Here is a 53,751-nt window from a genome sequence, read left to right as displayed (position 1 = left end):
GACAGAACTGCTGCTGAGTGGTCCAAAGTTATGTTCTCTGATGAAATTAAATTTTGCATTTCCTTTGGAAATCAAGGTCCCAGAGTCTGGAGGAAGAGAGGAGAGGCACAGAATCCACGTTGCTTGAGGTCCAGTGTAAAGTTTCCACAGTCAGTGATGGTTTGGGGTGCCATGTCATCTGCTGGTGTTGGTCCATTGTGTTTTCTGAGGTCCAAGGTCAATGCAGCCGTCTACCAGGAAGTTTTAGAGCACTTCATGCTTCCTGCTGCTGACGAACTTTATGGAGATGCAGATTTCATTTTCCAACAGGACCTGGCACCTGCACACAGTGCCAAAGCTACCAGTACCTGGTTTAAGGACCATGGTATCCCTGTTCTTGATTGGCCAGCAAACTCGCCTGACCTTAACCCCATAGAAAATCTGTGAAGAGGAAGATGCAATACGCCAGACCCAACAATTCAGAAGAGCTGAAGGCCACTATCAGAGCAACATGGGCTCTCATAACACCTGAGCAGTGCCACAGACTGATGACTCCATGCCACGCCGCATTGCTGCAGTAATCCAGGCCAAAGGAGCCCCAACTAAATATTGAGTGCTGTACATGCTCATACTTTTCATGTTCATACCTTTCAGTTGGCCAACATCTCTAAAAATCCTTTTTTTGCATTGGTCTTAATTGATATTCTAATTTTCCGAGATACTGAATTTGGGACTTTCATTAGTTGTCAGTTATAATCATCCAAATTAAAAGAAATAAACATTTGAAATACATCAGTCTGTGTGTAATGAATGAATCTAATATACAAGTTTCACTTTTTGAATGGAATTACTGAAATAAATCAACTTTGTCATGATATTCTAATTTTATGACCGGCACCTGTATAATAGATGGATAGATAGGAAAGGCACTATATGACAGACATAGATGTGAAAGGCACTATATAATAGATTGATAGATAAATGTGAAAGGCACTATATGACAGATACATAGATAGATGTGAAAGGCACTATATAATTGATAGATGTGAAAGCAGTAATAGATAAGTAGACAGATGTGAAAGGCACTATATGATAGATAGATAAGAAAGACTATATGACAGACATAGATGTGAAAGACACTATATAATAGATTGATAGATAGATGTGAAAGGCACTATATAATAGATGTGAAGAGCAGTATATAATGGATAGATAGATATGAAAGGCACTATATGACAGATAAATAGGTGTGAAAGGCACTATATAAAACTGTAACACAAATAAATGGATGACTTTGCTTGTGGAGTATGTGACATGAGTAATGTGAGATTTGATATTGTTTGCTGTTGTCCTGTGTTGGTCACCTACAATGACCGTTGAATGATAAACGTTCTTACCGATCTTTCTATCTGAATGAAACAACAAAATTAGATGTTTTTCTCATCCATACTCCAAAGCGCATGGGGTAGGTAACATTTAAACAAAGTATAATTTTTGGTTGGAGTATTTCTTTAATGGGCCGCGTGTGATGCCACCCTAGTGGTTGGTTAAACTTTTAATTTTATAGCAGGGTTTCTTAAACTATGGGCTGTGACTATTGTATTTAATGAAAACATGGCATGGAAGGAAGTGGGGCACAGTGGGTTGATCAAGCCACTGACATTGCTCTGATGATGTCCATGATTCTCCATGGAGGACTCCACCAACTTGTAACAATCAGCCATGCTCACTCCGACAATAAACTGGGCATTCAACGAAGAATTGGCTCTGAAAAATACTAGAAAGGTACAAGACTGTTTTGAGAGAAAATAAGGAATTGATTACCCAGTGTGGTAACCAATGCCAGAACAAGACCCCCAAGGCTCCATTGTGAATAGCTCTCCTTACCAGGGTTGATCATACTTTAAACAATGCAGCGTGCAGACACCCAAGCCACTTAATGCAGCTTAATAATTCCCAGTATTAGTGGTGTGCAAATATTCGATCATTTCCTCAAGCAGGATTGATACCACTGACTAAAAGCCATGAAACATGGGCAATGTCCACTTTATTCTACACTGCTTTGGATTTTTGACATCAAGAGGAGAACATCAAGCCCATAAAGCTTATTTGTTTAGCAGATGGCTAAGCTGTCCAAATATCTCATTCAGATACTTCCTTAAGGTTGTCAAGGTTTCTGTATTCGGATGCTAAATCCAAAACACGGTTATTAACGGCATGAATGAAGTTATTAATTTCTTTGAAGAAGGCTAAAATAAAATCTCTCCCGACAGAGATGTTCAGCGGGCATTGTTTATCATTTCTATCCCAAATCTCTTAACTTTGCCCTACGTGTTTATCCCCTACAGGTGTGGCTGTGTTTCTCGTCTCTTCCATGCATTAAAGATGTTTCGTTGACCAAGCTGTGAACTCCAGTCTGCGATACTTTGCGATATTGGACGCTCTCGAGGATTCTTTTGTTATCGAAGATCAACGCCTCGTCGACTGCGCCACCCGACTGGTTAAAACCCCAGCTCCACGCTTGTTTCTCCCGCAAAGATTGCGTCACGGCACAGCGTCACACGGTTCGTCTCGATTGGCTAAACAGCTTCTTGAGGGCGGGGTGAAGCAAGGCGGAAGTTATCTTACGGAGGAAAAAAAATAATAATAATAACAATCCAAGTTTAAAGTGTTTGCCAGTTCGTGCTGGTGAAGAAAGCCGCTTCTGAGTAACTGCTGAGCTCTGCTGAAGGCCGGCGCGGCCCTGCTTCACCTGGATCTTGCTATACAGCTGGACCGGCCGGCGCGGCCCTCGAACGGGAGCAAACAAACCGCCGCACCGGTCCTCCTCCTCCCTGCCGATCCGTCCAGCGACCCCCCCCCCCCCCTCGACCTCACTACCTTGACTACCTAAGCGTTTGTTCGCTCGCTGCCTCCTCTGTCCCTAACCCCCCTCCCCTTTGGTTTGGTCGCATTTTTCTCACGGACGGGTTGCAGAGCTGTAGTTCCGCTGAAGGCTACGGCCGCCCGGAGCTCGACCTGCGCAGAGGCCCCGAGTGCGGTGCGGCCGAGGAGTAGGAGGAGAAGGAAGAAAGTGGACGGGTGGCCAGCCGTTACCGCCCGGAGGTCCCAAGTCAGTCATCCCAGTGAGCGGAAGAAACCTCGTGGCCCCCCTGCTTCACAATGGGCAAAGAAGTGAACGGCGTGTCGAGGAGCAGGTTTGAGGTGCGTGGATTTGGGGCGACGAAAGGGGAAGGAGAGGTTTAGGCCTCGAGGTGCGGAGAGTGCTGCCGTCCGACTGGCGGACCCGATAGACAGACAGACAGACGCACGCGACCTCTTGGGTGACTGTTGACGGTAGCGCCGCAGGGTCTATTGCCCTCCCCCCTCGGGCTCCTTGGATGTCCATTTTCATGGCGACCCCCCCTTTCCCCTCAGACTTGTCTAATAGTAGTAAAGCCGATCAGGCGCCCGCACGACGTTCTGGGATTGGCTCGCGGTGGGCCTGTTGGGTTGCGTGCTGTCCGGTAGGCAGCACGGGGCGGCCCGGGGTAGAGCAGACTTGGCGACGCAAGATGCTACACTTTGAGAAACTACGCAGCCGAGCACTACGAGTGGCAGGAGACTTGGGTGTCGGGGCCAAGCCACATAACTCAGTAGGGGTTCATGTGTGCAGTGGCAGAAGATGGGGCATCTGAAGGCAACTGGTATTCTAGGCAGACTGGAATGCAGATGGCACGGAAGATTTTAAAAGCTCTGGGTGTTCTTTTGTCTCTCTCTCTCTCTGCAGATGTTCTCTAACAGCGACGAGGCAGTCATCAATAAGAAGCTGCCTAAGGAGCTGCTGCTGCGGTGAGTTGCTCTGCACGTTTGAGTTTATGCAGCAGAAAGTGGCAGTGTCTACTGTTTGGTCTGGCGTCTGGTGCAGCCAGGGTGCTGTAATGGGGGTGTGTATGTGGAGTGGGCACAGCCCGTGCCCTGGTGTGTATGTGGAGTGGGCACAGCCCCGTGCCCTGGTGTGTATGTGGAGTGGGCACAGCCCCGTGCCCTGGTGTGTATGTGGAGGGGCCCGTGCCCTGGTGTGTATGTGGAGGGGGCACAGCCCGTGTCCTGGTGTGTATGTGGAGTGGGCACAGCCCCGTGTCCTGGTGTGTATGTGGAGTGGGCACAGCCCCGTGCCCTGGTATGGGTGCATGTCAAGTAAATTGGATTGGATGGATTGGAACTTTGACGTGACTGGGTGTCCACAGCCATGGAGAAGGAAGAAGAATGGCCGTTAGCCTGTTTGCGCTGGGCTGTCACTCTCAGGATGTTAAGTGTTGTCCTTTTGCAGCAGATGCTGATATATATGTGTGTGTGTGTGTTGGATTAGCAGCTTTAAACTGGCTTTGTGTGTGAGTGTGGCATAAAGTAAAATGTTGAAGATTCCTTCCTTGCATCATTGCTGATTTACGTGTTTTTTAGAGCCCTCCTTTATAGCAAATTCCATCCCAAGGCAATTCACAAATAAAGAGATGCATTTTTAAGATGATCTGGGGGGTGTCATAGTTCTTAGCATTTCTTCTTCACGTCTGTGTCATGTATGCATTCATTCTCTCCTTTGTTTGTTTGTGATGATTTTACTCACACATACTGTATCCCAAGATTTGCAGGTTAGATTAACTGGCAACTCAAAATTGGCCTTGGGGACTGGTAACTTGTCTAGGTTTGGTTTTCTGCCTTGTGCCTGAAGGTATTGGATTCTTGTCCCCCATGGCTCGCAGTTGAACAAAATAAGTGTAAGAGTTTTGGTTTTTACAGATTAAGTGGCGTGCTCCGGGTCAAGTAGTAGTATAACGTCAGGCAAAAATGGAGTAGCCACCCGAACAAGTAGGGAGTAAGGGAGTACAAATGTATTTTGTGTCCCCGAGGAGGTTATGCTGAAGATTTATAACACACTGGTGAGGCCTCATCTGGAGTCCTGTGTGCAGTTTGGGTCTCCAGGCTACAAAAAGGACATCGCAGCACTAGAGAAGGTCCAGAGAAGAGCGACAAGGCTAATTCAGGTCTACAGGGGATGAGTTACTGTATGAGGAAAAATTAAAAGAGCTGAGCCTTTACAGTTTAAACAAAAGAAGATTAAGAGGAGACACAAATGAAGTGTTATGAGGGGAATTAGTCCAGTAGATCGAGACGGTGACTGTAAAATGAGTTTATCAAGAACACATGGACACAGAAACTTGTTAAGGGTAAACTTCGCACAAAGAACCATAGACACTTTGAATAATTGACCAAGTAGCATGGTAGACAGTTGGACTTTAGGGACCTTTAGAACTCGACTTGATGTCGTTTTAGAGGAATCAAGTGGACAGGACTGGTGAGCTGTGGTGGGTTGAATGGCCTCTTCTCGTCCACATTGTTCTAATGTTCTAACTGACTGGATTACATGGGGTAGTAGTATTGTCGCATATACAGATTACGGTGAGTTTCTTGCTTGAATGTCTGACCAACACGCAGTGCGACACATTGTTGCTCTCCAGCACCAGGAAAAGGAAAGTATGAAAAGACAAAACTTTATTTAACTTAAACAAAAACACAAGTCGGCTTACCTGATGTACTTCTTACCTGTGTTTACATACCACTTATTTAAAGTATCGGGTCCCATGAACTGGACTGGATTAGGAGTCATCAGTTTGTTTTCTGCATCATTATATTTTTATTTCATGACTAGTACTCATAAGGTGTGATCTCATGGTAGGAACTTCGTTTTCTGGAACTTTTGAGTTCCTGTATGCTGTTAGCCCAGGGCCACTTATGGTTTCTGGCCACCTTCATGTGTTGCATTCCCACTGCACAGCAGGAACTGTCACCTTTGTGCAAAATATATATGTGACTTACAAAGAAGAGGTGTGAAGTGTGGCGTGTTTGAGAGTTCAACCCCCTCCCCATTGCTTCAAAGCAGTGTATATTAGAAAGTTCGAACACTGTAGATGAGAAGAGGCCATTCAACCTAACAAAGCTCGCCAGTCCTATCCACTTAATGCTTCTAAAATAACATCAAGTCGAGTTTTGAAAGTCCCTAAAGTCTTACTGCTTACCACACTACCTGGTCACTTATTCCAAGTGTCTGTCGTTCTTTGTGTAAAGAAAAACATCCTGATGTTTGTGCCAAATTTACCCTTAACAAGTTTCCAACTGTGTCCCCGTGTTCTTGATGAACTCATTTTAAAGTCACCGTCTCGATCCACTGGTCTGATTCCCTTCATAACTTTAAACACTTCACTCATGTCTCCTCTTAATCTTCTTTCGCTTAAACTGTAAAGGCTCCGCTCTTTTAACCTTCCATCATAACTCCTGTGCTACAGTCGTGGAGTCTGCCTAGTCGCTCTCCTCTGGACCTTTTCCAGTGCTGATATGTCCTTTTTGTAGCCTGGAGACTCCAGATGAGGCCTCACCAGTGTGTTATAAAGCTTCAGCAGACCCTTCCTGGACTTGTACTCCACACGTCAAGGCGCTATATAACCTGACATTCTGTTAGCCTTCTTAATGGCTTCTGAACACTGTGTGGCAGTTGATGGTGTCGAGTCCACTGCGATTCTTAAATCCTTCTCCTAAGGTGTACATTTGATTTTCAGACCTCTCATCCTGTAGTCCTACCTCACATCTTTACTCCTACTTGTAACACTTTACTGACATTAAGCTTCATCTGCCACAAGTCTGCCCAGGCCTGTATGGTGAAGCACACAAGGGAGGCTATGAAGAGTGATGCGGTGTGAATGTGAGGCGCAATTGGGAGTTCAACGGGGGGACAGACCATATTGCTTTGAAGTAATTGCAACTTTACCGGGGGAGATTGTTGTTTCAATGCGGTTTACGGTGCAGCACACCAGAGAGGCAGCTATAAAGAGTGCTGCGGTGAGGAGTATAGTGTGCCTTCTTCACCGATAACTCTCCAAAGTTTAAACTGCTAACAGGTTTGTAAGATGGCGCCAGTGCTTGTGGCCAACCAATCAGAACAATCATTACTGACCCACCCACACTATTTCCTGGCTTAACAAAAAGCAAATACCCAGAATACCAATAAAAATACTGGGAAGTACAAATGGCTCAAGTTCATGTGGTGGAAATGCTGGAAAAGTCCCTCATTCCTGCAGTGGGACAGTGCCTGTTGGTGCAGGTAAGCTGGTAGCAGTTACTTACTTTGCCATGTGCACCCTACTGCCCAGAAAGGAAGAATACTGAAATTTAAATGAAGGTGAGGATTGAATTGGCAGCCTTTGAGTTTAAATTTCAGTATCTTAGCTATTTTACCAACCCACAATATGAGGATAGATGAATGCTATCTGCATGTAGTGACATAGAACCGTGTACTGTGTAAAGAGTGAAAAGTTGACGTATTTGGTGGGGAAAAACAAAAGTGCCTTTGTTTACTGGAGGAGGGCAAAGTGCGTAGCCAAGCTGTGCCCACTGCAGAGATGGCATGCCCTGTGGGGCTGCACTTACCTGGCTCATAGGATTTTTGAGGACTTTTTTCGAGGGGTGACAATGTGGTCATGTGGCTTTAGGTTTACAAAAATTTTGCCCCCACTACATTTCGATCTCCATGATATTTCTCCCCTACCCCAGTAACATCTGATATCCACACCCAGACGTTTTGAGTGTTGGAAGTTTCTAGAGAAAAAAAAGTGAATAATTGTTCAAAACTGACTTTCCTAATTTAAATGTTTTTATAGCAAAATGATAAAGTTAGCAATAGTGCATCATTTAAATGAAATGCTCTGTAAACATGTATGCATTTTTATTTCGATTAAACGAATCCAAATGATTTTACAAAAATTAATATCGCATGCCGTTGCGAAAAAAACATACGTGAAATACAATTCTGTACTAAATGAATATCTTTGTAATTTTAATGTTACTGGGGTCGAAATGTGGGGGGCAACTTATCCGGACGCCATGGCTTTATTCCTCTGATTTAATACAGTGGTGAAGGTGTAGTGACAGTACAACAACAACAACATTTATTTATATAGCACATTTTCATACAAACAGTAGCTCAAAGTGCTTTACATATTAAAGAATAGAAAAATGAAAGACACAATTATAAAACAAAATAAATCAACATTAATTAACATCGAATAAGAGTAAGGTTCAATGGCCAGGGGACAGAAAAAACAAAAAAACTCCAGACGGCTGGAGAAAAATAAAATCTGTAGGATTCCAGACCATGAGACCGCCCAGTCCCCTCTGGGCATTCTACCTAACATAAATGAAACAGTCCTCTTTGGATTTAGGATTCTCACGGAAGGGCGTGATGATGATGATGGTCACGTAGACTTCTGCCTTTTAATCCGTCCATCATTGTTGGAGCATCATGAAGCTTTGAGTAGGTGGTGGTGGCGCAGTAGCATCTTCGTGGTATTTATTGCACGTTTGGTGACCACCTGTTATTTTGCTGAAGAGAGCCCAAAGATGCCTTTAGTGTGAGTTCACCAGTTTGGCTACTTAAGTAATCGTGTGGATAGTGTGATGACATCCCATTGTCCGTCAAGTCCTCACATCAGAGATTCAAAGTGTCTTGATGGGCTGTGTGGTGCTGGTGCTCGTTCAGTTTGAATTTCGTAGAGGTTTGTCTTTATTTTTATTTTGTTAATCATATGACTCTTAATTTTTGCCAGTATGCACACCACAGTAAGGCACTGTGTGTTTTTATTTATTAATAAAGTACAGTGTGTTTCTTGCCTTAAATTCTGCTCTGGAGGCTCAGTGTATTTTTATCATGGGGACCTTGCAGTTCCACTTTATATCAGTAGAGGGAGCACTCCTGGTAATCGCTTACACTACTCGGCAGTGAGTTTCTATGGAGGTCTGGCCTTAAGGACAGGAAGAACTGCTGACCACTGAGAGTTTGTGTGCACTCGCGTCACAGAGAAGTGTGCTTCAATTATCCGAGGTGGAGGTATAAACAGTGTAACGCCTGTTGGGTGACATGTCGGAGATGTGCGGCAATCCACGCAACACGTGTGCATAAACAGGTCAGTTTTAGTACACTTATGTGGTGCTCAGTTTTATTATTTTCCTTCCCTCTTTCATGAATAGCATATTGAACTTGCTATTTACAGTAAACTGTGTGATGTCTGTCTTTGTGTTGTATGGTAGTTGTGGTGGCTGTGGGGGGCATCTGTTTTTAGCACTTTATACATTCGATACCTGAATGTTTGTGGGAAGGATGCAAAGTGACCCTCGAAGTATCTGCACTTCGTTAAAAGAAATGTGTGCCACCACTCCGAGCTTCTCATTTGGCTTTCATTAGCTAAATGTGTGCACGTTCTACATTATTAGTGGTGCTTTGCCCTCTCGAAATGAGTTTACATTTTTTGTTTATTTCTAGAAAATATTCAAAATCTACTTGCCATTTATTATTAATACTTGGGAAGTGCAGATTGGAGTTGAATGACTCTCAGTTGTAGATGTTATGTCTCTGCTTGAGACCAAGAAGTCCTCCACCATGTCCGTGGATGGCACACTCATCTTGACATTGGGTTTTGTATTTGAATTTTGTCAAACCCACAGAATTCGATTCAGGGCTTAAGCACATTCTTGTAGTGCCGGGCATAAAGTGGGAAGCAACCTCGGACAGGATGCCAGTCTGTGTCACTCGCATGGGGTCAATTTAGAAATGCCAGTTAATCTCACTCTCCAGATCTTCAAAATCATCCATGGAGTTTTTCAGTTCTCTACAGAGTCACGCACTTGAGATGATTGTCAAATTTATGGTCACTTGCGCACAGTATATTTAAATTCTTACTTTTATGTCTCTTCAGAATTTTGACCATGATGTGACATCGACAATAAGGTGCTCCACCAAAGGAAAAAACAAACCTACAATTGTAGAAACAGAAATGCTTAGACGTACTAGCCACGGTACCATTGCTTTGTTGATTGTGATGTATGCTTTGGGTCGTTGTCATGATGAAAGGTGACATTCATCTTCATCTTCTGCTTCCTAGCAGATGTTTGAAGGTTTTGTGCCAGAATAGACTGATGCTTGGAGCTCCTCATGATTCCATCCACTGTGACTAAAGCTCCAGTTCCAGCTAAAGAAACACAACCCTGAAGCATGACGCTTCCTCCATCATGCTTCACTGTGCCTATGGTGTTCTTTTGATGATGTGCTTCTGTGTTGTTTTTAGCCAAACGTACTTTTTGGAGTTATGGCCAAATAGTTCACCTTGTCAGACTCTGTTTTATTTTTCTCCATGGCTGTGGGAGACTGGCTGTGCCTTTTTTGCAAAGTTTAGCCGGGCTTGGGTGCTTTTCTTTGTGAGAACAGGCGTTTGTCTTGCTGCTCAACCCCACAACCCAGAGATATGAAGAATACAACTGATTGTTGTCACGTGTAGGGAACAACCGATACTTGCCAGGAAATCCTGCAGCTCTTTGAATGTTCCTGTTAGGCTCTCTTGGTGGCCCCCCTGACCACTTTTCTCGTTGTATTCTCGTCAGTCTTGGAGAAGGGAGGTCCTGATCTTGGTAGAGCCACTGTTGAGCCATAGTTTCTCCACTTGCTGATCACTGTCCTCACTGTGCTGCATGGGATGTTTAATGCTTTGGATACTTTTTTTGTACCCCTGTCCTGATTGATACCTTTCAATGATGAGACCCCGGTCACGTTTTAAAAGCTGTTTTCGGACCATGGATTTTTAGAGTATGTTGCATCCAGTAGGACTTCAGAATAATCCTACAGGAACAGCCAAACTTTATCTGAGCTCAATGAGAACCTCGTGAATTGATGTCGAGTGCATACTAACGTCTATTTGAGATGAGGCTTATCGTGATTGGTTCATTCTGAACGCAGCCACATCCTTAATTATTAAGGGGTCTGCACACTAATGACACCAAGTCTTTGTAGGATTTTTTTTTTTTTCTTTTTTTCATTTGTCAGTTTCTGATTTGTTTTTGCCTTCTTTGTATAGATTTCCATTTTGCAATAAAGGGGGAATAAGTTCTGACAGGATTTACCTTGGTTTCATTTTTTTATTGCACAAATATGTGTGACTTTAGCAGGGCTGTGTAGACCTTTTCTATCCATTGTATAATGTACATATATACACACATACTCTAATCTGTTTAATTTGAAGTCACTGGAGTGTAAATCCTGCCCTGGTGGCATTAAACACTAGGCAGCAAGCCAGTTCATGATAGTGCACATATAAACACACATCCACACCGGACCACTTTTGAGCCACCAGTTAATCAAACCTGCATGTCTCTGAGGACGTGAGGAGGGTAAAAACCAAAATACAAAAACAAAAAACAAAACACAGAGGATGTGCATATTTTTCACGTGGGCAATCAAAGTAACAGAACTGGTTACTGAATTTTCTGTCTTATATTTACACTTTCTCAGAACTGCTTCATGCAATTCATAGGCGGCCCTGTCCTGGTAGTATCTGGATTGCAGGACTCCTTCAGACACCAGTTTAAGTTAATCTGCTAGTTTTTGGGGATGTGGCCGGGGAGAAAAAAAAAAAACCACATGGACTTATGTTTGCCTCCACAGCCTTAAACTGGATTGAACCAGATTCAAAATGTTCTGCAGTTTCTGTTCCAGATTCTAATGAAAAGTCAAGCAAAATGACCCCTTTTATTGGCTAACTAACCAGATTACAATATGCAAGCTTTCAAGGCAACTCAGGCCATGTCTTCAGGCAAAGATGTAATCCAGAAACTGGAGTTCTCTGTGTTTATATACACACTAGGACAAGAAACAACACTGGTAAATGTTTAAGTGAGACATCTTAAATGTAAAAAATGAATAGACTCCTTCAGGCTTACTCCTTCAGGCTTTCCCCTTGGGATTAATAAGGTATCTATCAATCTAATCTAATCTAATCTAATCTAATCTATCATGTAGTGCCTTTCTCTATCTATCCTATCTATCCTATCTATCCTATCTATCCTATCTATCCTATCTATCTATCTATCTATCTATCTATCTATCTATCTATCTATAATCTAATCTAATCTAATCTAATCTATCATGTAGTGCCTTTCTCTATCTATCCTATCTATCCTATCTAGGCTAGGGTTCATTTACCAAGAGAGAAGAACAACTTATGGTCATGATCTTTGGATAAGATAACAAAGTCTTTTGAAGTTTCTAATGAGTTTTTCAACACAATGTGGATCTGTAGTCAGGTTGTCTGTGTCAGTCTGAGAGATGCAAACAATCCTCATACCTGGCCATAAAACTCTTGTCTCTATTCAAGCCATGTTGCAATGTGTTAAATTTTAGCCTGAGTTTAACTTCCCATTCTTTTCTCTCTTGCTGTGTTCTGAAGTTGCCCATAAGCCCTGTGACTTTAAAGTCCCTCTCACAGTGTCCATGGGTGTTGGAGTGGGCCGCTACAGGAACATCTGTGTTGCCACGTTTAATGTGGAACCTGTGGAAATTCGTTCTGTGGCGGAGTGTTTGTCCAGTTTCTCCCACATAGAGTGCAGTGTCAGGACATTTCGTGCAGGGAATTAGGTAGACCACATTAGACGATCTGCAGTAAAATGATCCCTTTATGTGATGTTCTAGTCGGCAGTGTGGTATAACTGTGCAGTCTGTATTATAAATGTGGGCACACGTTTTACATCTTTCTGTGGGCAGGGAGATGGGCCATTTTCTGTTGGTTCACTTAGGGAGCTTTGGACAATTAGTTGCTGAAGGTTTGATGGTTGTCTGTATGCCAGGAGGGGAGGTTCAGGAAATACATTTTTCAGTATTTGGTGGCTGTTTAGCATTGGCTGAATTTCTTTTATAATTTTTAGAAGTGCTTCAAGATGTGGGTTGTAGGTTACAACAAGGGGTATTCAGTTCTTGTTGTCTTTGTTTTTATACTCGAGAAGGTTGTCTCTGGGTATGGCAGTAGCTCATCTTATTTGAGTGTCTGTAGTTTTGGGGGTATACCCTTGTCCAGATTCTAGTAATGTATTTCTCTATTATATACAAAAAAATCCTGAGATGAGACAAGACTTTTTTTCAAGATGTTTTCAAGTCGTGCCCTTCTCTCAACCATTTTCAACCACGCACACGGCCCTCTCACCTGTCATTCGTGTGAATGCTATTAACAGACACACTTCCTGCGCTCTAAGCTCTTATAAATTTTAATGTTTTCCTCACCTTAAGTTCCCAATTAAAGTATACGTGTTATGTCTAAATCTTATTGAAGAATTTCATCACAAAGGGTTATCGACAGAAAAAATGAGTACATGGCAATCCTTGCACAGAGAAACAATGAAGTCAAATGAATTTCAGATTGCTTAGACAGATTGATCTGAAAGGTGCTATATAATAGATAGCACTCTGTTTGTCCCCAGCTGGAAAATTTGCTTTTTACTGAAGCTCATAGAGAAAAGCCAAGCAAAATGACCCCTTTTATTGGATAACTAAAAAGATTACAATATGCAAGCTTTTGGGGCAACTCAGACCCCTTCTTCAGGCAGGATGTAATCACGTGGCTAACACGGTACAACACCCTAGTACTACTACTGAAGCTCATTAAATACCTAAATATATAAATATATAGCTTGGTGGCAGAACAAGTTGCCACCATCTTAACAGGATGTGATAAAGGAAAATCTTTTTTTTTTTTTTTCCTCCCCATGGAGACCCTCATCCCATGAACTTAAGCCTTAAGATTCAAAACTGTCGCCATTTGAAACTGATTTTGCGTATTCAGACATCCCCAGGCAAAGTGTTTTTTTCACGGGCAACTGCTTATTTAGATAAGTATAAAGTAAAATTTACTTTGAAATGCTGTGCATCAGGTCTACTAGTGACCAACTTGAGCAGCTTATTTAATATCTCTATTTTATTCCTTTTTTTTTTTTAATACATACAGTGTTCAGTATTTTCTTGATCTGCGGGGCTCTTTGCACCTTTCTAGTTTCCAGGTAGTGGAGTGATGTGCTAAGCTAGCATCCTGGATACATCAGGAAGTGGTTAGAATGAATATAAAGCCTTCTGGTTCTAAATACAACTTCTGGCTTTTGAATCTTTTGTACCTTTTACATTTTTTTTTAAACTTAATTTTAATACTGTATAAAGCACAAGAAACAAATGTGCATTTTTAGTATCCATACAAGCTCCAGGGATGGCCTAAGTTGGAATCAACCCTAGTGTGAATAGCACAGTGTGTGTGTGTGTGTGTGTGTGTGTGTGTGTGTGTCTGTCTGTGAGTTCATTGTGTTTTGCCTTTGTAGTGCTGTTGGAAAATTGAGCTTTTACAGTTGGCTAAATATGACTCGTGATATTCAATTTGTGTGCTTTTATTTTAGAATTATTAATGGCTGTTAACTTGTGGGCTCGGAGCTCATATGGGAAATGTACTTTGACTGTTTTTGCAGGCAAGTACAATTAATATTCATGAGGAAGTCTCCAAGAGGGTCACGGTTTCAATAGATTTGAGCTGCAGACCCCCTTAGCTCCACTCCATTGAGGAGGTTGCCGGTTTGTGTTATACATCTGTGATGGTGACACTGTGGTTAACACTAGAATTACCAGAGCCTATGAGAAACTCATAAATCCGGCCCACCTTAAATCCGTTCACGCCTCTCCATCAGCGTCTTTTGTCCTATAAATGTGCTGATTAAGACAAGCAGCCTGCTGTTCCATCCCCCACCGTTGCAGATCGTTCACTAAGTTCTCGCAGCTCATGCCTTGTTTGATTATCTGGGAGTGAAGTGCTGGAGTTTTAGAGTGGAAATGGATTATTTAGAGCACATGTACATTGCATCTGGAAAGTATTCACAGCGTATCACTTTTTCCACATTTTGTTATGTTACAGCCTTATTCCAAAATGGATTAAATTCGTTTTGTTCCTCAGAATTCTACACACAACACCCCATAATGACAATGTGAAAAAAGTTTACTTGAGGTTTTTGCAAATGTATTAAAAATAAAAAAAAAAACACTGAGAAATCCCATGTACATAAGTATTCACAGCCTTTGCTCAATACTTTGTCGATGCACCTTTGGCAGCAATTACAGCCTCTGTAATTTGTCTCTGTCTTTTTGAATGTGATGCCACAAGCTTGGCACACCTATCCTTGGCCAGTTTCACCCATTCCTCTTTGCAGCACTTCTCAAGCTCCATCAGGTTGGATGAGAAGCATCGGTGCACAGCCATTTTAAGATCTCTCCAGAGATGTTCAATCGGAAAGTCTGGGCTCTGGTTGGGCCACTCAAGGACATTCACAGAGTTGTCCTGAAGCCACTCCTTTGATATCTTGGCTGTGTGCTTAGGGTTGTTGTCCTGCTGAAAGATGAACCGTCGCCCCAGTCTGAGGTCAAGAGCGCTCTGGAGCAGGTCTTCATCCAGGATGTCTCTGTACATTGCTGCAGTCATCTTTCCTTTTATCCTGACTAGTCTCCCAGTTCCTGCCTCTGAAAAACATCCCCACAGCATGATGCTGCCACCGCCTTGCCTCACTGTAGGGATGGTATTGGCCTGGTGATGAGCGATGCCTGGTTTCCTCCAAACATGACGCCTGGTCATTCACACCAAAGAGTTCGATCTTTGTCTCATCAGACCAGAGAATTTTGTTTCTCATGGTCTGAGAGTCCTTCGGGTGCCTTTTGGAAAACTTTAGGTGGGTTGCCATGTGCCTTTTACTAAGGAGTGGCTTCCGTCTGGCCACTCTACCATACAGGCCTGATTGGTGGGTTGCTGTCGAGATGGTTGTCCTTCTGGAAGGTTCTCCTCTCTCCACAGAAGACTTCTGGAGCTCTGACAGAGTGATAATCGGGTTCTTGGTCACCTCCCTGACTAAGGCCCTTCTCCCCCGATCGCTCAGTTTAGATGGCCGGCCAACTCTAGGAAGAGTCCCGGTGGTTTTGAACTTCTTCCACTTACGGATGATGGAGGCCACTGTGCTCATTGGGACCTTTAAAGCAGCAGAAATTTTCTGTAACCTTCCCCAGATTTGTGCCTCGAGACAATCCTGTCTCTGAGGTCTACAGACAATTCCTTTGACTTCATGCTTGGTTTGTGCTCTGACATGAACTGTCAACTGTGGGACCTTCTATAGACAGGTGTGTGCCTTTCCAAATCATGTCACATCAACTGAATTTACCACAAGTGGACTCCAATGAAGCTGCAGAAACATCTCAAGGATGATCAGGAGAAACAGGATGCACCAGAGCTCAATTTGGAGCTTCATGACAAAGGCTGTGAATACTTATGTACATGTGCTTTCTCAGTTTTTTTTATTTTTAATAAATTTGCAAAAACCTCAAGATTACATCTTGCCTGAAGAAGGGGCCTGAGTTGCCTCGAAAGCTTGCATATTGTAATCTTTTTAGTTAGCCAATAAAAGGGGTCATTTTGCATAATGGCTAACACGGTACAACAACCTAGTACTACAAAAACCTCAAGTAAACTTTTTTTCTCGTTTTCATTATGGGGTGTTGGGTGTAGACTTCTGAGGAAAAAAATGAATTTAATTCATTTTGGAATAAGGCTGTAACATAACAAAATGTGGAAAAAGTGATGCGCTGTTTTTCATGTGTGTTGCATTTCTACAGTAATCTGTGTAAACACATTGTTAAAATGGAAACTTTTTCGTATTTTAGTAATAAATTTTACAAAATGTAGGCATAAACTATAGAATGTGTGAAATAAACACTTTCACAAAATGTTCAAGGATGATACAACAGCTTCTTTGGCGTAGCGGTAAGATTTGCTGACTTGTAATCAAGAGGCCACCGGTTCGATCGCCACTGCCTTCTATTTGCCATTTTCAGTAGTGCGCTGCTCTTATTGTTAATATTATACAGTACACACATACACTTGGTTTGCGTCTGTAAAAGACCGTGTACATTTATAGTACTGTACTTTTTTTTTTTTCTTTTCACTTTTATTCTCTCACTCACAATCACGATACATACTACCGCCCTAGGGATCTGACGCTGTTAGTTTTTATTTGAAACTGGGAGTAACTGTAGATGTGAGTGGTGTTTTGAGGCAATGGAACTGGACATTCTCTGATCTGGAGGGATAAAACCGGACACGCAAACGCTGGTGAATCTGCCTTCTTTGTATCTCACCATCACTTTATTTTTTTTTTTTTATATAGTTTTTGAGTGTTGCTCACGCAGAATTAGTATGCACCTTATGGTGTATGATGTCAAAAAAAAAAAACACAGATGTAGTTATATATGATATTTTGAAGAAATCATTTTATGACATGAATAGTACCAATCAGAAAACATTATTGCACTAATGCATTATTATTTGAAAACGAACAGCGTCAGATCGGGTGTGAATTTACGCTGGCGCTGTTACTTGGAGTCGGATCAGCAGAGGCTTGGCAGTGTTAGAGCGTGATTGTCATTGAGAAAATAAAACTGAATAAAGCTAACTTTTACAAGTACCATAAATTTAAACCCAATGTTCCATATATTTTTCTTTTTTTTTTTTCCCTCCATGTTGCAAGAACCGTCTTTCCTACATTTACGACGTGTGTACCTGTTGCAGTGCGCACACTTTTCTCTATGCTGTGGTTTCGATTACAGAACAGGTTCTCCCAAGCATCCCACCTGGTTTAACAAAATAAAGACTGCAGCTGGTGATATGAAGCTTTCAGTGTTCATGTTCAGGTTATGTGATTTCATATTTAGCATTTTACACCTGGCTTCATCTTCAAACACTCATAAGCAGTGATTGCAATGGTTTGAGTTGTGCTTTGCTGAAATGTCCTGTTGTTCTACTGATATTTGGCAATGGCCGATGACTGTTAATGAAACAAACGGTGTCCATTTCAGATACGTACTGTCAGGGTAGTGATTAACCCTTGGCTTCTTTTAGCTTGTGCAGCTCTTTTCAAAGGTGTCCATTGGGATACAAAAGCCCGACAGGAGTAGCTGTCCAGGCTATTTACATTCTCGTTTACGAAGTATAGGGAAAGTATTGGAATCGTCCAAAAATAAGATTTCAAGATTTTGATGAATCTCGACATTGTAGAACTCCTTGAGTCTGAAAATACCATTTTTGGAATTATATCTGTGTGTGTTTGTGTGTAAACACGCTAACTTGAGTACGCTCTTACTTAAGTCAACTAAATTTTGTGTACAAGTATCAGGTACAAAATGTACATTTCTGTCAACTTTTGAGCTATTTACACTGACCGGATCAGAATCCGATTTATTCAACTTTACTTTTATAACAATTGTTCAATATATTATTGATTTGATTTGTGGTTGATGGTTCTTTAATGTACATCTGTCTATTATAAAAGAAAACCTTGAGACAAGACGAGACTATTGCCAGGAGATCTTTTTAAGTCCCGCCCTCCTCTCCACCATTTCCAGTTAACGGACTGTGAGAGGACAAACATCTCTCTGTTATATAAAAAAAAAAAAATCCTGCAATGAGACGAGACTTTTTCATAGAGTTCATTTCAAGTCCTGCGAGATGAGACTTTGGCCATGAGATGTTTTCAAGTCCCGCCCTCCTCTCAATGGTCCACGCCCGCGTCCTCTCACCTCTCATTCGTGTGAATGCTTTTGTCAGACACAGTTCCTGCACTCTCAGCTCTTATAAATTTTTACGTTTTTCCTCGCTTTAGGTTCCCAATAAAAGACTTATTACATCCAAATCTTATTGAAGAATTTCACCCCGAAGGGTTATCAACAGAAGAAATGAGTACACGGGCAATCCTAGCACTGAGACACGATGAAATCAAACGAATTAATGCAAAAATTGTGGATCAGTCACACAGCAATGACATGTAAAATTTTAACAGGCGACAAGAAAGGTAATGTAGTATATCTTCCGAGGAAAACATTAGGCACCAAAAGAAATCTTGATACGTCATTCGTATGAAAATGTTTACAGTTTCCTGTTAGAATAGAATAGAATATGACAATTAACAAATTACAGGGACAGACATTCGAAAAAATCGGTTTATTTATTAAAGAGAGAAAGAAACGATATTCACTCACGGGCAGTTATATAGTTGCGTTGTCACGATGAAAGTCCAAACACAGAATCAAAATTCAATGTGACATTGGTGAAAAATTTATTTTAAAAAAGTTTCACCGTAAAAATGTAAGTTTAAAAAGTATTTGTGTGTTATGTAACATTTCCCATGAAAATAAAAATCTGTTTAAATTGTACATTCACTTTCCCATACGTGAGCGGCAGATCCGTGAAGTGGCTAGCGCATAGCGCCCACCGAATCAAGCAGGGTGCAGAGCCCCCTTGTAATATAAAAATATAATCATTGCCTTGTGGTTTCCTCCTCAAATATCCATCCCCATATCTGAGTATATGAGAAAGTTTAGGGGAGAGCACTCCCGATTTTTTTTTTTTTTCCTCTCTAATGAAGTGTAGCCCCTTCAAGGGAAGCAATCTGAACACGGGTTGAAATGCAAGTGAATCCTGGCAGGGAGGTCTTGTGAGCGGTGTGGCTTCTAGTCCCCCTGGTAAGATATTGAAGTTGAAAGAGCCGGCCTTGGCCAGTGTTGAGATATTCCTGCTTTGTATTTGAGCTGATCTGTGCTGAGTGAATGTTGAATGACGTGTGTATGTGTGAGTCTTGGCTGACAGTTTAGGCATTTCTAGTGTTGTCTTGGCCACCAATACAACAAGACCCTCAGAAGTTAAAGTGGCTTACTTAGCCACTTTTTCATCATGTGTGTGTGTGTTCGAGCGTTACAGAAGGGTCTTGGTGCGAACATGTGGAACCAGGAAGGTCCCATTTTAAGGTTTGGTTGTGCCCATCTGACAGTTGGTTCTTGGTGTGACTATGGATGTTCAATGGACAGGGCCTTGTTTAAGCGTGTGTAGCTGCCAGGGTGTGTCAGTATTCCTGTTTGGCTGTGTTGTGAGAGGTAGGTATTATGTGATATCATCGACTGTTAAATTCTACTCCATACCTCTAAACATTTTATTTTTATACTGTATTGAGGATTTGCTCTGTTCTGTGTATTGTATTGTATTAACCCCCTTTTTCTTTTTGACACCCACTGCGTGCCCAACCTACCTGGAAAGGGGTCTCTTTTTGAACTACCTTTCCCAAGGTTTTTTTTTCCCCTACAAGGGTTTTTTTGGAGTTTTTTGTTGTCTTCTTAGAGAGTCATGGCTGGGGGGCTGTCAAGAGGCAGGGCCTGCTAAAGTCCATTGCAGCACTCCTTATGATTTTGGGCTATACAAACAATAAATTGTATTGTTTTGGTGTGAGCATGTGGTGTGTGTGTGTGTGTACCAGGTGGGACATGGTGTGAGTTTACAGTGGGTATTGAAAATAATCATCCCTCTCCAAAGTATTCACATATTGTTTGCTTTGCAGTCTGACATGAAGACACACACAACAAATTATGTCACCATTTGTATTTATTTAATGCTTATATAACATACAAGTGAAAGATAGAATAGCAACGGTTCAGAAAAAAAATAAACCGAATCACAGAGATGGTTAATGGATCACCGCCTTCTAAAAATACTTGCAAATTCAATCAGGTGTAACTACCGTATATACTCGCGTTTAAGTTCTCCTGCGGATAAGTCGGGGCTTGATTTTACCGTATAATTTCCAGTATTTTATAATGTCGGTCATATAGTGGAATGCGGAAGACTCACGCTATTGTTCCAAGAGATTATGATATGCGAACACCCACCTGAGAAAGTCACCACGGAGCAAAGCCGGGTCTCCTAACTGCCTCAATAATCGTGCAATTGAAATATTGCAAGGACAGAGCAGAATTCAACAGTAGATGATGTTAGGACAGAAGGTTCACCTTCCAACATGACTTTGACCTGAAGCAGAGTTGGCCACCCAGTGACTAAGGAGTCAGAGCCCAGACTTAAACCTTAAACCTTGGAGGCCACCAACGGTTACCATTTAATCAGGATGAGCTTGAACGGTTCTGTAAAGATGAGTGGGCAAGACATTGTAAAGTCTGGATGTACAAAGCTGGTGGAGAAGAATCCTAACAGACACAAAGCTGGAATTAAAGCAAAAGGTGGTTCCACAAAGTACTGACACCATTTAGGTGGGGTGTGTGGGCAGGCGGCAGGTGGTAGGGGTGATCCTTTAACCATCTCAGTGATTCAGAAAAAAAATAAAAAACAGAACTGTTGCCATTATATCTTTCACTTGTATGTTTTGTGTTACTTTGAGCAAGTACAGCTGGAAAAAAATTTTTGTGTGTGTCTTCATTTCAGCCTGCAGAGCAACAAAATGTGAATATTTTGAAGGAGGCGATTCTTTTCTATACCCACCGTACATAAATGTTGATGTGAGTGTCCGCGTGTGCCACAGGCAGAGCCCTGATGCGGATACTTGGGTTGACCGGGGTCTTGAGTTCCATATTTGTGTTTTGAAAGTCTTCTGGGGTCCTGGCATAAGTGTGTGTAGTGGTCTGGTTTTGGTGTGGGTGTGTGGGCGCAGTGAACAGCTGCTCCATTTTGGGTCTTTGCCATTTATTCTCTGCCAGCCTATGACCACCCCACTGTCTGTCTTATCTTTTTCACCAGAATCTTCTCATTCCTGGATGTGGTGACGCTGTGCCGCTGTGCCCAAGTCTCACGGGTAAGCCCTTCTGAAAATGCCTTTGTTTCATCGCGTACCTTCATCTTGGGTCAGTCAGTGTTCTGATGAATTTGAGCTATTTTGTTTTTTATTTTTCCTGTAGGCATGGAATGTGCTGGCACTGGATGGTAGCAACTGGCAGCGGATTGACCTTTTTGACTTTCAGAGAGACATTGAGGTGAGGTGGTTTTGGTGTTTGGTGAGTCAACAAGCAGGAAGATGAACCCCATCTCTGGTTGTTTCTTTAGTTCCCCTTGCAGATCTGCATTAATTCCATTGATATCTATAAAGTGTAGCATTTACTTGTACCTTTGGTGTTTATTTTGTTAGCGCCCCCTCACATAAACACCCAGTATTCCCATGTCTAGACCATAGGCACAGCCCTGTCTGTAGTTGGTCCACTGAATCTTCACAGCTTGTGTTGCTCCTCAGGGTCGTGTCGTGGAGAACATCTCAAAGCGATGTGGAGGCTTCCTGAGAAAGCTCAGTCTAAGGGGTTGCCTTGGCGTTGGCGACAGCGCGCTCCGGTAATGTTGGCTGCCGGCTCTCCTGGGTTTTGGGAGGATTCATAGAAAGAACTTTATAGCTGGACAGTTGACCGCATCTTGTTGTTTCCCTTCTACTCACAGGACCTTCTCTCAGAACTGCAGAAACATCGAGGTCCTCAGTCTGAATGGCTGCACCAAAATTACAGACACGTGAGCAAAAAGGTCCTACTGTTCTGGTGCTGATGCATGCCAAGATGGTGCTAGCATATTCCATAGCATCAATTCTGCAGTTAACGCAGAATTATGGGTTGGGAAGTTTTGGAAAATCCCAAGTATGTGAGTGACGTTTTGAGTTTTTGGCGAGGAAATGGCATTTGGTTATCCGATGTGGTCTGGGTGGTCCAAGCATGCAGTAAAACTAGGAAGGACAGGGAGGGAGGGAGGGTGCCAGAGGACGGGCAATACTCTTTGGAAGGGCTGTTGGAGGGGTAGCCAATGAGCAATGACCCAACAAAATTGAGGGTTTTAATGGAAGTGGACAAGAGTGGCCAGTCAGCAGTATGGTAGCAAAGGTAAGTGCTTACGGGATAGGCAGTTAGCACTGCATTGAGCCAGCAGGGTTTTTTTATGGGGGTCTCAGTCTGTAAGGATTTCTAGCTGAAGTGAATTTCATGTACCATCTGTGAACACGTCAGAGTTGGCGTCGGGCGGCCCAGCGGCACGTGTGTTTACGTGCTTGTCTGGAGGCGATTAGAGGTGCTGGAGATGTTTAGCACTTGTTAATGGAACTTTCTTCTGTCTCCAGCACTTGCTCCAGCCTCAGTAAATTCTGTCCCAAACTGAAGCAACTGGACCTGGCGTCCTGCACCTCCATAACCAACCTGTCCCTGAAGGCACTCAGGTGGGCAGCACACACCTACACATGTCTTTCCTGTTTGCTGGTCACATGCTCATTTTTTTTTTTTTTTGTGTTTTTTTTGTTAATAGCGAGGGATGCCCTCTACTGGAGCAGCTCAACATCTCTTGGTGTGACCAGGTGACCAAGGATGGAATCCAGGCTCTAGTCCGATGTTGCCCGGGGGTCCGATCTCTCTTCCTGAAAGGCTGCAGTCAGGTAAGCAGGCTGTTATTGGGTAGATGCTGTGGTGAATGTTGCATTGGGATCATCAGGATGGCCAGTGTGGGGAAGATGAGAACATGCGTCAATTAACTGGATGGGTAACCAGAAATCTCAACCTCCTTTGCTTTTGGCAAGAGCAGTAATTAGCAAAATGTGATTAAGGCTCCTACTTTACCTTATGCTTCAGAAATCTGACCACCAAGTTAACTGACTTGTATCTGGGCAACAGACACACACCTGTTTTAAAGGAATATGCGACCCCCGAATTTTTTTTTATGTTAAATAACCCATATAGTTTGTAGTGAAGACCAAGAAAAATATTTAATGTTAAGATTTTTGTGGAGAAAGGCAATAACAAAGTTTCTGATAAAGGGGTCCCAATGGTGACCAAAAACAGACAATACAAAAAATGTAAATGGAAAACCTCATAAAGTACTCCGGTCACATAAGGACGGAAGGGCAACTGGAGTCACACAAAAAAAAAATTTGTAGGGTGCCAGCCTAGCCACTTTATTTTAATTTGTAAAAGTGAACAAAAACACAAGCTTGGTGGCGCGACAGAAATGAATCCTGTCTGTCGCCTTCTCAATCAACTCGGCTCACCTTAATAAGCAGCCTGCTTGAGCAGGTCAGTCATGGGGAGTACCGACAGGCAGAGGTTTCTCCTCTGGGGACGTCTCATTTTTCCAGTGTCCCACGGGCGGAGTGCTTCTGGGATGCAGTGAATAAAGTTCAGATGCCCTCATGGGGGCGTCTTTTCAGCACTGCAGGGAGAGGAAGTGATGACAACAGTTAGCGATGGCGCCACCTCTCACCCCTGTTGTGGTATTGCATGCCTCATCAGAGTCTGAAAGGTGATCTTGAGATGCCCATGTGTGACACCACACGTCAAGCCATCCTGTCGTATACTTGCGGTTTGTATTTATTGCTAAAAAGTTTGTTAAATAAGTGAAAGCAGTCTCAACGGGAGCCCCTTTACATGAGTTGAGCTTTTGAGTTGAACACCTGACTGTTGAATGATGAATGGGTCAGTGGGGGGGGTGGGTTGGTTCTATTAAATTCAATAATGCAATCTTCTTCGTCTTTTGGCTGCACCCATTAGGGGTTGCCATAGTGGATCATCATCTTCCATATCTTTCTGTCCTCTACATCTTGTTCTGTCACCCTCATCACCTGCATGTCCTCTCTCGCCACATCCATAAACCTTCTCTTAGGACTTCCTCTTCCCTGGCAGCTCTAGCCTTAGCATCCTTCTCCCAATATACCCAACATCTCTCCTCTGCACATGTCCAAACCAACACAATCTCGCCTCTCTGACTTTGTCTCCCAACCATCCAACTTGAGCCGACCCTCTAATGTCCTCATTTCTAATCCTGTCCATCCTCGTCACACCCAATGCAAATCTTAGCATCTTTAACTCTGCCACCTCCAGCTCTGTCTCCTGTTTTCTGGTCAGTGCCACCGTCTCCAACCCATATAACATAGCTGGTCTCCCTACCGTCCTGTAGACCTTCCCTTTCACTCTTGCTGATACTCGTCTGTCACAAATCACTCCTGATACTCTTCTCCACCCATTCCACCCTGTCTGTACTCTCTTTTTCACCTCTCTTCCACAATCCCCATTACTCTGTACTGCTGACCCCAAGTATTTAAACTCTTCCACCTTTGCCAACTCTACTCCCTGATCCTCACCATTCCACTGACCTCCCTCTCATTTACACTCATGTATTCTGTCTTGTTCCTACTGACCTTCTTTCCTCTCCTCTCTAGACCATATCTCCACCTCTCCAGGGTCTCCTCAATCTGCTCCCTACTATCGCTACAGATCACAATGTCATCAGCAAACATCATAGTCCACGGTGACTGCTGTCTAATCTCGTCTGTCAACCTGTCCTTCACCATTGCAAATAAGAAAGGGCTCAGAGACGATCCCTGATTTAATACCACCTCCACCTTGAATGCATCCGTCACTCCTACCACAGACGTCACCACTGTCACACTTCCCTCGTACATATCCTGTACAACTCTTATGTACTTCTCTGCCACTCCTGACTTCCTCATACAATACCACCGCTCCTCTCAAGTCACCCGTGTCATATGCTTTCTCCAGGTCCACAAAGACGCAATGCAACTCCTTCTGGCCTTCTCTAAAAAAATTCAAAAGTTCAATGCCATGTGTTTATCTGTATACCCGTATGTGTTGATGAAGGCCCTGTTTGACTCGCTAACTGACTGACAAGAAATTCTTGGCTATTTGCATGCAACTGAAGGAAAAAACAATTTTCACTAATAGATCAATGGCATTGCCCTGTGGCCAAGAACATTCCACCGTCACGAAAAAGTCAAAGTTAATTGAATGGGGAAACAAATTGGAGAAAATCGAGATAATGTGTAGCATTAAATGCTTAGAAAGTTCCATCTTTTTGCTTGTGTGTGGCAGTTACAGACTGGCCCAGTTGGTTGCATGTCTCGCTGCAAGTCGTAGTTTGAGTCCCAACTGTATCCGTATTTATTTATTTTATTTTAATCTTGATCTTGTGTTTTTCTGCAAAGTATATGCAGAAATATACTACTTAAGTCAGTCAGTCATTGTCCTACCCGCTATATCCTAACACAGGGTCACGGGGGGGGTCTGCTGGAGCCAATCCCAGCCAGCACAGGGCGCAAGGCAGGAACAAACCCCGGGCAGGCGCCAGCCCACCGCAGGTCACACACACTAGGGACAATTTAGGATCCCCAATGCACCTAACCTGTATGTCTTTGGACTGTGGGAGGAAACCCACGCAGACACGGGGAGAACATGCAAACTCCACGCAGGACTACTTAAGTGATCACAATAAATTATTAATCTAAACTTATTCTTTTTCACTGAAACAATATTGGCCCCCATCTCTCTATTATTAAAAAAAAAAAATCTTGAGACGAGACTTTTTTTTTTTTTCGTGAGATTAGACGTGATCTTTTGAAGAGGGACACTTTGACGTCCCGCGAGACGGTCAAGTCACGTCAAACTTGCATCCTTTGGAAGCAAGTCCTGTGAGACGGTGACTTTTGCAAGTCATGCCCTACTTACAACCATCTAACCTCTCAGTTGTTGGAACGTTTTTGGCAGACACACTTCCTGTGTTCTCAGCTCTTAAAACGTTTATACGTTCTAGATGACACGTCAACGACTAAGCGAAGAAGAAAGAGCAGCGCGTCAAAACGAAAAAAATGCAAAAAAGAAAGCAAATTGTGCCAAGAAATTTAACCACACCTGGGGCCGGAAGAAGACAAAGTAGAACATCATAACGAATTCAAAAATGTTGGCGCCATACACATGCAGAGCAGGTTAGAGATAATGGAAGTAGGAAAATTCGAAAGTCTCAAAAAATGATAGTAAAGATCACATTAGCGCAAACAAATGGAAATTATTACTCGGTGAAATAACGGAACAGCGAAAAGAGACCGAATAGTGTTTGAGGATGTCTGGGGGAGAAGAGAGCCAAGGCAGTGAGACAAAATGACAGCTGCTGTACAGGCTCTTAAACGTTTAAAGTGCCGCACGATGCAGATCACATGGCACAGCAAGCTAGCAGCTGACTGAGCAAAGAGGAGGTAAAAAAAAAAAAAAACCAACAAACTATTTGTTCCCATTATATCACCGTTTAAGAGGGGGGTTTCAGAGGAGCGACCGTGTCTGCTTGGGGGGGGCGTTCATCCCCTCTCTTCACAATGGCGCGTTGGCGAGTGAAGCTCCCTAGTTATTCTAAAAAAAAAATTTAAAAAAATTCAACATTTTATACAGTTCGGTGTTTACTTCTTACCATATCTTGTGTGTTAAAGTGTGCATTTTTTTATGTAGTTGTCTCACAGCATAACATTTTTGGATTTCCTTTTAAATTTTCCATTTTCATCTGCTTTATTCTTTAAATTAAACTGATTACATTACCAATGTTCTTCAAGAAATTAGAACCATCATTGTCTCTATCAATCCCGCATTGTTCTTTATTAGATTTCACGTCTCACTTGCTCCTGCACATTTATGGAGCCGTTAGTTTTAAAATTAGAACTGCAGCTCATGAGCACGTTATTAGTATTCTATAAATTTCTCTGTTCCCGTTTGTACTGTCATGATAACTGCGTTGTACTTTCCGTGAGAGGAAATAAAACCAAAATGGCTTGCAGAATGCTTGGCCTTGCATTAATGTAGAGCCATGGGTTAGGAGAGGGCTGAACTGTTAAGCTTCGTCTTAAAGTTCTTTTGCCTCCAAAGTAGTTAAAAGTTTGTTTAAAAGGGAAAAAAAAAAAAGTAGATGTTTCCCTAGCACACACATTTGTGAACGTCCTTAGAAAGATTTAAACGAGAACAGGCCATTCGGCCCAACAAAACTCGCCAGTCCTATCCACTTAATTCTTCTAAAGTAACGTCAAGCCGAGTTCTGAAGGTCCCTAAAGTCCTCCTGTCTCCCACACTACTTGGCCACTTATTCCAAGTGTCTGTGGCTCTCTGTGTAAAGAAAACCCACCTAACATTTGTGCAAAGTTTACCTTGAGGAAGTTTCCTGCTGTGTTCTTGTTGATCTCATTTTAAAGTCCCAGTCTCAATCCAGTTGTCTAATTCCTTTCATAATTCTAAACACTTCAATCATGTCACCTCTTAATCTCCTTTTGTTTAAATTGAAAAGGCTCAGCTCTTCTAATCTTTCTGTATAAGTCATCCCCTGCAGTCTGGAAATCAGCCTAGTTGCATTTTTCTGTTACGCGGTTTAAGAGTTAAACATGCTGGCTATTGACGAGCTCCTTACAGGTCTAATTTATCTTTTTTTTTATGATACCAGCCTTTAAGGATGATGTGCTGTGCCGTCTGCCGTGTGTATGCTGTAGCTATGGGCTGAACTTGGCTTGTGGTGGTCTGGCCCTTTTCTTGTGTCCATGCCTTAACATAGTCTACATTTGCTCTTTTTGGGTGTGGGCTTTTGCCGTGTCTTCTGCAGCTTGATAATATGTCGCTCTTTCTCATAAACGGGGTTCAGCACAGAGATTCCCTTCTTGAGGTAATGTGTCTTCTGCCAGGTTGGTTCAGTCACTGGCACAGACCTTGGCTTGGAGTGAATGGATGTTCAGCAGGATTTCCAGGTGTTCAGCTTTAAAGAGAGTAACCCACAGGGCCAATCAATAGCAAATGTATTTATATAGCACATTTAATACCAGCAATAGCGGACCAAAGTGCTGTAAGAATAATACAGTACAAAATCCAATAAACTTCTCGGACTTGGCTCGATAATTAAGTTAAAAGCCAAGGAAGAATAATGTGCCTTAAGAAGTGATTTTAATATTGGCAAAGTAGGGGCCAGCTTAACATGAAGTAGTAGCCCATCCCACAGTCTGGGGGTTACAACTCCAAAGGCACAATCTCCCCAACACTTTAGTCGTAATTGCTTCTGGTGGCCCCTAAATCATCAATAGACCCGAGTGCATCCTGTTTCCCCTGATCATCCTTGAGATGTTTCTGCAGCTTCATTGGAGTCCACCTGTGGTAAATTCAGTTGATGTGACATGATTTGGAAAGGCACACACCTGTCTATAGAAGGTCCCACAGTTGACAGCTCATGTCAGAGCACAAACCAAGCATTAAGTCAAACGAATTGTCTGTAGATCTCCGGGACAGGATTGTCTCGAGGCACAGATCTGGAGAAGGTTACAGAAAAATTTCTGCTGCTTTGAAGGTCCCAATGAGCACAGTGGCTTCCATCATCCGTAAGTGGAAGAAGTTCGAAACCACCAGGACTCTTCTTAGAGCTGGCCAGCTGGCCATCTAAACTGAGCGATCGGGGGAGAAGGGCCTTAGTCAGGGAGGTGACCAAGAACCCGATGGTCACTCTGTCAGAGCTCCAGAGGTCCTCTGTGGAGAGAGGAGAACCTTCCAGAAGGACAACCATCTCTGCAGCAATCCACCAATCAGGCCTGTATGGTAGAGTGGCTAGATGGAAGCCACTCCTTAGTAAAAGACACATGACAGCCCGCCTGGAGTTTTCCAAAAGGCACCTGAAGGACTCTAAGACCATGAGAAACAAAATTCAGGCTGTAATTGCTGCCAGAGGTGCATCGACAAAGTATTGAGCAAAGGCTGTGAATACTTTATATACATGTGATTTCTCAGTTTTTTTATTTTTAATAAATTTGCAAAAACCTCAAGTAAACTTTTTTCACATTGTCATTATGGGGTGTTGTTTGTAGAATTCTGAGGGAAAAAAACGAATTTAATCCATTTTGGAATACGGCTGTAACATAACAAAATGTGGAAAAAGTGATGCGCTGTGAATACTTTCCAGATGCACTGTAAAAGTTCAGGGAGGTAAGAGGAAGGTAGGCCATTCAGGGTTTTATAAGAAACAATAAAATCAATTATGAAATGTGCAGGGAGACCAGCATAGGAAAAATGTGCTCTCGCTTGTGTGTCCCCATTAAAATGACGAGCCGCAGCATTTGGGAGCAGCTGTAAACATGGGATAGATGCCTGGCTGGCGCCAACAAAAAGTGCATTAAAGTAGTCAAGTTGGGACTAAATAAAATCAGGTACACTTACTGGCCACTTTATTAGGTACACCTGTTCAACTGCTTGTTAACGCAAATATCTGATCAGCCAATCACATGGCAGCAACTCTGTGCACTTAGGCATGTAGATAGGGTCAAGACTACCTGCTGAAATTCATACTGAGCATCTGAATGGGGAAGAAAGGCGATTTAAGTGATTTTGAACATTACATGGTTGTAGGTGCCAGATGGGTTGGTCTGAGTGTTTCAGAAACCGCTCATCTACTGGGACTTTATCACTGCACAACCATCTCTAGGGTTTACAGATAATGGTCCTAAAAAGTAAAATGTCTAGTGAGTGGCAGTTCTCTGGGCAGAAATGCCTTGTTAATGCCAGAGGTCAGAGGAGAATGGCCAGACTGGTTCAACCCGATAGAAAGGCAACCGCAACTTAAATAACCACTCGTTACAACCAAGGTATGCAGAAGAGCATCTCTGAATGCACAACATGTCGAACCTTGAAGAAGATGGGCTTACAGCCGCAGGAGACCACACCTGGTGCCACTCCTGTCAGCTAAGAACAGGCAACTGAGGCAACTATTTGCCAATAGAAAATTGGAAAAAGTCACCTGTTCTTTTGAATCTCGATTTCTGCCACAACATTCGGATGTTCAGGTCAGAATTTGGCGTCGACAACGTGAAAGCATCCAGGGCTCCATCCTGCCTTGTATCAATGGTACAGGCTGTGGTGGTGGTGGTGTAAAGCTGTGGGGGATATTTCATTGGCACACTTTGGGCCTGTTAATACCAACCGAGCATCGTTTAAATGCCACAGCCCACCGGTGTATTGTTGCTGACCACGTCCATCCTTTTCTGACCGCTGGGTGCCCATTGCCACTTCCAGCAGGATAACGTGCCACATCACAAAGCTCAAATCATCTCAGACTGGTTTCTTAAACATGACAATGAGTTTGTTGTGCTCAAATGGCCCCCTCAGTCACCAGATCTCAATCCAACGGCACACCTTTGGGATATGGTGGAACGGGAGACTTGCATCATGGATGAGCATCCAACAAATCTGCAGCAACTGCGTGATGCTGCCATGTCAGTATGGATGAAAATCCCCTGAGGAATGTTTCCACCACTTCGTTGAATCAGTGCCATGAAAAACAAGGCAAAATGAGGTCCAACCCGGTACTAGCAAGGTGTACCTAATAAAGTGGCCAGTGAGTGTATAATTCTTTCTAAATCCTGAACCCATAAAAAGGGCTTATCTTTAGATAAAAGCCTCAGTTGAAAGAAGCTAGTTTTAATTGCCAAGTTTATCTAATTTAGCAGTCACTAGTATTACACCCAGTGGAGGTTTCAGGGAGCTCAAATCCATGCGAGACTCATCACTGATACCACTAGAGAATAAAGAAAGACGCACATCTGTTGATTGGATCCGACTCCACTTCCTGTTACAAGTCCATGCCCCCACAGAGTGTGTCCATCAGAGTGAGCTTCTAGTTTTAGGTGTCTGTTTGTGTGTGTGTCTTCGATAATAAAAGGGTGTTGCCTTAAAAGCAGACCCACACAACATTTCAGTTTCAGTCACTCGATTTAGCGTCCTCCCGGACTGCAGCTGGCTCTCCGCATGTCCATCAGTGAATGTCCCTTGTGCGCTGAAAGCCTCAAAAAAACATTTGACCAACCCCGGCATTGTTCAGAGATCTGCATTGCTGTGTCTCTAGTGGCGTTAATGACGCGCTCCTTCATTTATTCCCCATGCAGCTGGAGGATGAAGCCCTCAAGCACATCGGAGCCCACTGTTCAGAGCTAATCACCCTGAATCTTCAGGCCTGCACTGTAAGTCCCATTCCGGCGCCCACGTCACCTGTGCCCGCCTGCAGATCCAGCATATAACTGTGCAACTTCTGTCCACTAACAGCAAATCACAGATGAGGGACTCATCACCATATGTCGAGGATGTCACCGCCTTCAGTCCCTCTGTGTTTCTGGCTGTGCCAACATTACTGATGCCATTTTACACGCCCTGGGCCAGAACTGTCCAAGGTTACGGTAAGCCTGTAGCACCCATTCTTTCTCAGTGATAGATGTAGATTTTATTTTATTTATTTATTTTTTGACACAAATTTGTGCATCCACCAGGATTCTGGAGGTGGCCCGCTGCTCCCAGCTCTCGGATGCTGGCTTTACCACTTTGGCCAAGGTAAGAGGGCCCAGGGCGTTTTTTCTGTGGTTTACTCTTGGATCAGTCTGTTTCTCATTTTAATGGTCTCCTCCTTTCCTTGCAGAATTGTCATGAACTGGAGAAGATGGACCTAGAAGAGTGTGTCCAGGTGAGGAGGCGAGAGTAGAGTGCAGATCTGTCATCACCTTATATTTCGATTCCTATCCCCAGTACAGCCGCCATGTTGCTCTGGGTACTTTATGCCTTTGCTAGGCCTGTCAAATTGACGGGACACCTTACTCAAATTTCCAACAGTAAGCATGTGCCGTGTCAATAAACTTGCGAGTTAGACCACCCTCTTCCTCTGTGGCCATTTAAGAGCCCCTCAGGTTTAAAGCTGTCTGGTCTAGGCCTGTCTGTGTAGGTAGCTGCTGAGCCCCCTTACCTGTCCTAGCTGGTCTAAATGGTGTGGCCCTGTCTTGAAATGCTTGAGGGTAGGCCTGGGAGTGTCATTTGAGACTACGGTTGCTACATGTGATTGTGCGTGAGTTCTGTTAGTCCATTGATAGACTAACTGGTTAGGCGACTCTTCAAAGATAACCGATGACTAAAATGCTTAGAATGGCATCGTCCTCAACAGCACATTTTCAGTTTCCCCCAAAAGGGTGTATCAATCAATCAATCAATCAATCAACATTTATTTATATAGCACATATTCATACAAAAAAAATGTAGCTCAAAGTGCTTTACAAAATGAATAGAAAAATAGAAGACACAATAAAAATAAACATAAGTCAACATTAATTAACATAGAATAAGAGTAAGGTCCGATGGCCAGGGTGGACAGAAAAAACAAAAAAAACTCCAAAAGCTGGAGAAAAAAATAAAATCTGTAGGGGTTCCAGACCAAGAGACCGCCCAGTCCCCTCTGGGCATTCTACCTAACATAAATCATCATATTTTCATGGAAGGACCTGATGATGATGGTCACGTAGACTTCTGGCTTTCAGTCCATCATTGTTGGAGCATCATGATGCTTTGAGTAGGTGGTGGTGGCAGGCCGCCACCACAAAGAAACCGGAAAAAGAAACAGAAGAGAGAGTTGGGGTCAGTACGGATTTTAGAGCCACCATGAATAGTTATTATGAAGAATTGAACATACAGAGTATCAGGATTATGTTAAAGTGAAGTTATAAAAAGGCCATGTTAAAGTAATGTGTTTTCAGTAGTGTTTTAAATTGCTCCACTGTATTTGCCTGGCGAATTCCTATCGGCAGGCTATTCCAGATTTTAGGTGCATAGCAGCAGAAGGCCGCCTCACCACTTCTTTTAAGTTTAGCTTTTGGAATTCTAAGGAGACACTCATTTGAAGATCTGAGGTTACGATTTGGAATATAACGTGTCAGGCATTCCGATATATAAGATGGAGCGAGATTATTTAAGGCTTTATAAACCATAAGCAGTATTTTAAAGTCAATCCTGAATGACACAGGCAACCAGTGTAGTGACATCAAAACTGGAGAAATGTGTTCGGATTTTCTTTTCCCAGTTAGGATTCTAGCAGCTGCATTCTGCACTCGTTGCAAATGATTTATGTCTTTTTTGGGTAGTCCTGAGAGGAGTGCGTTACAGTAATCTAGTCGACTGAAAACAAAAGCGTGAATTAATTTCTCAGCATCTTTCAATGATATAAGAGGTCTAACTTTAGCTATGTTTCTTAAATGAAAAAATGCTGTCCTAGTGGTCTGATGAATATGTGATTTAAAATTCAGATTACAGTCAACGGTTACCCCTAAATTTTTTACTTCCGTCTTAACTTTTAATCATGTTGCATGCATTGTTCATCCATCCATTTTCTATCCTGCATATGCAATTCAGGGTCGTGGGAGGCTGCTGTCTATCTTGACAATTCTGGGTGCAGAAGAAGAACCACATTTGGATGAGGCATCTTTCTATAATTTAGAGTAGAAGATGAGTCAAAATCACACCTTCTGATGAGCAGGAACAATTAGCGAATTGGCTCTCCTCATTATTTCATGATTACGTTTGGCTGGCATCTACTGAAATTCAAAATTCGGCACTTTATAAGAGCAATGGCATCACATCCAGAGTTGGTTCCTGCCTTGTGCCCCATTCTGTCAGATTAGGTATTTGCACCCTGCATTGGAGGAATGGGTTGATGCATAATTGGATTGAAGAGACACTACGTTAAACTTTTTAAAGACGATGTGTTAATTTCTAAATATTGGTTGGATGTTTTGAGTATCCGAATCATTCATCCATTTTCTAGTCTGCATTTCCCAGTTCAGGGTCACTGGAACTCAGACCCTGGGGGAGTGTGCAAGACCCCCACAGACAGTAGCACCGCACATACAGTAGTCCTGTTCATCACTTTTACCCAAATTTTTATTCAAATTAAAAGTAACTACTTTCCCAATCTGGAGTAGAATAAGGAATCGTGAATAATTTCTCAAATGCCAAGTTTAATTTTAATTAATGGTTTTGTCATCATCAGTGTAAATTCCAATTTCTGCAGAGTTCATTCCATATAATAAGTGATAACCGTGTGTGTATAAGAGGAGAGAGGGGAAAGTATTGTAATGGAGTTGTAATTTGGAAATCGCTCCCTTATGCATGAGAAAGCAGATGTGGATGGGGGCCTCAGCCTTCCCTGGCACAGCTGGTGCAGAGCAGAAACTTGAGTGGAGTGCCAATCGCCAGCAGACCAGTTAGAAGTCATGAAATAACCTAACTGTATGAAAAGCTCATGAAGAAGCGGAGAAGAACAAAATAACACTATTGAGACCTGCCTGGGTGGACACTTGAGCTCTGGTCTCACAAATTTTCCACATCACTCCCCGGCCTATATACAGTGGGTACGGAAAGTATTCAGACCCCCTTCAATTTTTCACTCTTTGTTATATTGCAGCCATTTGCTAAAATCATTTAAATTATTTTTTTTCCTCATTAATGTACACACAGCACCACATATTGACAGACAAAAAAAAAAGAATTTTTGAAATTGTTGCAGATTTATTAAAAAAGAAAAACTGAAATATCACCTGGTCCTAAGTATTCAGACCCTTTGCTCAGTATTTAGTAGAAGCCCCCTTTTGAGCTAATACAGCCATGAGTCTTCTTGGGAAAGATGCAACAAGTTTTTCACACCTGGATTTGGGGATCCTCTGCCATTCCTCCTTGCAGATCCTCTCCAGTTCTGTCAGGTTGGATGGTAAACGTTGGTGGACAGCCATTTTTAGGTCTCTCCAGAGATGCTCAATTAGGTTTAAGTCAGGGCTCTGGCTGGGCCATTCAAGAACAGTCACAGAGTTGTTGTGAAGCCACTCCTTCGTTATTTGAGCTGTGTGCTTAGGGTCATTGTCTTGTTGGAAGATAAACCGTCAGCCCAGTCTGAGGTCCTTAGCACTCTGGAGAAGGTTTTTGTCCAGGATATCCCTGTACTTGGCCACATTCATCTTTCCCTCTTGAATGGCCCAGCCAGAGCCCTGACTTAAACCCAATGGAGCATCTCTGGAGAGACCTAAAAATGGCTGTCCACCAACGTTTACCATCCAACCTGACAGAACTGGAGAGGATCTGCAAGGAGGAATGGCAGAGGATCCCAAATCCAGGTGTGAAAAATGTGTTGCATCTTTCCCAAGAAGACTCATGGCTGTATTAGCTCAAAAGGGTGCTTCTACTAAATACTGAGCAAAGGGTCTGAATACTTAGGACCATGTGATATTTCAGTTTCTTTTTTAATAAATCTGCAACAATTTTAAAAATTCATTTTTTTGTCTGTCAATATGGGGTGCTGTGTGTACATTAATGAGGAACAAAATTAATTTAAATGATTTTAGCAAATGGCTGCACTATAACAGAGTGAAAAATAGGAGGGGGTCTGAATACTTTCCGTACCCACTATAGAATGTTTGTTTATTATTTGTGATTATATTTTTAAAGTGGTTTTGTGGTACTGTACCACTTCAGTAAATTGTGTCCATTGCATGTTGCATTACATAGCATAGAAGTGCATATCAGCGTTGTGAAATGAAGGAGATGATGACTGAGATACAGTTGAAGTCAGAAGCTTCCATACACTTTCACAGATTTTATACTAACAAACTGTAAATTTGGCATATTGTTTGAGATGTCTACTTTGTATGGGACAAAAGTCATTTTTTCCAACAATGCTCACAGACCTCGGAGTATTTCACTTTTTGACTATATCGCAATTCCAATGGGTCACAAGTTTCTGTACACTTTGTTAATATTTGGTCTCATTGCCCTTAAATTGTTTAACTTGAGCCCATTGTGTGTTGTTTTCCACAAGCTTCTTAAAACAAGTTGCTAGAATATTTTGCCCATTCCTCCAGACAGAACTGGCGGAACTGGGACGGGTTTGTTGGCCTCTGTGCTCACACACACTATTTCAGTTCTGTCTGACTGCGGTCAGTCAGGGCTTTGTGATGGCCACCCCAGTACCTACACCATGTTGTCCTTAAGCCATTTTGCTACAACTTTGAAGGTCCTTTTCCATGTGAAAGACCCATTTGTGACTGAGCTTCACCTTCCTTGCTGAGCTCTTGAGATGTTGCTACAGTAGATCTCCATCATTTTCCATCCTCATGATGCCATCTATTTTGTGAAGTGCACCAGTCTTAGTAAAGCACTCCCACAACATGATGCTCCCACTCCTAAGCTTGACAGTTGAGATGGTGTTCTTTGGCTTATAAGCCTCAACCTTTTCGCTTCAAACATAACAATAGTCATTATGTGCAAACATTCATCAGACCAGAGGACAATTCTCCAGAGGGTGAGATCTTTGTCCCCACGTGGTATTGCAGAGTGCAGTCTGACTCTGTTATGGCGGCTGTGAAGCAGTGGCTTCTTCCTTGCTGAGCACCTTTTCAGGTCATGTCGATACAGGACTTGTTGTATTGTGGATATCGGTACTTGTCTACCTGAAGTCTCCAGCATCCTCACAGGGTCCTTTGCTGTTGTTCTGGGATTGAGTTGCACTTTTTGTGCCAAAGTCCATTCTTCTCTAGGAGACAGAAAGCATCTCCTTCCTGGGCGGCCTGACAGCGGTGTGGTCCCATAGTGTTTATACTTCTGTGTTATTGTTTGTACAGACGAATGTGAAACCTTCAAGTGTTTAGAAATTGTTCTCAAGGATGAACCAGAGTTGTGGAGCTCCACAGTTTTTTTTTTTTTCCTGAGGTCTTGGCTGATTTCTTTTGAATTTTCTCATTATGTCCAACAAAGAGGCAGTGAGTTTGATGGTAGGCCTTAACAGACATCTGCATGTTGACTCCAGTTAAGATAATTGGTGATCAGAATCATTTTCTGGAATTTTCCAAGCTGTTTAAAGACACGGTTAACAAAGTGTACATAAACTTGTGACCCACTGGAATTGTGATATAGTCAGTAAACAGTGAAATAATCTGAGGTCTGTGAACATCGTTGGAAAAAATTACTTTTGCCCTGCACAAAGCAGACGACCTAAATGATATGCCAAATTTCATAGTTTGTCAGTATAAATTCTGTGGAGGGGTTAGAAAGTGAGTTTAAAGAATTCAGAAAAGGTGTATGGAAACTTTGAGTTCAGCTCCACATGATGGAGTGCATTAAGACCTGATTAAATGGCACAGCAGTGTCTGTGTCCCCACTGTAAGAGCAGAAGAATCGGATGATGGAAGAAGCACAGGTGAAGCCAACACAAAATGCAAACCCTGAGCCAAGAGAGCAGGAGCCTTAAAGCTAAGGGAGTGTTGTCTAGCAGGAGTGGTACGGTACGGCATGGCATGGCTTAAAACTGATTTGACGTCAAACAGAAAGCTGGAGTAGTGGAGGCACTTGAAGGTGATGGGTCTGAAGTCGGATGAAGTATGAAGTCAGTTTATCAAAGCCATTAGGGTGGCACATTGGTTGGCACTGCTGTCCCATAGGACCAGGATACTGGGTTTATGATCGATTTTTTTTTGGGTTTCAAGACCTGACTTATATGTGAGTATTTACGGTATATTTTAAACCCCCCAAAATGATACCTGAAATATTTTTAGGTTTTGTTTTGAAGGGTTTTCACCATGTTAAACATAAATGACTTTCTCCCGCTGAGACCTTTTTTGGTTATGGGTACCACCATTTGTGCTTTTTGTTGTATCAGTTGCTAGGCGAGTTTAGCTGGCGGAGGCCCGATGGATGCGTGACGTCACACGTTTGGAGGTAATAAACGTTGGCATTGCACATTTAAATGCTCGAGTTTGTAAATGCCACCCACAAGGTCTAGCAATATTGTTGGTTTGAATTCTGGTTAGAAACTTGTTTTCCTCTCTCTTTCACCGTGATCTTGGACCTCTGATTTTTGGCTTAGTTTATGTGTGTATATTTTTTTTTTTGTTTTGAGAATCCCATTTTAGACCCTGTTACTTGATTCTCACTCTCCTGCTTTCAGCCTTAGCTACATTATTTTTCCATGAACTCTGTCCATACTGCTGCTGGCCTAGTGCAGTCCAGTACACTCAATTCTAGGGGTCTTGGACACGGCCACACTCCAACATGTACATTGACAGGATGATAGCTTTGACCCCAGGATGATGGGACTTGTGAGGCAGCAGCACTGATGACCACATTACTATGTCAAGCCCAAATTCATTAAAATTCAGAATATGTTTCCTTACCCATCATGCCGTTCACTTTTGTCTTGAACTGTTTTTTTTTTTGGTTTTTTTTTCTTCACACAATGGTTGCTTTGCTATCCCTGCATTCAGTTGAATTTGCCAAATAAATGTCAGCTACCAGTTACAGGCCGATTGTTGTAAGCAGAGGAGGAGTGGGTTGCTGTTTTGTTGCCCCTTTGGGAGGTGGGGGGTGCTAGGGGTTTAGTCATAAGAAGCTGTGCAACCCAGATGAGGGCATTTAGACCACCAAGGGCATTCATTTAACAGTTGTCAGACTTTTAAACCCAAATGAAATGCCAACAGCACACAGAGTGTGACTGGGGCACTGTGCCCATTGTGGCCCGTATGTTAGAGGAGTTTATTTTTAGACAGGTCTTTTTTTTTTTTTTTTTAATTATTTGATAGCTTGCCCCCCTCTTTCCGCAGACCCTCTCCCTTAACATAAAACAATTTGAACTCTGTGACTTTCTCCAAGTTTCACTGTTGCCTGGTGTGCCATCATTTAGGGAGTGAAGGTGGCATCATTTTTGACCTCAATAACAAATCAAAATGAATGAATCCATTTATCAACCTTGGGGGCTGCTGTGCGTTTCCACCATACCCTCGTCACCACTAAAATGGTCTTTTTTTTTTATTTTTATTCCACCCCCCCAGATTACAGATGCCACCCTCATCCAGCTGTCCATACACTGCCCACGGCTGCAGGTGCTGGTAAGTGCGTCTTTGACCTCTCGTTCGTTCGTTTGTTCGTTCATTCATCCATCCTTTGCTTAGCCCTGTCAGGCTGGCTGCTCTCTTGACTTAACCGCATTACGCCGCGCATTCTCCATCCAGCTGCGTCAGTTGCTAACGGAGTTGTGTTGTCTGAGCGGAGACCACAGAGGCTTCCTGTCTCCTGGTTGCCTCTAATCTAATTGGGCCCATCGTTTCCTGGAGCTGTAATGACTTCTTGGCCTCGATCTTACCCCTGTCCCCCTCCTCCTCATCCTCCTCTTAGAGCCTGTCCCATTGTGAGCTCATCACCGATGACGGGATTCGCCACTTGGGGAGCGGACCATGTGCCCACGACCGCCTTGAGGTCATCGAGCTGGACAACTGTCCCCTCATTACAGATGCTTCACTGGAGCACCTGAAGGGTTGCCACAGCCTGGAGAGGATCGAGTTGTACGACTGCCAGCAGATCACCCGTGCCGGTATCAAGAGACTCAGGGTAAGCAGATACCCAAGGAGGGTGCAGCCTGTACCTGGCATGGGCACTGAGGAGAGGAGCCTGGTGTTCTGTGACTTGGTGGATGGAGCCAAGTTAACAGTTTAAATATTCTTATTTAATTGACGTGCATCTTTTTATTTTTATTTTAACTCTCCCTCTCTCTGTCTCTTTAGACACATCTCCCCAATATCAAAGTCCACGCTTACTTTGCACCAGTGACCCCGCCACCCTCTGTGGGGGGCAGCCGACAGCGTTTCTGCCGTTGCTGCATCCTGCTATGATGCTGGAAAAAGCACCTTGAACCGTGGAGGTCTATAAATATTGTATAGCTGTGCAACATTGAACCAGAGAGCGACCCAGAGACTTGTCTGCAGATCTGCGTCACGCTGCTCACCCTCTTGCTGTCTGACAGATCAGCCCTCTTGGGAAACAGTGTGGCGTCCCCTGCAGGTTAGAGTGCGCAATGAAACCTGCCCTTCCACCATACCCCAAACCCCCACCTTGACCCATCTTCAGTTGACCACCAGGTGGCACCGCCTGTCTTCTCTGCTGCTCACTGTCATCTGGCTGAGTCGTCCCACCCATCTTCTGATAATCCATATATTTTTATAAAAAGATTTAAGGACAAGAATTTTGCATGCAATGATCCAAAATTTTATATATAAATGTGTAAAGCAAGCGCAGGTGTCAGAGGACCCTTCAGTTTAGGGTCGGGGTGGGGGAGGGAATTGGTCACTCGTACGAGGTTCAAGTGGCCAGGGGTCTCGATTCCATGCAACCATTAGCCTGAGCTGAACTGGCACGAGTCCCACCAGGTGCCCAACAGCAGTGGCGTGTGTTTTTAGTAGGAAGGACTGGGCTTCACTGTGGCAGTTTAGCTGCTCAGATTGGTAAGTTGGTGACCAGGACAGGTCGGCCTTCATTAGGTGTAATAAGCCAGCAGAGCTCAGTATTAATTACCCGGTAGCTGAGGCTAGGGGGTCGTCTTTCCCCATACTGCGTCAAGAGATGTTGGAGTTATCCAAAAAAAAAAAAGTTATAAACTGTTGTAAACACAAAGAAGAATAAAATGGTGAGCAACAGGTAAGCCAGTTTGAATTGAAGTGGAGTTCTAAGTTACGTTTAAAGAATCGAGACCCGGCAGCACAAAAGCTGCATGTTAATTCTAGAACTTCATGCACTGTGGCCAGTGCACCACCAGAGGGTGCTGTCGAATCTTCAATGCTATCTAATTCCTACAGGCCATTCCTTCCAGAATGGTGCAGGTTTTGAAGGTCAGTGAGGTAGTTGGGGTGGCAAAGGAGAAGGCAAAGAGGAAAGACTGACAGAGGCAAACTCCCGACAAACCCTTTAACAGGCTAAAGTTTAGTAAGTATTCCAAAAAAATGGAGCAGCTAAAAGGGGGAAAGTAAGGGTTAAAGGGGCAACAAATCCATTTTATGACTGTTTGCTTCAGCACCAACCCCAGACGATTTTTCCAAGAGTAGCCACTGGCGAATATGTCCATTCTGTCTGGGGCATGTTGGAGAAATAAGCGTGCTCAATCGAGGTTTAATTACCGGTGTTTGTGTTTTTGATGTCATTTTTTTAATATATATATATATAATATAAATATATACATAAAATAATCAATATATAACTGTTAAGATTGTTATTTTACTTTTTTGTTTTCTGATAAACATAAGTAAAAACCATGGAAAAAGACCAGATGTATTTGTGAGTGCTTTGGTGAAATTTTTGCTTTAAGATGCGCCATTTGGTCGGAGTACGGTGCCTACCGGTTTGGAGCTTTTAAAAGATTGGTTTCAACTTTTATTACATTGTACGGGTGTCCCGAAATGCTGTTATCGCATACCCCGTGGGGTCAGAGGGCAGAGTCAGCCATCGCAGGTTAAGGGCCCAATGGAGTAGAATCCCTTCTGGCAGTAACGGGATTTGAACCGGCAACCTTCTGGATACCAGCGTAGATCCTTAGCCTCGGAGAAGTGGATTAAAGAATGGCGGCTCTACATTTTTAGGTCTTGGGTTGTATGCTGTTGCTCCCAACGAACCTTCCAAAGAAGGCCACATCTGCAAAGCTTTCAAAAACGAGTTGCTCTACAGAAGCAATGGGATTGTTACGTGTGCAGGGTGCAGTGACCAGTATGCAAGACGAAGCCAGGTGCCGTTGTGAACAAAATATATTAAACTAGCGACTGGGAGCCTGATCAAATCGGGCTACAAATTCTGCGTTTGTGAAATCCATACTTTCTCTGCAAAGAATTTATTTGTTTTTCTAAGTCCTTGAAATGATTTTGTTATCATGATTTGTGCTTAAAATGGACCTTTTTGGCCGATGTAATGAAGAGCTTCCTGCTTAAACGGGGCTGCGAGACGTGAACTCAGCTCTTCAGCGCACCTCATTTGATTTTTTCCAGCAAACAAATTTTCAAAACCAACCATATTTTACGACTCTAATCAGAGTCAGAGTAATTACGTTGGCATGGTCATTTTAGATCTGTGATCGGCTAAAATTTAAACAACGACTGTTGTTAATACCCAGCTGTCATTACTCAGTTTGCCAATGGATTTCAGAAGGACGAATGCCAAAACCGAACTGGCCAAAGATAGATTTCGATGTAACAAGCAAATGGTGTTCTAAATTACCGTTCCGGAGCTGTTGAAGGGTTTAAGTCAGTCGATGATGTTAGTCCTGGAAAGTACGCCCCACCAAACCAACATTCCAAAAACCAACCGAACTTACTGTTCTCTGCTCGAACCAACACCGACTTACTATACTCGGCCGTCCAGCGGCGTCACTGAAGCGTTCGAACATTCTTAGCCAATCATGCAATACTGTGTCCGCGTTTGCCACGTGATGTTCTAACTACAGAGGCAGAGTCCCATTGCATGGCTCAAACTTGTATTGAGACGAGGTACAGCGCATCTGGAAAGTATTCACAGCGCATCACTTTTTCCACATTTTATGTTGCAGCCTTATTCCAAAATGGATTAAATTCATTTTTTCCCTCAGAAGTCTACACCCAACACCCCATAATGACAAGGTGAAAAAAGTTTACTTGAGATTATTGCAAATTTATTAAAAATAAAAAAATTGAGAAAGCACATGTACATAAGTATTCACAGCCTTTGCCTTGAAGCTCAAAATTGAGCTCAGGTTCATCCTGTTTCCCCTCATTATCCTTGAGATGTTTCTGCAGCTTAATTGGAGTCCACCTGTGGTAAATTCAGTTGATTGGACACGATTTGGAAAGGCACACACACCTGTCTATAGAAGGTCCCACAGTTGACAGTTCATGTCAGAGCACAAACCAAGCATGAAGTCAAAGGAATTGTCTGTAGACCGCCGAGACAGGATTGTTTTGAGGCACAAATCTGGGGAAGGTTACAGAAAAGTTTCTGCTGCTTTGAAGGTCCCAATGAGCAGAGTGGCCTCCATCATCCGTAAGTGGAAGATGTTCGAAACCACCAGGACTCTTCCTAGAGCTGGTCGGCCATCTAAACTGAGTGATCGGGGGAGGAGGGCCTCCGTCAGGGAGGTGACCAAGAACCCGATGGTCCTCTGTGGAGAGAGGAGAACCTTCCAGAAGGACAACCATCTCTGCAGCAATCCACCAATCAGGCCTGTATGGTAGAGTAGCCAGACGGAAGCCACTCCTTAGTAAAAGACCGTGAGGAACAAAATTCTGTGGTCTGATGAGACAAAGATTGAACTCTTTGGTGTGAATGCCAGGCGTCACGTTTGGAGGAAACCAGGCATCGCTCATCACCAGGCCAATACCATCCCTACAGTGAGGCATGGTGGTGGCAGCATCATGCTGTGGGGATGTTTTTCAGAGGCAGGAACTGGGAGACTAGTCAGGATAAAGGGAAAGATGACTGTAGCAATGTACAGAGACATCCTGGATGAAGACCTGCTCCAGAGCTCTCTTGACCTCAGACTGGGGTGATGGTTCATCTTTCAGCAGGACAACGACCCTAAGCACACAGCCAAGATATCAAAGGAGTGGCTTCAGGACATATCTGTGAATGTCCTTGAGTGGCCCAGCCAGAGCCCAGACTTGAATCTGATTGAACATCTCTGGAGCGATCTTAAAATGGCTGTGCACCGACGCTTCTCATCCAACCTGATGGAGCTTGAGAGGTGCTGCAAAGAGGAATGGGCGAAACTGGCCAAGGATAGGTGTGCCAAGCTTGTGGCATCATATTCAAAAAGACTTGTGGCTGTAATTGCTGCCAAAGGTCCATCGACAAAGTATTGAGCAAAGGCTGTGAATACTTATGTACATGGGATTTCTCAGTTTTTTTTATTTTTAATAAATTTTCAAAAAACTTGAGTAAACATTTTTCACGTTGTCATTATGGGGTGTTACATTATACTCGCCATTTAATTTGACATCTTTGGGCTGCAGGAAGGGAGGAGGAGGAGAATGAAATGGAAGGTGGTTATTGTTTAGAAGAAGCCTCCTTATGCAAATCTTTTCTTTGTAAAATTGTCGTGATGGTGGATTTCGACGTGCTGTACGTATTAGCGAGATCGGTCACCCGAACACCACTCTCATATTTCCACACAATTTCCTTCTTCGTATCGATTGTGATTGCTGCTTCTCAAGTTAATAATGACAGTGGTCGAGCACTCAGTTCAAAGCTGGTCGTGTTATGAACTGCTCCAAAGCAGGCTGGTGCTGACTCAGCCTGATGACATCATCACGTGCCGCTCCAGCCCGTTAGCTAACATCCCTTAACAATCGCTTTCTTTACCTTCGTTACCTTCTCTTCCTTCCTTAGCAATTATGCGTCTTGCTTGCCATGGTCTTAGTGTATTACAGTCCTGATCAAAAGTTTAAGACCACTTGAAAAATGGCAAAAAAATCATATTTTGCCTGTTTCAATTTAATCGTTATTTTGAATTAATTGAATGCTCAAAAAATGTTTTGTCTCACTCCCATTTCTTCTTGTTGCATGTTGAAGCTCTACTTGGAACCTTGTTAAGATAACCACCATGCAAAATATGATTTTTTGCCATTTTTTCAAGTGGTCTTAAACTTTTGATCGGGACTATATGTGTATATATATATATATATATATATATATATATATATATATATATATATATATATATATATATAATGTGTATAAATCACTGCACTGACTGAAATTCCGTCCACAAACACATGTATCTGGGCTCCGACTGATGCTTACGCGCGCTCTCAGCTGTTTGTTTACAATCGCACAAGCGGATACACGTGACCGCATTCGGGTCGTAACGCAAGATGTTGGTCGTAAATCAAAAGAAAAATTTTGGTTGTAAATCAAGTTGTTCGCATGTCAGGCCAGTCGTATATCAAGGGTCGACTGTACTTTTTTTTTTTTTTAAGACTTGTTCCTCTGAATTGCTTCATTTCTTTCCTTAAATGACACCCAAGTACTATATTGGGTGGTCCAGACCTAATTATGCAACTCTTAGTGCTATACAGGAAAATAATACAATTTCGGGTGATTGGCGTTACCAGTCGAGTCAAACGATTCGTTGATTTGGGAGATCGTGTTCCTATGCACTGCAGGCGGTCTAAATTCCTCCAACATCCTGCATTGCACGTTGTTATAGCGTAATGAAAATTGCATGATTAGATCTGGACCACCCGATAGAAGACCAACTGAGTCAGGGCCTCAAACTTCAACCAATTTCACTCTAACCAGCTGCTTAATGAGGTGCCGATTCTTGTCGTTAATTAAATCCGCTGTTTAATTCCATGGCTTGTTGCTGCTCTCGTGGTGCATCGGCAGACGTTTTCGAAATCAAGTTTCTCTTAAGAGCACTGGGGAACTGAGCAGACCAACATTCCTGAGCCCTTCATTTTCAGATATTGTATGATGGACACCAGTTGTTTTGGCTCATTTTGTATCTCATTATTGTTTGGCTGCTAATTAAGGAAAAAGAAACAATTAAGGGGTTTGAGTCTTCAAGAGCAAGTCAATTAAAATGAGCAGTACAAACTGGTCACTAATTAAGAAAAGGGTTAGAATGAAAACCTGCAGCCACGGTGGTCCTCCAGGACCGGAGTTGGTGACCCCTGACCTAGTGCAAGCTGAGTTGGACTGACAACCCCCAAGTGACCCACAATTGGATTAAGCAGGTTTGAGAATGTTGGCTGTTATGGTAGATTGTCGCCCCCTAGTGGCCCACGTCCTGCAAGTGTACAACAATAGACTGCTGGTTCAAACTCCCTGTGGTGCTCTGAGCAGCTTATATGAGCTGCCAGTCTTCTGTGTGTGATTTAAATAAAAGACTCCATCCTCTAAACATAAACTGATCAAAAAAATTAAAGGAACACTTTGAAAACACATCTGATCTCAATGGGATGCTGGCTCTCTCTACTGATATGGACTGGACTGAGTAATGTGTTAGGAACGACAGGATGCCACAGCGTTCGATGGAAATAAAAATGATCAGCCGACAGAGGGCTGAATTCAAAGAGACCCCGAAAATCAAAGGGAAAAAATAAAGTGGCAGGCAGGCAGGCGAGTCCATTTTGCCAAAATTTAATTGCAGCAACTCCAAATCACACAGTAGTTTGTATGGCCCCCACATGCTTGTATGCATGCCTGACAATGTCCCGGGTATGCTCTTAATGAGACAACAGGTGGTGTCCTGGGGATCTCCTCCCAGATCTGGACCAGGGCATCACTGAGTTTCTGGACAGTCTGAGGTGCAACCTGGCGGCATTGGATGGACCGACACATAATGTCACCCAGAGGTGTTCTATTGGATTGAGGTCAGGCGAGTGAGCGTGGGGGCCTGTCAATGGTATCAATTCCTTCATCCTCCAGGAACTGCCTGCATACTCTCGCCACCTGAGGCCGGGCATTGTCGTGCACCAGGAGGAACCCTGGACCCACTGCACCAGTATAGGCTCTGACAATGGGTCCAAGGATTTCATCCCGATACCTAATGGCAGTCAAGGTGCCATTGTCTACCTTGTAAAGGTCTGTGCGTCCCTCCATGGATATTCCTCCCCAGACCATCACTGACCCACCACCAAAGTGGTCATGCTGACCAATGTTACAGGCAACATAACATTCTCCACGACTCCTCCAGACCCTTTCATGTCTGTCAGGGTGAACCTGCTCTCATCTGCGAAAAGCACTGGGCACCAGCGATGGACCTGCCAATTCTGGTATTCTATGGCAAATGCCAATCGAGCTCCATGGTGCCAGGCAGGCAAGTGAGCACAGGGCCTACTAGAGGACGTCGGACCCTCAGGCCACCCTCATGAAGTCTGTTTCTGATTGTTTGGTCAGAGACATTCACACCAATGGCCTTCCTGCTGGAGATCATTTTGTAGGCTCTGCCAGTGCTCATCCTGTTCCTCCTCGCCCAAAGGAGCAGATACCGGTGGGTCCTGCTGATGGATTAAGGAACTTCGACGGGGGGCTTTGTCCAGATCTCCGCGAGTAACTGCCTGTCTCCTGGAATCTCCTCCATGTCCTTGAGACTGTGTTGGGAGACACAGCAAACCTTCTGGCAATGGTAGGTATTGATGTGCCATCCTAGAGACGTTGGACCACCTGTGCCAGCTCTGTAGGGTCCAGGTATTGCTTCATGCTACCAGTAGTGACACTGACCGTAGCCAAATGGGAAACAAGTGAAAAAACAGATGAGGAGGGAAAAATGTCAGTGACCTCCCTCCACCTGTTGAACCGTTCACTCCTGTTTTAGGGGTCGTCTCATTGTGGCCCCTCTAGTGCACCAAAGCAGCTGAAACTGATGAACAAGCCCCTCTGCTACTTAACTGACCAGATCAACAGCCCATAAGTTTCACTGACTTGATGTTATACTCTCATTCAAACTTGGTCCTTAATGACCCCTTTTATTGGCTAACTAAAAAGATTACAATATTTAAGCTTTCGAGGCAACTCGGGCCCCTTCTTCAGGCAAGATTGGGTTGCCTTGAAAGCTTGAATAGTGTAATCTACATTCATAATGGCTAACACACTACAACACCCTAGTACTACAAACTTATTCCTGTAATTTTTTTTGAGCGGTTTATAAATGTAAGTGCAGTCTTCCTGTAGGACTGGCATTATGAGCGTTAGATGCCACCATGGTACCCCACACAGGTGATCCTTACTGTTCCCAAGCTGCACTGATGACCTTGAATGCCAGCATGTGGTGGTGTAGATCTGGCTTAACCGTCGCAGGCCTCACGTGTCTCACTGTGTTTCCCCTCAGAGAGCTGCGGTTAGTCTTTGATGGCCTTGTCAGGTTCCCATGGCCCATCTCCCCCTCCTCCTATCCTGCTCGTCACGTCTTTTTTTTTTTTTTCTTCCCCCCCACCGGCTTTTCCTCCGCACCTAATCTCACTTTCCCTCCGTCAGTCTGCCATTCAGGCACAATTTGCGGCTGTCTGCTCTGGGCCTGATAAGCAGATTTATGAAATCCTTTTATGACATGCACGTCACTGCACCCACCATGACTTGGGAGAGACGGGTAAAGGAGAGGGGGAAGATCTGCTATCTGATGACAGGTGTGACATGTTGAGATTTTTCCGCACTGTTCTGGACTCTTCCAGAAGCTCAGGTTCTAGGAGCTGTCGGCTCCTTTCATTCCCATTTTCCTCCTCCGTTACACAAAGTACTGTGAGATGTCGCTACAAGATGGTCGGCATCAAAGCTGGCGTCGTTCAGCATTTCAGAAGAGTCCTTCCTGCTGCACGCACACGTGAGGCCTGGTCTCCACGAAGGCGCCATCGCCTCTCCAGGCAGACCGTCATCGTCTTCCCCTGGGAGCTTGTTATTCTCGCAGTGATTTCAGCACTCAGCAGAAAGCCAGGCCAAGCTGCCATTGTGTCTGCACTTGCTGGAGACAGCCGCTTCATCACCTGCGTCCTCGTGATCACCTTCCCATGAATCACTACTGGCAGGACGCACCGCATCACCCAGGTAGACTGAGGGATTACAGCTCGAGGTTTGGGCAGTTTGATGTGCCCTGCATCAGTGGCCATGGAGGAGCTGATCTATTTTGGAACAGAAGTCCAGTCGCAGGTTACCCCTTCATCTAAGGACTACAGACCAGTCTCACATCATGAAGACCTTTGAGACGCTGGCCACGGACTGTATGAGTCCTTTGAGAAAGACCACTTGGAAACTTCAATTTGCCTACTGGAGAAGAGTTGGAGTGGAAGGTGCAATGGCGTATCTACTCCACATGGCGGCAGCACTAGGAGGATTATATTGTTTTTTTATTTCTCTGGTGCCTTCAATACCATCCAGCCATCTCTGTTAAGGGGTCACCTCAGGCACCTATGGCGTCCTGGACAATGGACTGTCTGTCCAGCAGACTGCAGTTTGTGAGGCCCATGGACTGTGTGAGCACCACCAGCGACAGTCCTGCCCCGCTTTATCGTCACCTTGTACACCTCGGACTAGAAATACAACACCAGGTCGTGTTACTTGCAGAAATTCTCCGCTGATTCTGCACTAGTGGAGCGTATTGAAAAGGGGGAAGAGACGGAGGAGAGGAGTCGACTGGAGGTCTTTGTTTGTTGGTGCAAAAAGAACGGAGTGCAACTCAGCATCAGCAAAACCAAAGAAATGGTTGTTATTGGACTGTAGTCGCAACAACCAACCTCTGCAGCCGATCACTAATCCACGAATGGACGAGGAAAAGCCGCGTACTGCTACAGGAACTTGGGGGTCCGCATCAATGACAGGCGGCTGGTAACGCAGAGGAACTGCATGGGCAGAGGCGGCTCAACCATCGGGATGTGCCCCCTGGCCCAAAATGGCCTTTTCACTAAGAAACCCTCCCGCTTGATGAAGCGACGGAGTATCCGTGCACAGTGAGATGATCAGGGTTCCCCCCGCAGCTTGAAGCAACAATCAAGTATCTGCAAATTGAAAAGATTAAGGGGGGGAAGTGGGTGAAGAAGCAATCGAGTCACTCGAGAATAATCAAAAGTGAGAAATACCGTGCCACATTAAAGAACCTGGGGTCCATGCCCGGTATTGATCGCCTCTCTGTTAAGGAGATAAGCCAACCAGGGGCTTTGTGGGGGTCTTCATCTGGCCTTGAGTAAACTTGTTCGATAAATCTGTATTATCCAGTATGCTGTGGTACGCTGGGCCACTTAACACCACTTCATGTGAGGCCCACTAAATCAACAAGCAGATTAAGAAGGCAGGCTAGGTTATGGGATGCTGTCAGGACCCCCAGACAGTAGCAGTAGAGGAAGGAATGAAGACCAGCCTGATGACTATGAATTATGCTGCACATCCCGTCTCTGACGCACTAACATTGAAGACTCTGTGCCAACGAATTATTCAGCAGAAGTGGGCAGGGTTCGTTTATACCAACAGCAATATGCCTTGTGACAAATAGGCGACCAGGGTGCCAGTTCATCCATGCCATCCTTTACGGCTTTTATAATACCTCACTGGGACTGCACTTTTTATCCTTAGCCAAGTCAGCAATATGCCTTGTGACAAATAGGGGGCACCCAAGATGCCAGACACAAGTCAAGGGTTCAAATATAATTGGTTATACAAAAGCACAAATACCATCATCCCCTACTTTCCGACTCCAACTCCCCGAGTGATGTGAGGTGCCCTCTTCTTACCCTGGACCTGGCAGTACCTCTGGCGCTAGGACATTATCTGAAAGAAGCACTACTGGGTCAAGTGGAGCTCCCCCTAGTGGTACTCTATGGAACCTCAACTGGGATATCTAATAGGACTTCAGTTCCCAGTATGCCTTGCCCGTCAGGGGAGCAGGCCCGGGTGCATGCACGAAGGCGGCCGCCCTCCCTCAGCAAAACGCAGGCTCGGCGCGGGGCTCGTGTTTTCCCGTCGAATGTCGGTAACTTGCTTCAAAGAAAAATGTGCAAGTCACGACACGTGAATTGTGGCAGCTCAAGTACACAGCACATCAATCAAAAATTTTTGTACAATTAATCGGAATTTTACTGATGAATTAATTAAACTTGTTGCCAATTCGTTAAAAGCGTAAGTCAAGTTTTCTTCTACCTATGAAGAAATTTTCTTTCATTTTTTTTTTTGACATTAAGGAAATTGCAAAAATTTTGAATTCTAAATACACTGGGTTAGAAAACGAGTGAAGGTATTATAGGGTGAGGGGGGCGGCTGAAATTAAATGGCACGATGGCGGCTTCGCCTCTAGAACCGGGCCTGCAGGGGAGCGTACAGTCTTGACAGGCTCTCCCTCCCCTGGCCCTTCCTTTATACTGGCCTCCTGGGTCCAGGTAAGGGTCTTCCGGAATGCTGGCCCCCTGACTGAGACAGGGCACGGTGTTCATGGCGACCAGGGTGCCAGTTCATCCATGCCATCCTTTACGGCTTTTATAATACCTCACTGGGACTGCACTTTTTATCCTTAGCCAAGTCAGAAGTTTTTGATCCTTTCAGTGATTCTGATGTGCATCTGGAGGGAAGGAGGCATTGGCACGGCTTGTTTTAATGTTTGTTTCTTAATTGAGCTTCTCTAAAAAGCTAAATTGGGACAAAGAAAGTGCCACCTATCTATCTTTCTGTTATTCCTTTGCACTATTTGGCCAGTCCTACTGGCTTGTACCAAACTAATGGGAGATCTGATCTGCTAAGTGGGCCTTGACAGCTTTTAGATGGATAGCCTGCTCATGAAACCCTCGCCAGGCTGCCAGATTCAAAAACAGACCTCGGCTTCCCACAATCTTACTTGGAGAGAGATGGCGTCAGTGGATGCTGTTGGTGTCTCAAGTGAACACTCAGTCTGCTCATGATATGGAAGGTGAACAGAGAAGCTGACCTCTGTGAACAGGACTTGGGGGGCTTCCTTCACCAGGCAGGTTCTCAAAGTCCATCTGGGGGCCACGCTGTTTCCGAAATGATTGTGAAGTGGTGGGTGGAATGATGAACAGAGAAGATGACCGTCTTAGAGCTCTGCTATTTCTTGGACTTCTGGTTGTCGATATCTGATACATTGACTCGCTTTATGCCCGTGTTTCTCTGTGCATTTTTACTTCCTCGTATACAAAGTATTGTAATCGTCCAAAAATTCAACCTTGTCTGTGTCTGTGTGTGTAAACACGATAACTTGAGTACGCTTCCACTTGGGGCATCCAAGTACAGTGGAACCTCGGTTCACGACCATAATTTGTTCCAAAACTCTGGTCGTAAACCGAGTTGGTCGTGAACCGAAGCAATTTTCCCCCATAGGATTGTATGTAAATACAATTAATCTGTTCCAGACCGTACAACTGTATGTAAATATATTTTTTTAAAGATTAAGCACAAATATAGTTAATTACACCATAGAATGCACAGCGTAATAGTAAACTAATGTAAAAACATTGAATAACAGGGACACAAAACACCCAGGCTCCCTGCTCAGCTGCACGAGCAGGCTCGCTCTCGCTCTCTCTCTCTGTCTCTCTCTCTGTCTCGCTCTCTCGCTCTCTCTTCTCTCTCTCAGCAGCACACACCCTCCCCCTCTCTCTCAGCAGCACTCTCTCTCTCTCTCTCTCTCTCTCTCTCTGTCTCTCTCTCTCTGTCACTCTCTCTCTCTCTGTCTCTCTCTCTCTCTGTCACTCTCTCTCTCTGTCTCTCTCCCTCTCTGTCTCGCTCTCTCTCTCTCTCTCTCTCTCTCTCTCTCTCTCTCCTCACTCTCTCTCTCTCTCTGTCTCGCTCTCTCGCTCTCTCTCTGTCTCGCCTCTCTCTCTCTCTCTCTCTCTCTCTCTCTCTCTGTCTCTCTCTCTCTCTCTGCTGTCTCTCTCTCTCTCTCTCTCTCTCTCTCTCTCTCTCTCTGTCTGCTCTCTCTCTCTCTCTCTCTCTGTCTCTCTCTCTCTCTCTCTCTCTCTCTCTCTCTCTCTCTCTCTGTCTCTCTCTCTCTCTCTCTCTCTCTCTCTCTCTTCTCTCTCTCTCTCTCTCTCTCTCTCTCTCTCTGCTCTCTCTCTCTCTCTCTCTCTCTCTCTCTCTCTCTCTCTCTCTCTCTCTCTTTGTCACTCTCTGTCTCTCTCCCTCTCTGTCTCGCGCTCTCTCTCTCTCTCTCTCTCTGTCTCGCGCTCTCTCTCTCTCTCTCTCTCTCTCTTTGTCACTCTCTCTCTCTCTGTCTCTCTCCATCTCTGTCTCGCGCTCTCTCTCTCTCTCTCTGTCTCGCGCTCTCTCTCTCTCTCTCTCTCTCTCTCTCTCTCTCTCTCTCTCTCTCTCTCTCTGTCTCGCTCTCTCTCTCTCTCTCTCTCTTTGTCACTCTCTCTCTCTCTCTCTTTGTCGCTCTCTCTCTCTCTCTCTCCCTCTGTCTCTCTCTCTCTCTCTCTCTGTCTCTCTCTCTCATGTGCAGGCATGCAGGCACGTCTGACCGAGATCAATGCAACACGTGCTGAAATCATCGGCGCGCACAAACCGAAAGGGAAACTGGCTTGTTTGTATACCGAGTGTGTGGTCGTGAACCGAGGCAAAAGTTTGGTGAACTTTTTGGTCGTGAACCGAGTTGTACGTGTACCGAGACGTTCGTGAACCGAGGTTCCACTGTATTAGGTACAAAACATTGATTTCTATCAACTTTCGAGAGATTTCCATTACCCGGAAGTGGAACTTTACCTTTTATTCAGGCAGCTGTAGAGTCCAATTTATTCAACTTTACTTTTATAATAATTGTTCAATATATTATTAATTTGATTTGATTTGTTGTTGATGGTTCTTTAATGTAAATAATATAAACATATAATTATTGTCTTGCGGTTTACTCCTCAAATGTTCATCCCCATATCTGAGTATACGAGAAAGTCGAGGGGAGAGCACTCCCGTTTTTTTTTTTTAACATGGATTCCATTTTTAGGGTTTATTTTTAATATTTGGTTTAGTTTTACAAAATTAATTTTTGTTCACAGCTTCTTTGTCCTTTTGCTCTTACTTACGCAGGTTAAGCAAACAGAGGTTGAGATGCAACATGGCTGAAGTTTTTAAAATTACGACAGTACTTAGTGCAATGGATTGAGGCTTTTGCTTTAAAATGAGTTCAACAAGGAACAAGGGGACGCAGTCAG

The 53,751-nt window shown here is 43.7% G+C and overlaps 1 protein-coding gene across 1 annotated transcript; it reads left to right on the top strand.

Annotated features, from left to right (window-relative positions):
* The first annotated feature begins 2,569 nt into the window (after positions 1–2,569).
* On the top strand, positions 2,570–40,785 carry fbxl20 (F-box and leucine-rich repeat protein 20). The gene is made up of 15 exons (XM_039739402.1): positions 2,570–3,183; positions 3,749–3,810; positions 21,468–21,522; positions 21,626–21,700; positions 21,955–22,049; positions 22,152–22,220; positions 22,816–22,911; positions 22,998–23,124; positions 31,420–31,494; positions 31,577–31,707; positions 31,798–31,858; positions 31,944–31,988; positions 39,157–39,213; positions 39,500–39,712; positions 39,886–40,785. Exons 1-15 carry the CDS (start codon positions 3,142–3,144, stop codon positions 39,991–39,993), a joined length of 1,311 nt encoding a protein of 436 aa, XP_039595336.1. The 5' UTR covers positions 2,570–3,141; the 3' UTR covers positions 39,994–40,785.
* The last annotated feature ends 12,966 nt before the right edge of the window (positions 40,786–53,751 follow it).

The sequence above is a fragment of the Polypterus senegalus genome, chromosome 17 (assembly GCF_016835505.1).
Source record: "Polypterus senegalus isolate Bchr_013 chromosome 17, ASM1683550v1, whole genome shotgun sequence".
In the NCBI taxonomy this organism is placed as follows: Eukaryota; Metazoa; Chordata; class Cladistia; order Polypteriformes; family Polypteridae; genus Polypterus; species Polypterus senegalus.
This window is presented reverse-complemented; position numbering and strand designations above follow the sequence as displayed.

Excerpts from the sequence above, each read along its gene's own strand:
- fbxl20 (XM_039739402.1), top strand. The coding sequence starts at position 3,142 with ATGGGCAAAGAAGTGAACGGCGTGTCGAGGAGCAGGTTTGAG. Across the intron at positions 21,523-21,625 it reads GCTGTGCCCAAGTCTCACGG|GCATGGAATGTGCTGGCACT; the intron begins GTAAGCCCTTCT and ends TTTTTCCTGTAG. Across the intron at positions 22,912-22,997 it reads CTGTCCCTGAAGGCACTCAG|CGAGGGATGCCCTCTACTGG; the intron begins GTGGGCAGCACA and ends TTTTGTTAATAG.